Raw genomic sequence first — 50,810 nt, forward strand, 5'->3', positions numbered from 1 at the left:
CTGTCAGCATAATAGCAATAAATCCTCTAAATCCACTGTAATTGGTTGTTTACTTGGCATTTGTAGTGGTCACACTTGTCAAAAATAAAACAATGCTCAGAACGCACTCTCTCGCCCTCCTCCTCCCTCTCTCTCTCTCTCTCTCTCTCTCTCTCTCTCTCTCTCTCACCCTCTCTCTCATATATTAAGTATGATAAAATTCTGCCACTTTTGTCTGTACTGCTGTAATGTACCCGCGAACTGTGGGTATTATCATGTGCCAGCAGTATAATATATTTAGGTTGTACAGCCTGATTGTGTCACACTTTGAAATCATTGGATGGCTTGGCAAGAGCAAAGCTTCACACATACACACTTCACACACATAGATGAAGTTAAATAAAACGTGAACCAATAATACGGTATATCATCACTTTATCACTAAACACAACCGAAGTCACTTTATAGAGCACAGTGTTATGATGCTGTATTACTATTTTTTATTATCTAATTGGACCATTTTTCTCAACTTTGCAACAACACTGCGCAACTGGGGGAATACACACCCACAAATGTCTCATTATACTGGGAAATGTTGATGTTCTCATAAAGAGTAATGATGCTTATGTCCACTTTCTAACTTTCAGGGCACCTTTGTCCATAAACACCTGCCAAAATGTGGAAAAAGTCCAAGATGAGAGATCCAACTGCCAGTGGCCAAGGTACAGCACAGTGTTGCAATCTTATTCCTCTTTCACCAACCTGCTTCAGGCTAACATAAAGTGGCTGGCTGTCTGGCGTTTTGACAGTAACAGCCTACAAATTGAGCCATAGTAATGAGATAAATAAAAGTAAATAGAGTGAAGGCAGTTTGTTTGCAATTATCAATTATCCCTCTTGCAAGATTAAAGTGTGAGGCAGCAGTAAATGCAATGTGCTGTCATGTTAGCTGTAGATACATGTAGATACATTTTTTTTTTTTTTTATTAAAGCTATTGGTCACCTTTGGACAAGCAACAACAAGTCTGTCCTGTTTCTACGTTTTTTTTTTTTTTTGTTTTTTTTGTTTTGTTTTTTTTTCCCATAACTAAAACCAGTCAAATGGGTGAGATTTTTGTGGGAGAGAAAAAAAAAACCCCTCTGTATTATAATATAAATCTCTTCTGTAAACTGGCCACATTTATCACTGAAATGCATACATGGAGCATCAGAAATAATGGAGTTAAAGAAAAAGGAAACAACTGCATGGAGCAAAATTGAAGAATTGCTCCCATCCGAGGTTTCAAGAAGAATGGAGCGTCGTCTTCATGCAGTGGGTGCTCTCTGGAAAGCTGTACACACTAAATCACTATTGCCAGAAAAAAAATTAGCTGCTATGGGAAGTTTGCAAAAGACTTTCTCTATAGAGATGTTTCTTTTTCAGCCACTGTGAGTGAAGATTTGTTGTAGAATAGGACTGGAATGATTTCCTCAATTCACTACTCCATTTAATACATGATACAGGGTTCACAATTCAGTATTCTCGTGATATTTTGAACAAAATTGAATTAAGAGTTGTTGTTTTTTTCTGAGGCATAATTAATGCATGCAGGCATAAACAATGTGTTTTCTTCTTCACTTCATAACATTTTAAACATCTTTACACCCCTGCTATAGAGAACTGAACTCAGAGTCACATAAACAATGCAAAATCACAAGGATAGGGTATCCCAAATCTCCAGGTGCTCCAAGCTTAGGGCTTGGAGCACCTGGGTCCACTTTTGCTATTTTAACAGCAGAACAAAGACATTTGGCGTAAAGGGTTGTACTTGCTCTCCTAATTGATGATGGGGGTAACATGCAACAAGCAAACCAAAATTGCCATCTCTCATTCACTTTAAAAGCCTGGTGTGTGTGCACCTTGGCAGATTACTGTTAAAATAGCACACTTGACAGGTAAGAAGGAAGACTTCTGCGGAGGAAATGGATCCATTCGCGCAAGAAGTGACAGCGCTCAAGCAGACCATCTATGGCAACAGCAGGATTCCACCAAAGCTCCCGGAGAGTGGACGTGCATTGTTACTCGCCTATGTAGGCGCTCATTACTATCTTGATAATGACCTTAAAATTACATTGAAACCTGCACCACTGACTTCAGACCTATTTTTTGTCAGTCGTGCAGCTGTTTTCACTTGCCCCAAGACAGCAACCTGCAAACAATGCTCCTGACCACACCTCATGTTAGGACCAACACGCCTATGGGCGCATGAATGGCTGCAAGTGCATTTGCTATCGACACAATGTGGGAGCAGGATGGGAAAATGACAACTGCTCTGCTCCACTTTTTGCAGTATTTTTCTCCCAGGAGCAGCAGTTGGCTCTTCCCCCGTTCTGCCTGCGGGAGAAAAGCCACCCCCTCTGGCTGCTTCTGCGTTGGTAGCTGCTGTGAGCACACTTTTTTCCCTTCATGTCCCGCTCACTGCCCTGGGACCGCGGTGGCGTTCCAGCTGAGCTACCGATGTCAAACTGTGTGTTAAACCGTAAGTTATTTGTTAAACTGTGCACACGAGGCATTCAAGGGACAGACTTTATTTTCCCCAAATACTTCCAGGGCTCGTACCTGTTAGTGCAGTCTGCAGTTTGCATTGTTTTGCCATGTGTTACTTTTATTAGAGGGTTTAATAAACTCCTCTATGTGCATCATGACATCTGACGATACGCATTGCCACATTTTTGCATTGCAAAGTATCGTGACACATATTTTGTTACGCCCCTATGAGAGACAAATAAATCCTGCGATTTTATCAACTGAGTATTCTGAAGAAACAAGTGGCCGCCATACGGATCTCATTTTTTAATGGAAACAAACATGTCTAGACTATTTGGTGGTGATTGTGCATAATGACTGTGTGCATCACTCCTGGAAACAAGCAGAGCAATTCAATTACTGTCTTGCATAAACTGTGTGTGAATAAATGTATCACCAAAACTGGTGGAAAATGAGCTGCCACTAATCATGTCAAAACCTCACATATACTGCTGGTGTTAACAGGCAATTTAGAACAGAAGAAAAAACACTGGTGTGTGCACAGTGAGAGATTGGTACATTTAAACAGCAATTTTAAAACACAGTGTTTTGTCTCTTTGTTGGTTTTAATCAGTAAACTGAATGCTTTGAAACACTCAGAACGTCAAGACAATCACCAATAAAAATTGAGTTAGAGCTCTTTTCTGAAGGTTTAAGTTAATATAGAGCCCGTAATCACAGTCACAATTTCAAAGAGCTTTACAAGCCCACAGTTTATAGAGAACAAAATGACATTCAACACAATTCTGCAGATTAATGCAAGGCTTAGAAACGGATTTTATGAAGGACAGGTCAGTCTTAAGTGTAAAATACAAAATAAATGTCCAACAACAATAACAGTTTAAAGACGAATGTACTAACCAAGCTTCACTATTCAATCTGACACAACAGCAATATGTATCTTGGCAGAAGAATAATCCTTGATTATAATTGTTATTTAAGTGTCACTGTTCATAATTAAAATTCAAAATAAAAGATTTTCAAATTCAATCTCTGCTTTAAGAGATTTTTTATTCTCATATTAAGTGTTAAACTCTTGTTTTTTTTTTGTTTTTTTTTTTTTTCTTAAAGCAAGTATATAAATCTGCCAGTGGGATGAGATAATCCCACTTCTCTCCTATGCTAATTAACTGGGTCAGCATCTACTGCACACCTGTCTGGCCAGACACCAGTCTCCTCTCTCTGGTCCTTCTCAGTATTTCTTCTTTTTTATTCCCTTTTTCATCCGTGGGTTCTTTGAGGATTTTTTTTTTTTTCTTGCCCGCTGTGAGGATTAAGTCAGGGGTTGTTTTGTTTGCTGTAAACTTGTGGGCCTGTAAAGCCCTTTGTGAGTGCAAACAGTGATTTTGGGCTCTAAATAAATTTCAACTTGAACTTGTTTCCAGAATTTGTCTGAATCAAGAAGTCATTTTCTTAGAACTAGTGGGCTGATCTGCTTTATTATGCCTTGTTTCAACATATGTCTTCGTGTTCCCAGAAACATTCCCACACATCGAATTTCAGACTAAATTACAGCATGGAAATTTTTCTGCAGTGTGTTTCTGTATTTTATTTCGTTACTTCATTAAAAGGTTGTGTTACTGCTCTGTAAATGGACAAAGAACAGTGATGCATGTATATCAAGTCGTTTCAGTTCTAAAGTCATTGCATAATGACCTTGAGTGGTTTGGAGCGGCTCACTGCTTAATTTAATTTGAGGACTATTTATCACGTGTTGTATTATTGCCCGTGTGTCTTCATATCATGTGCACATCATTCATGGGCAGTGGTGCATTACTTCTTTTGGTTCCAAAACACAGACTTAGCTGTTCAGGTGCCTCCTCTCTGACAGTTGTGAGAAAGCCAAGGATCAGTCACTGGGAAAAGAGGCTACTCTAATGTAATAGTTGACATGACATGACCTGTGAAAGAAAAAAAAAAAGTACTTGTGGTCGACTCCTGGAGAAAGAAAATGGATGGAACATTATTGCTACTCAAGAGGGTTCGCTCCAGCCACATGATACAGATTACTTCAATCAACAGGATTTACCAACTTTATCAAAAAGTATGTGAGTTGGTGCTTTCACCATCAGGCGGGCGGCTTGAGAACCAGTTGGCTAAAGGTCTTTTCTGTCTGACTTCAGTGATAAACTGAGGATGAGAAGAAAACATCCCTGGATTAAGGCTGCATGCCTGCCGTGCTGTTTACTGTGACCCTGGCTGTGCCTCTGTTTATTCAGGCCTCCGCAAGCCCTGCTTTCCACAGTGTGCCTGACTATGTTTTTACCACCAGCCTTCACACCCACTCTCTTTCTTTTACTCTCGCCTGTCTATTACATCCATCTATCCATCTGTCTATCTGTGTGAGAGGATGGGAGGGTAGATGCTTTCAATCCCCACTCCCCTCCTGACTCAAGAACTTCTAACTGATCTGCTAATTTCTTGTCACCCAGGTTTCTCCATGGTTCATCGATATATTCAGCATTTTAATGAGGTGTCTGGCAGCAAGTCAGGTGAAATGAAAGAGAGCGGTATTATTTTCTGCTAGACAAACATAGATCAGCTTTAGAAGTTGTCTATCATCTCTTAAGCCCTACTACATGACCACTCCGCTCAGTGCAGTAGGATGCCAAGGGTAAATCCATTATTGTAGATAATGGAATCAATACTTAATAATACATTAGGTATTATTGTGTCCTGTGTCTGCTTGTGTCCCGTCTCTTTGTGGTGCCTGATAACCTTAGATGTCTATTTGCTGCCTTGTTAAAACAGAAAGCTTCAGCTATGTGTTTGTCAGGGCAGCGGTTCTCCCATTTCTGTCCCTGTCATAATAATCATTAATCCGTGGATTAATGTTGTTCTAAATCTTCTCCCGTGTGATCCCCCCTATCTTTGCACCTTCAAAGCCCGATAAGAAAATGTTCAGCAACAAAACAGGTAGGCAGGGGATCACAGAGCGAATTTCATGCACTGGTGTTTGAAATGCCTAGGCGAATTAGCCGGTAATGCATCCAACTTTGTAGGCAGTGTTTTGGATGTGGGCGCTCACACACATACAGTGTGTGCTGCAATATCATATCAGAATGTAAGGGTTGTTGACGCCATGGTGAGAACACAATGCAAAGTTGCTCTTATATCTCTGTGGTAACAAGATAACACACTAATAAATAAAGCATGATAATTGGTCAGTCTATGATAAGCTGGCCAAATTAATTAAACCAAATGTGGACAAATCCTATGATTCTAAAAGAACTGAAACCTGCTGTAGGGGTGGGATGATAGTAAAATTTCATGTTGGCCAAAATAACTGCAGTTCACGATATTATCCCGGTAATCATCAAAATACTTTTTAAACTCTTAAAATGGAACTAAAACATACTGGAATCACTTTAACTTGCATTTTGTTACAGCTTTTTTTTTTGGTGAACATCCTTTTTAGTGAAAAATGAACAAGGACAGCATCTCATCAACACCCAGCAGGTGATCACAATGAGAGAGAAAAATAAATAAATAAACAAATCAACCCATCAGCCTGATGCAGCATTCACATGGTTCAATTAGTTATGTGTCGTAAATGCACAGAAAAATGAACAACTTGTTTTGTTTTCAGATCACACCGACAGGTACGGCAAGGACAACGGCAATTCAACCAGTTTACTGACGGATGGGTTGATTTTAACTGTTACCTACAGGCTGTGGTTAAATCACTGTTACGATTAGGACAAAAAAGAAAAAAAAAAAGTTAATTGCAGTCAATTGATCAATTGATTTCCATTCCACTCCATGTCTAGTCGGGTAAACCTGGCGGAGAGTGATTTATCTTTGGTGAGCTGGCCAGGCATACGTTAAGAATGGAAGAGAGGGACCATACTGTACAATGCAACCAGAGGCAAATTAGCTACACAGGCGAGGTAACATTACCAAGCTAATGTGAGCTAAATTCTCTGGTGACCAAAACATTAACTAAGATCAGAAACATGCAGGTTCCTTCTTGTGGCAATTCAAAGTAAATCAGATAATCAATACAGGACTGTATATTAGCGAGCTAGACAGTTTACCTACTCACTCATTTAGGGATATTCCAACCCTGTCTCATAGGAGTTTGTGCATTAGTCACAAACTTGGTGTCCATGGACATGAATTATCCTTTTTTTCATGCACATGGGCATGAATTCACCTTTTAAAATAAAGTGGTGTCCATGAACACGAATTTTGCTTTCCCTGAAGTGGATCATATCACGTCCAGAAGGGGCTAAATTTCTAGCTTTACCAAACAAGATGTATAAAAACACTTGGTTAAGGTTAGGGAAAGGATAGGTTTAGGGACCAAACGCAAAACTGGACACTGTCTCGGCCTATGAAAACAAACACTGGTCTCACCTCAGACTCAAACCTATTATCCCCATTTACTGTGTGATTGTACGAATAATGAGAATTTATCACAATCAACTTTTTGTGAGTGCTTTTTTTATCGCAATAGGCAAAGATATCCTATATGGCTCCATCCCTACTGCAACCACGTCTACATTGTTGTTAACTACTGCTGATATTGTACAGCTTATATCTACAGAGGCAGAGAGCAACTTCTGTCACTAAACCCTTACTCACATTTTGTCTAATATTGGTGTAGATATCAGTGTGGATTTAGATACAGGTAAAAAGAAGACTTAATGGAGACATTAGTATTACAAATCGTACTTGTCTACATTCACTTTGTCTCCACAACAAGCAGAAAAGACATTCTGTTTATGTGGAAACCAATGGGAAAAAGAAAAAAACATGAAAGGTAAACAGAAAAATACTGGGCTTTTATGTGGCTACTTTGCCCTCTGTTCTCTCTGTTTTTAAGACGCTCTTTGCCCCCTCTTTACTTTCATTAAGTCTTCAAAAAGGTAGCGCTTCTCTCTTGCCAACACCCAGGTGGGCTCCTTTCGATTGTTTTTCATTTTTCCCTGCAGTGCAGTGGGGCTGCTTTCAGGATTTTTTTTTTTTTTTTTTTTAATCAAGGTCCCACCACTCAAGGGGGTAAAATATGCCATGACTGACATCTGCTGGCAGCAAATGAAGTCATCCAGTCATGCCAAACACACCACTCTTCATCACCTCTCACCTTTCCATTTCCAACGCTGCTGTGCTGAGTGCATTTTTTGTTTGGTTTGGTTTCTTCTAAGCTTAGATTTTATGGTACTTACTTTATGGATTACATTTGGTCTCTGTCCTCACTCATATTTTTTGTTGTTGTTGTTGTTGTTTAACAGTCGTCAGGAAGAGATCAAAGATTCCTGGGGTGATGATCACACAGTTAGTGGCAAACATACCAGCGGGCAAGAGCACCCCGGATTTCCAACGTAAACCAATCACTCTAACCATCCAGGAAGGTGAGCCTCCCCATGTTATAACCATGCACTTATGCTGACCAACTGATTGCATTATATACAGTCAAAACCATTCAAGGAATCTGGGAGTTTACCTCATGGAAATGTATGTTAAACCCTAACAACTGCATGGTCATGTAAAATAGATACAAGAGACGATTGTAGGCAGATGACTGTTTGAATTTCATCGTGCCATCTTTCCATTTGTGGAATTCACATATGTGGAAATGACACTGTAATATTTTCCCACATCCTTTAGGGAAATTAGCTGTGTTCAAGGCTGTGGTGACAGGAGATCCGAAACCACAAGTGAACTGGACGAGAGCTAAAGGAGAAATTTCAGAGGACAACAGGTTTCAGAGCAAATACGATGAGTCATCTGGTGAATACACATTAGAGGTGAGCGGCTGTAAGATTTCACCTAAAATCACTTAAACACAATAATGTGTGAATATATGGGTTGTTTGTTGTGCGAATCCAATCTGTGTAACTGTCAGTTTGCCATGTCGCTTATTTGTATTGATAGATTCATAAAGTGTCTGGTGCCGACGCAGACACATACAAATGCTTTGCCACAAATGAATATGGAAAGGCTGTCTGCACTGCAACATTAAATGTGATTGAGGGTAAGAGTTACAACGGCTGTGCAATGTACTTCTAAATATGATTGTTTTTGTGTGTGTGTTTGTGTGTGTGTGTGTGTGTGTGTGTGTGTGTGTGTGTGTGTGTGAGTGAGTAAATGGGAGTTTCATGTCTGAAACTGGTAATTTCCTTCCTTTCTTATGCCTTTTGCAGTTGGATTTAAGAAAGAAAAGGCTATGGAGGAACTAGATGTTGGTGAGTAACAGTGGTGTCCCATGACAATAGAGTTTTTGTCAACTATTTTAAATTAATAAATGGATACAAAAGTTTGCACTTACCAATGAACAACATGTTGAGAATATAAGAAAAATCGAGGTGATATGAACTTCGTCTGAGACTGTTATATTTTTAGCCGCCACGGATCCGTCAGAGTTCAGGAAACTGTTGAGGAAAAGGTAAGAAAACAGACTCAGGATGTTTGTGTGTCTTGTCAGACATTGTGTGTGTGTGTGTGTGTGCATGTGTGTGTTTTATCATAGAACAATATTTTTGCTGGCCATGAATTCAGTCAGAACAATTAGCTTTTTTGTTATTTGCTTCATGCTTATAGCAAAGTAAAGGAAAAGCCCATGAAGAAAGAAGATGGGGAGGTTGACGAGAGATTCTGGGAAATCATCTTGAACGCTGACAGGAAGGACTACGAGCGCATCTGTGCTGAGTACGGAGTCAAAGACTTGCGTTTGATACTCAAGAAACTTGAAGAGAAGAAGCAGGAAAGAGTGGAGGAGCAGAATCAGGTATGAAAATTGTCAGACGGCTCATTTGATGTAGTACCTCCGGATACCTCAGCTCTGTGGTTTTGAAAAAGCCATCCTACGATAGTGCTTTGTCATTTGAATGAAGACATTTGCTATTAATTATTAAGCACAGAAACTTCATGCCGGAGAGTCTAAATGCTATCAGCTAAAAATTAGCTGATGCCTTGCATTTGAAACCAGTCATTTGTTCAAACGATGATCATCCATTTTCACCGCTCATTTCATCTCACTGATTCTAACTCACGTCTCCCTCGCCCCCTCATCTCATTCACCTGTTTCTCTCCATCTCCTCTCTCATGATTCTCTTGTCAGTACGTTGAGTACCTCAGAAACCTGAGGCATATTGAGGTTAAAGGAGATGGCACTGCTTCTTTTGAGTTTGAAATGGAGCTCAAAGACCCAACCAGTAGAATATTCCTCTACAAGGTGAGACAGTTGAACAGCTTTTATCGGTTGTTTGTTGTTTTTACCAGTTTTTAACAGTTCTGAAACCAAGACCGAAAGTGTGACACAAACATCCACGGTCTCTAGTCACGGATCTGTCTTCTGCCCCGTAGTCCCTGAGTAAAAAGCGAGGGCTGAATGGAGCCGTGGATTTGTGCAGTCGTTACAGTCCATTTATCTTGCACCACCCAGACAACTGTTTATGGCTCTGTGCCAAAAACTTCACTATTATGTTTATGCTTAATATCTGGAGATCTGTTTCAGTGGACATGTGATTTTTGTTCAGTTCTATTTGCTGCAAGCTGCAAAAGTGGTACTGCAATTTAAATACCCTTAAATGAATCAATATATCAAATTGAACAGAAATATCACATGTGACCTTTGTGGATCAGAATCAAACTGAATCCTGAAATCAGAGCCAACACCCAGCCCAAGTTACATTTACTTACAGTGACAAGGTGAGGCACATCATCACATCATTTTCATGTCTCATTTTCCACTTACTAAAATAAAGGTCATTCATTACTGCAGATGTTGTTGTTTTTTTTAATTAAAACATACAGGCTACAGTAAACATAAATGGTGTATATGCTTTTTTTTTTTTTATAAATGCGTGACAGTTTTGTTTTGTTGGTATCTTTCTGCTGCTGTGTGGTAGGACGGTGTGATGATTCCCTATAGTGACGATACCTCACAGAAACACAGCCTGAAGACCGTTGGAAAGAAGGTCGTTTTTAGTATTAAGGACCTTGTGCCAGAGGACGCGGGGCTGTATCAGGTGGATGTAGAAGAGGTCAACGTCTTCGCTACAGAATTCAGAAGTATGTTCAATACAGAAACTGAACAGAGAGGTTGCTACTGAATTATAATCCCTACCTCCCAAGAAATATGAATACCGAGCACGTTCAATTGTTCAGTCCGGGGGTCTCAAGTAGTTTCCAGACTCTGACACTGAAGGACACAACATTCATTACCACTTTGAACAGTTCGAGGTCCATGCTGTAGGCTTACAAAAAGGAACATTTTTTTATTGCTATTTTATTTCACTTAATTAATTAATTAATTAATTTTCTGGGTAAACACATTATTGTCTAATAGAGGAACAAGAAAGAAGAGAAAATAATAAATCATACCCTTTAATCTGTAATAAGGTTCTGGTTCTGGTTCATAAGTGATACAGCAAATACATGTTGGATGAAATGACATTTTTTTTTTTTTTTGCATTATATCAGTATCACATTAGTGTGTTTTTAACTTGCTTATTCTTCCTCTTTTAATTTGTTTTATGTGTGTATGTGTCTCTGTTTTTGCGCATGCTACCCATAGTTCCCAAAGTAGACTTTCTTGTCAAAATTCAGGAGGTAAAAGCCAAAGAGAGAGAGGATGCGGTTTTTGAGTGTGCCCTGTCACACCCCCTGGCCAAGATCAAGTGGATGGGGAAGAACAGCGCCCTGGAAGATGGAGACAAATACAGCATAACCGTGTCAGACGACAAACTGATCCACAGGCTTGTGGTCAAGGACTGCAAGCAGCTGGACAAAGGCATCTATTCTGCTGTGGCTGGCATCAAATCCTGCAGCGCCTGGCTGGTTGTGGAAGGTAACACAGCACAATACACTCATCCAGAGGATAATTCATGTTTCATTTTCATTCTACTTTCATATGGCCAATGGTGTATAACAACATGATTGTTTTTAATGATTGCTGTCATTAAAACATCATTTTTAAAAAAAAAAAAACATTACCTTTTATTTGGTTTTCTCAAATAAAAGCGAATTGTGTGTCTTGATACTCATTTTGTATTTCACGTGCTCCTGTCCTCCAAGCTGACAGTGACTCTGCAGCTCCTGGTAAAAAGAAAGCTCGTAAAACAACCTCAGCTGGTGGAGCAGGCATCGACCTTGAGCAAGTGGCAAAAGAGCAACAGATTAAAATTCAACAAGAGAAGGACAAGCTAGAGGCAGCTATAAAGGAAAAAAAAGAAGAGGAGAAACCAATAGTTGAAGAGCCATCTCCCAATGCATCTTTTGTTGCTAATGCAACAAAAGATGTTGCACTGAAAACAGAGAATAGAACCGATTCAGGGTGTGTAACGAAGGAAGAGGTGAAGCTGAAAGAAGATGATACCAAGAGCAAGAAACAAGAAACAGAAGTCTTGCCAGTGGATTCTGACAAGACAGCAGGTAAAGTACATTTATACTCAACCAATGCTTTTCCACGGTCAAACAATGGACTTGAATGTCTATTTCTGACCTAAACATGTAGTTTTCCAGTTTTGGTCATTTCAAGACAAGTAAATATGGACTAACATGCACCTTATTTTCATATCAGCTATAAGACAGGCCTTGCCATTCAGTGCCTAAGTACAATTTGGAATACTAGAGAGGGCAAAAACCTTTGCCTACCATGATGTCAAACTTTACAAGATCACCCTCCTTAAAGTTAGATTTCTCACCAAACACCAAAGGGAAGGTAACCAAGAGCAACCCCACTTTGTAGTTTATAGTGTCTTTGTCCCGATGGTTTTGTTCATGTGAAATTTAAATCATAAAAATACAAATGTGCGGCCTTGAGCTGACAGAAATACGAGCCACTTCTTCCCTGTCACAGTGCTGTTCCATCTGTTGCAGCATGCACAGAAAAGAGACAAAACTTATTTCAGTTCTGTCTCTGATGACAGGCAGTCGAATAGATCTACTGAAAAAATCATCTCTAAATGATGTTGACCCAAATACACAAACAGGTGAGCGGAACCACTACGGATGGCAGCACACGAGTACTGTTGTGCCAAACACACTTAGGACTGAGACACCCTGAGTGATGGCTGTGATTGCTATCAGATGGAGAGCTACACTACCTTAAGTTCAACCCTGGTAAAATCTGAGCTGTATCTTCATAGGAAGTAAGTAAACTGGAGATTTCAATTACTGATCAGTGTCAGTCAAGTGAATGAATATTTAAGACAATTTTATCGATCTATGCAGAAGCAGTTTAATGTCAGGTTTACATTCCCATGCATATTGCTAAGATCACTACAGCCAGTACAGCATAAACCAGTGACAACATAATTATGTCTGCTGTATAGACAGTAAAGCATTCACCAAACACACATCAGAGCAGGGAGGTGTTACTGTATAAAAAATACATAATAATTACTCCAGCAATAATGGCACAACATGCTCATGAATCTGCATTTTTAACACAATAGATCTTAGTTTTGTTCCGTTAATTATTACAGAGTTTTATCATAGATTATGCTTCTTTTGTTAGTGTCCCATGCCCTTGATACTTCTACTGTCCTCCCATATAAAAATGTGATTTTCATATACGGACATATATGTCTAACATATATTACAAATAAATCTGTCCTCCCCATTGTATTGATATATGGTATGTCCATATATAAGTGACACGTATGTCCAGCTTATATGAGCTACACATATATCAGCATAAGCAGTGGGGTGTATGTACAGGACGATACATGTAGTATATATGGCAACATCTTCCTAATATAGTTGCATATATTTTACATATATTAGATTTACGTACGAGTGCAGTTGGAATTGTTATTAACAAGTGTGGGCACTCCACCGCTGTTGCCCCACTGGCTTGGTGCATGTTGGGGGAATGCAAGTACAGTGGTCCCTCGTTTATCGCGGGAGTTACGTTCTAAAAATAACCCGCAATAGGCGAAATCCGCGAAGTAGTCAGCTTTATTTTTTACAATTATTATAGATGTGTTAAGGCTGTAAAACCCCTCACTACACACTTTATACACTTTTCTCAGACAGGCATTAACATTTTCTCACTTTTCTCTCTTGTTTAAACACTCTCAAAGTTCAAACCTTTGTAGAAAAATAAGTCCAGTAAAAAAAAAAGCATGCAAAATTGCACCAAAAAAAATCCACGAAACTGCAAGGCCGCGAAAAGTGAACCGCGTTATAGCGAGGGACAACTGTAGTTGGAGAATGGGATTTGTACATTTTGGCCTGAGGATGGCACTAGAGGAAAGGTCACGAAGTCATGAAAATTGACAGGGTTCATCCTCTGTGTAGCATCAATTTACTTTACAAATTTCATGGAAATCCACCCAATATATCCACCCACTATATTTTAGAGATATTAAATGTTACATTTTGACCTGAGGGTGGTGCTAATGGAAAAGTCGTAAAGTTAGTAAAATAAAGAGGGCTCATCCTCTTTGGTAAGGTTCCTTGGGGACATTACTAGAGAAAAGGTTACAGGTTCATCACAATCAAAAGGATTCTTCCTTCAGAGAGTATGGATGCACTGAAATATCACAGCAATGAAATGCACTGAAATATCACAGCAATCCAATAATTATTTTTTGTGTTAGCTTATGTGTAAAGCGGATTTTTGGCCTGAGGTGGTCCTAAACGAAAGATCACAGGATCCCCAAAACTGTCATGGTTCATCCTCTAGGGAGCATAAGACTTCTCACCAAAGTCTGCGGTAATCCCAATAGATTTTGATATATTGTGCACAAGAGAATATCTATAGACATTGTGCACAACCCTAATTTGCTAGAAGCAAGGACATGAAGTAATCAAAACTGACTGGGCTAATCCTCTGGGGTCCATGGATAAGCTCACCAAATTCCATGGCAATCCACCTAAAAGATGTCAAGATATGTTTCCTTGGAGTCCAGTTGAGAATGAATGGATAGAGGAAGGGACAAACACAACCACCTTTAGGCCCCGCCTGCCAGCAGGGCAAAACCTCACCAAATTAAAAAAAAAAAAGTCTTGGACTCCTTTTTAAGGGGAAGAACCAGATGAACCAGAGGAAACTGAGGACACCACTGCAAAGGATTCCAGACACACAGGACAAGTCTTGGAAGATGAAGAGACTGGTAAGATACAAGTTACTACATCCTGTATTAACTGCATGGAGGAGGCAAAGCTCACAGCTATGAAACAGGGTCAGTATTGAGATAGGAAGCATTTCTAAAAATATTACATAAAAAAAAAAAAAAAAAAAAAAAACTGTACTTGAACACTTAATCAACCAGTGTGTTCCGTTTCAGAATGAAATAGTAGTCTCAGCACACAGGAAGGTATTTTGAGCAGCGGATGCTGCCCAGCCTATTTGTTGCATAGGCCTAATGTGCTTTTGTTTTTCAAGTTTTGCACTCAGCCGCCCATAAATGGCACACAGTTCAAATTTATTTATTCATATGCATACACAAACTGCATATGTCAAAGAAATGAGAGAGAGAGAGAGAGAGAGAGAGAGAGAGAGAGAGAGAGAGAGAGAGAGAGAGAGAGAGAGAGATCAACACAAGACCTACACAGTATGATCACAGAAGACTACCCTTCAAGTATTTTGCTAAGGTCCATTCAACCAGTATTATCACTCAGAAGACAAACCTGTAAGAAATATCCATTGTTATTTATAAATGTAGGCTGCACAGTGGAAATGAAGGTGGCACCCCAACAACAGGAACTTGTACAAGGTTTCAAAGAATATATAACAAATAAACTGCCAAATACTAGACAGAAAGAGAAAGAGAGAGAAAGAGGGAGAGAGAGAGAAAGAGAGAGAGAGGGGGAGAGAGAGAGAGAGAGAGAGAGAGAGAGAGAGAGAGAGAGAGATTAAAGGTCAGCACCCTACAAGGAAGGCATTTTAATTTTTTTCATTTCCTCCCGTGGATTGTCTTTACTAATCCCAATGGTGCCATATTAAAAATAGCAGCTATTAAAAATAGCAGAAGCTGAGTGAAATGAATAGCTTCACTCCATACAAGTCACATGCACACACAACTGCATGTCCTTGTGACGTGCACCGCCTCTTTTCACATGGATAGCCTAAATAAGGCATTGCCACTGGGTACCCAGTTTTTGTAGCCATCCAATAGGTTTCTCAACATCCCACATCACTAATACAGACAGTCTAAACTCAAAACAGGCTTGCAGTAAACACGCAACATCTCACAACAGTGTATTGCGCATCCGCGTGTGAAATATTACTGTAACAAAGAACCAAATAATAAAGAAACGTCTTACCTGGTATTTGAAGACCACAAACCTGATAGTAGAGCCAGTCTTTAGGCAGCGAAGGGGAGAGTGATGGTGCTCAGAGGAGATGATGGACACTGGCTGATGCAGTAAAAGTGGTAATAACTTTTGAGCATCATCTTGGGCTGACTTGTGGTCCTGCGTTTTGGAGGACACACAGCAATATTCAGGGAGATGTGCGGTAACCTCATTCAACTTGTGTTGAAAGTGTGGGTTAGCTGTACTGATAGCAATGTTCACTCTTAAGGCAGCAACTTCCATTACTTCCTGTCAAATCAGCAATCAAGCTCGGATGTCACAGTAGGCTACAAGGCCCAATAGACCTCGGTGTCCTAGCCGGGTGGAGTTTTGCTGGTTCATGGAGGAAGGGGTGTTTCAAGATTGGTTATGGTTGCAGAAGCGGCCACTGTGATGCAGAACTCCTGCATCAGTCCGTCATCTCTCTCTGAATTGACCCCACTCCTCTCTGTCCCGAATTTTCATCTAGCAAAATTTATGTTGGGTTGACACGGATTACCTGTGCGGAAGCTGGGGACGCTGGATGGGACGCTACACTTCTGTTCCAGCTGCTATGGCTCTGGGTTGCTTTTTTTCCAAGGATGGCAAAGTAATTTTTTTGTACTTTGAGAGGTCATTTTGTCTCATTGGTTAAGGTTAGGTTTGGGCATAGGTGGGTTGTGGCTAAGATTACGAAAAGACTGTAGGGAATTAAATTAATTCAATTAGGTCATGCCTTCGCCATCCTGGGGGAAAAAAATCGCCTGTGTACAATTATTTGTGGCGGTGGAGCATGTAGTGCTAACTTTACTGTTACTGGACAACTGGAGCTCATTTGTTGCTGTCTCTTTGGTCAGCACTAGCAGAACCTTTGTTGTCTGATTACCTTTTTTTTTTTTTTTAAATCTCTCCGAAAAATATCTGAAATATGATTTTGCGCCAGTGCATTCTGATAGTTAACTTGTATGATAAACAACCACCGCCCCAACTCCCATGATGCCACAAGAATATATTTGAATATATATTATGCTTAAACTTTTAAAGGAAATTTAAATATAAATTGTTATATCGAATATATTCTCCAAAGAAAAATTGTTGCTTTAAAGTAATGTATTTGCTTTCTATATGCTAAGTAAAAATAATAATTTGCATTTTCACTGTGGTCTTCTCTCCTGCTACTAAGGCCGGTCACTGTCTGAGGCAGGGAAGTTGGGCTTTCCCACTCTGTGACTGTTTGTGTCACAGAGTGTGACACAAACAGTCACACTCTGTGCTTTGGCCTCTGGCTGTAAAACCCAGCTTGTGTATTACAGCCAGGTCAGACAGCGCCACTTTAATTTTAAGGTGAAGAGACAGATCCCGATGATCCATATGAGACTGAGGGCTCCTCTGAGTTTGCCGAGCGGAAGAGGCATGCAAACACAGGCTCACAGCTACACAATACAGTGATTGGTGAAGGATGATATGACTGTTGTGCAATGACTGCAAGGAGACGATAAAGCTGGCAGGTTTTCGCTGTCCAATGAAATCCACGTGTCTCTAATTTTGATTATCATAGAGGATTTATCTCTTCCTCTAGCCTGTGGGTTCAGGAAGTTCTATAACCCTTGTGTTTTTGATTTTTTTTTTTTTTTCAAAACTTGTTACATAAACTGAAGCATGTGCATACCATAAAGCTAAAGCTTTCCTTAGTTTAATTCTCCTTAGATATGGTTTTCACTGGATAGCAGCAAAGTATGGGATACTGAAAATAGCACCCATATTGTCCAATTTATTTTATTGGGAATGAATAGCTAGCAGCCCCGCTGATGTATGGTAATACCCTTGTTTACATTGTGATTTGTTAAAGCGGGGAAGCAGGAACCTGGAACTGACCATATCATGTAAATTAAATCTTATCTGCACTGGCAAAGTTGGATTATTTAATATCGCCATTTCTAAGAAAACTAAGTGCAAGCCTCTGCATTGCAGAAAAATAAAATGCAATACACTGACAGAATATATGTCCTATTTGAGCTGTTATGTCCTCTCATAAACCATACAGCAAACCTCTGACATTAGTTGTACCAGGAATCCATAGTCACCACCTGTCCTCAGGCTTTTGTCCAACCCTCACTTAGATGCCAACCGGTAAAAATACTTCTAAAGACCACACAGAAGAACAGAAGCAACATCTAGACTGTTTTAGTTTTGCTTGTGAATACTGTACATTATAAATACAGCGTGATGTTTTCTAAATGTGAGCAATTAAGAGGGAGCACCATCGATACTGAAGGCAGACAGGGGCAGATAAAGCATGATCAAAGCATAAACAGATCAATTATGAACAAGCTTGATGTTTAAGTATCTATCTATTTATTTAATTATTAAAGTTGTATTATATGCCAGCTGGAAAAATATACTGGTGGACTGTAAAAGAATAAAATTGAGCTCATGCATACGTGAGGGAAAACCGATCCAACAAATGTAATGCAGTAGGAGAATAAAATCAATTAAAGTGAAACATAACATATACAGAACAAAATAAATAAAACAACAAAACCATTTTTAATCCTTTCTCCAACAGAAGCGGTGTTCATTTAAAATAGGATTGCAGAGCCACATATTTTCAATTCAGATTAGCAAATACTCACCAGTTCTTAAGAAAATGAATCTATGTGTCTGTGGTAATGATGAATAACATTATCTTTGAAATGTATTTATTGGATGTACATATTTGGCTGTCTTTTCTGTTTGGCTAACCCTCAGAAACAGCATGCCCACTCGTTGTTTATGTCATTGCTGTCTGTGATAACCTGTATGTGTCATTTTTGAAAAGTTCAAGCAGGAATATTTTAATATAATGGCCGTATCACAGATTCAAATGAAGGAAGATTTTACAATGGGAATGAAGACTCTGTCAGATCTGCCAAGCATTCAAGACGCACAAAGCAAGGTCAAGACATTCAAGGTGGAGTGGCTGGTAAGAGACCGCATGTAGAAGACACATCTGTTCTCAATACCTAGTAGTACAGACCCCTACTGACTCTGGAACAGACCTCATCTACGTTACTTGCTCATTTATTTGTGATGGATAAGATTATCACATGTGTTTTTGTTCTTTTAACACTCGTATGTTTATTTGTTATATGGTGTCTTTGTCACTGTTTGTGTTATCTCTGTTGGTACCTTTGTTTAGTGCAGCAGTTGAAATGCTGATTTAGTGCTTATCCAGCTCGTACTCTTCCTCTAACTGATACACTAGAGTACCGCTGTATTGATTTTATGGCCATACCACAGATCCTAATGAGCTAAGTGACTCTGCTGGGAATGCAGACTTTGCTGGGTCTGCCAAGCCAAAGGGCAGAGGGCAAGGCCAACAAACACAAGGTCGCATTTCTGGTAAGAAGCCACATGCACAGTGTTGACTGCATGTACTGTGGGTGATGGTCAAGTATGGTTATACCTGTTTGAGGTATACTATACCATGCTGGCGGAAAAAAACATTACCCACTCCATCACTATGACTTAATTTGCTACCATGCAAATTAATTTCTACTGAATATTTACTGAAATCCATCACTACATCACAGCCATTTTCACTGCCAACATCTTCCTTAGCTTACACACACATTTTATAATGGTTATGGTCACTTAAAGTGACAACACAATGCAATACTGCAGTAGTAATGGACTCTCCCATTTGAATGACTGAATTTCATGTGAAATGCTATGGATTTGTTACGATCAGCATGTTCACAGCGAGAGAGGAGAAAACTGTGATTACATGTGGTTGACAGGCAGTGATGCCTCCTGGCAGAGAACTCACATGATTGGCATTAAAAGGCAATAAGGATACTTCCTTGCAACGAAGCTCACCTGACTGGTTGAAGCCTAACATAAGCTGTGAGATTTTTGAAAGTTTGAATACAGCAGCAGGGGCTAACACAGAGGCTAGATTTTTTTTTTAACACCATTGGATTTACTGAGAGCTAAGTGGGTGGTGCCACATTTTCACCAAATAATACAAAAGAAACTTAGCTTAAACATATGAGAAGGCGGCTCAGTGACTCTTCTGCTTCTCCTCCCCCTCTCATACCTAACAAATGCGCCTATTAACAATTACACAATAATTCAGGCCTCTGTGTAAACAAATTATTTGTGGTAGAACATTTACACACTATCCACACATAACAACTAAGCTGTTATTTGCTTGTTTCTTTGGCTTGAAGATGTTGGTTAAATTCTCTTCATTGCTGGAACTTTTGAATTAGAATTGCTTGTGTAGTTGCATGTCATGTTGTCAGGCAGAGAGTTCATGGCTTGCTCTTGGCAAGACTGATCCCAGGAGAAATCCTTGCTGTCGTGCTGTCATGTGGCACTGTTGTTTATCTTTGTGATGGCTTGCAAATGTCACTTGGAAAAGCTCAAGCAGGAGTATGTTAATGTAATGGCCATACCACAGATTCAAATGAAAGAAGATATTCTGATGGGAATAAAGACTTCACTGGATCTGCCAAGCATGCACGATGTACAAAGCAAGGTCAAGACACTCAAGTTGGAGTGACTGGTAAGAAACTACATGTAGAAGACACGCCCATTCTCCAAACACAATAGCAGGCAAACAAGAGTGTGTTGTTATTTTGTTAATATTTGTTACATGTTCTCTTTTGATAGTGTTCCTGTTGTCGTTGTTGGTAGTTGGTAGCTGTGTAAAGTGCAGCAGCAGAAATGTTCATTTAGAACTTAAATCTCACACTGAAACATTCAGACAAAATCATATTGATTTCATGGCCACACTCCAGATCCTACTGAACTGAGTGACTTTGATGAGAATGAAGACTCTACTTGGTCTGCCAAGCCTTCAAGGGGCAGAAGGCAAGGCGAGCGATTGCAAGGTGGCATGTCTGGTAAGAAACCACATGCACAGTGTTGACTGCATGGAGGAGCTGCACTGTAGTTGACTGGCAAGGATAGTTCTACCAGTTACTTTCAGGTAGACTGCACCATGCTGGCACCAGATTACCCACTCTTAGAGCAGCCTCTACTGCTGTAAATTGTCCATGTCTGTACTATGGACAAGATTAACAACCACGTGTGATTTTCTTTGTTTCCTTGACTTGTTTTCAGGCACATAAATATATGACTAGTTTGTTATTTAGAGTTCATGTTGTCTGCGACAGCTTTGTAGACTAACAGAAGTGCAGATAGTTAAAACGTTCTGTCAATGATACAGATCCAAATGAAGTAAATGATCTAATTGAATGGGCACATTCATGGAAGGTCAGCATCTTGACTATCTCAATTTTTTCTTTGGCTCATAAAATAGAGTTGAAAATGATAGTTAAATTCTCTCCTTTGGTGGAAGAGTTGTTTCACGTGTTCACTGTTAAATTTGCACGATTTAAAATGGACTAGTTGGTTGGCATTGCTGGCATAGCTGTATGGCATGCTATTAGGAGCAGAGCATGAGGCTTGGACTGGGCAAAACTCACACCCAGAGAAATCGCTAGTTGTTAGTATCACGCCACTTGTAGTACTTCTTTATTTCTGTGATAGCCTGTAAATGTCACTTTGAAAAGTTCAAGCAGGAGTGTTTTAATGTAATGGCCATACCACAGATTCAAATGAAGGAAGATATTCTGATGGCAGTGAGGACTTCATTGGATCTGCCAAACATTCAAGGCCACTTCCAAGACCAATAAAGCAAGGTCAAGACACTCAAGGTGGAGTGATTGGTAAGGGAACACATGTAGAAGACATGTTTATTCTCAATACCCAGTAGTATGAAGCCCGTTCTGACTCTGAGACAGATCATATCTCTGTTACGGTTACCACATATCGAAGTGTGTTTTTGTTCTATTAACATCCTCATGATTATTTGTTATACGTTGTCTTAGTTACTGTTCCTGTTATCTCTGTTGGGACCTGTGTAAACTTCAGCAGCTGAAATATGGCTCTAGAGCTAAGCTATCTTAAAACTCATTCTGAAATATGCAGCCAACACTATATTGATTTCTTGGCCATACTTCAGATCCAAATGAACTGAGTGACTCTGATAAGAATGGAGACTCAACTGGGTGTGCCAAGCCTTCAAGGCAGAGAAGGCAAGGCCAACAAATGAAAGGTGGCATGTCGGGTAAGAAACCACCATCAGTATTGACTGCATGGAGGAGATGTACTGTGGTGATTGTCAAGAGTAGTCATACCTGTTTGAGGTAGAGTACGCTGGCAGACATTAAATCCATTACGCTCTGGCAAATAGTCGCTATTGCTGTGAGTTGTCCATGTCTATAATGGACAAGGTTAACAACTGCATGAGATTTCCTGTTTCCCTCTGTCTTTTTCAGGCAACATCAATATATGACTAGTTTGTCATATGTGATTCATGTTGTCTGTGGCAGTGTTGTAGTCTAACAGTAGACAATCAGTACAATAGTTTTACATTTGTTTCGATACTACGGATCAAAGTGAAATATAAGATCTAGGTGCACAAAGCATGGTCCACATCTGACGGGTATTCCAGAAGGCAGGTTTAAACCAAAAACTTTGTAACAAAAACCCAGAACTCAGGGTTGGTTAAACCAGGCCTGGCTTCATCAGGTTTAGTGGTAGCAGAACAGCTGATTACAGTGAGTGCAATTAACTGCAGATAAAAGGATTAACCATGGCAGCCAACAAGGAAATCAGAGCATCATATTCCACAGCTGTTGAATCAGAAGTTTTAGGCCTAATTCAGTTCTATGTGGAATATGAGCATAGGCTATCCTAAGTAAAAAGTAAAATGCCAGTAAGCTGCAAAAAAAGCATGAAAAATGTTTTCAAAGTGAGTGCAGAAGTTTCGACAATTTAACACAAGATTTGTTTCAAACATTGACATTTTAAACATCCTTGTCCATTGAAATTCAGCTGGCAAAAAAAACAACAACCTTGGCAGCACTTTGAAATGTAGTAACATAGCTGAAGCTGGTTAGATATTTTGATTCAGTGTGATTCAGTGTGACTGTGGTGGTTAAACTGGTTAAACTGATTACTGTGACTGCGAATAATAATATGGACTTAAATGTGGACTGACTGCCAAAAAATGGTACACCATGTCACTGACAGCCATCTCCCAAGTAAAATGATGCAGTCTGACAGATTTTCTGAGCAAGAGCAGGTTAGCTTCAGAGGGTAAGTTACCATGGTAACTGACCTACAGTTCAAATAATCTCACTTCTTGGAACTGAAAATCCCTAGATTCCCTTAACCCTGGGTGAAATCTGGTTTAGTCAGTAAACCCACTTTCTGGAATAGCCCCCTAGAATGTCTCTATTTTTCGTTAGTTTGTATAAGGGAGTTAAAAATAATGTTTAAATTCTCTCCACTGGTGGAAAAGCTATGCTTCATCTGTTTCAAGCATGCACTATTAAAGTAGTGTGATTTAAAGTGCCAGGGCTAGATATCATAGTTAGCATATCTTCATGTGATTCTGTCAGGCATGGAGCTCATGTCTTGGTCTAGGTGATACTCACCCCAAGAGAAATCTCTAGATCTTGTTGTCATGCCACCTGCAGCAACTGTTTATCTCGGTGATAGCCTTTAAATGTCACTTTGAAAATCTTACACAGGAGAAGTTTAATGTAATGACTATACCACAGATTCAAATGAAGGAGGATATTCAGATGGGAATGAAGAATCCATTCGATCTGCTAAGCATTCAATGCGCAAAAAGCAAGGCCGAGAAACTCACTCTGGAGTGACTGGTAAGAGACCAAATGTACAAGCCATGTCTGGTGTTACCCAGTAGTCTGAAACACACTAGTGACTCTAGAAGAGAGCACGTCTCTGCCACTTGTCCATTTCTTTATGATGGACAATATTACCACATTTAAATAAGTTTAATGATTATACCACAGATTCAAATGAAGGAGGATATTCAGATGGGAATGAGGAATCCATTGGATCTGCCAAGCATTCAATGTGCAAAAAGCAAGGTCGAGAAACTCACTCTGGAGTGACTGGTAAGAGACAAGGGGCCCTATCTTGTGCCACCCGCTATCCGCTGCCACTACCCGCTACCCGCAAATTGCGGATTTAGGAGATTCCGCTATCCCTAAATGGTATCTTGCGCCACCCGCTACCCGCTATCCTTATGCCGACTCCATCATTTGCGCCTGGAGGTGTGTTCGTGGGCGTGTTTCATGCGCTATCCCTAAAGTTGCTATCTTGCGCACACACTTTAGGGATAACGGATAGCGGGTGGTCAGGACCACCCGCTATCCGCTATCACCAAAGTTTGGGCTGTTACGAGAGCGCGCCCAGGCGGCTTCAACGGTCGGACTGATACCAGGACGCCGCCGGAATGGACTGAGTATATTACTCATATAGACTGTTTAGAGGAAAGACTGTTTTAATTGGACACTTACGCCAGCACGTTTTATTGTTTTATCATAAGCCAGCAGCTGTGCTATATTTTTATTTTTAATATTTTATTTGCCCAATCTACCTTGTCAATAAATTAGTTTACACATAGTTCCACCTCTGCCTCTTGTGTGTCTGTGGTGTGGCCGGGGATTTTACTCAATCAGTACAACCTTGTGACACGTCCACTTGGACACATGTGGCTCCACCTCCCGAATTAACTCGCCTATAATATAATATATCATATGTATATATATATAAAGCCAACTTGCTTTAGCCTCAGTAGAAGCCCTGAGAAAATCTACCTCCCTCTCTCCATCGCGGGTTTAGGATTTAGGATTTAGGATAGCGCATCCTGCCCTTAAAGGCAATGGCACCTGGCACACTGATTGGTTTAGCTGGCGTAACACCCAAAACACGCCTATACATAATATAGCGGGTAGCGGAGGTGTTTTGCGGATAGCGGGAGGTGCACAAGATAGCAACTTTTACGGGGGAACGCCTCTTCCTAAATCCTAAATCCGCAAATAGCGGGTTTAGGGAGTCTGGCGCAAGATAGGGCCCCAAATGTACAAGCCATGTCTGGTATAACTCAGTAGAATGAAACACACTAGTGACTGTAGAACAGAGCACGTCTCCACCACTTGTCCATTTCTTTATGATAGACAATATTACCACATTTAAAGAAGTTTAATGTAATGACTATACCACAGATTCAAATGAAGGAGGATATTCAGATGGGAATGAGGAATCCATTCGATCCGCTAAGCATTCAATGCGCAAAAAGCAAGGCCGAGAAACTCACTCTGGAGTGACTGGTAAGAGACCAAATGTACAAGCCATGTCTGGTGTTACCCAGTAGTCTGAAACACACTAGTGACTCTAGAACAGAGCACATCTCTGCCACTTGTCCATTTCTTTATGATGGACAATATTACCACATTTAAAAAAAAAATTTTATGACTATACCACAGATTCAAATGAAGGAGGATATTCAGATGGGAATGAGGAATCCATTGAATCTGGCAAGCATTCAATGTGCAAAAAGCAAGGTCGAGAAACTCACTCTGGAGTGACTGGTAAGAGACCACATGTCTGCCATGTCTGGTATAACTCAGTAGAATGAAACACACTAGTGACTCTGGAACAGAGCACATCTCTGCCACTTGTCCATTTCTTTATGATGGACAGTATTACCACATTTAAAGAAGTTTAATGTAATGACTATGCCACAGATTCAAATGAAGGAGGATATTCAGATGGGAATGAAGAATCCATTCGATCTGCTAAGCATTCAATGCGCAAAAAGCAAGGTCGAGAAATTCACTATGGAGTGACTGGTAAGAGACCAAATGTACAAGCCATGTCTGGTGTTACCCAGTAGTCTGAAACACACTAGTGACTCTAGAACAGAGCACATCTCTGCCAATTGTCCATTTCTTTATGGTGGATAATATTACCACATTTAAAGAAGTTTAATGATTATACCACAGATTCAAATGAAGGAGGATATTCAGATGGGAATGAGGAATCCATTGGATCTCCTAAGCATTCAATGTGTAAAAAGCAAGGCCCAGAAACTCAAGGTGGAGTGACTGGTAAGAGACCACATGTACAAGCCATGTCTGATCTAACACAATAGAAAAAAAAAAAAAAAAAAAAAACATACTAGTGACTCTGGAACAGAGCACGTCTCCGCCACTTGTCCATTTCTTAATGATGGACAATAGTACCACATGTAGAATTGTGTTTCTATTTTGTTTCTATTTGTTATATGTTGTCTTCTGTTTCCTGTTGTCAAGTGCAGCATCTGAAATGTTGATTTAGAGCTTAAATCTCTCATTCAAACTCAGACAGTACTGTATTGATTTCATGGCCATGCTACAGATCCTAATGAACTAAGTGACTTTGATGGGAGAAAAGACTCTACTGGGTCTGCCAAGCATTCAAGGGGCAGAAGGCAAGGCGAGCGATTGCAAGGTGGCATGTCTGGTAAGAAACCACATGCACAGTGTTGACTGCATGGAGAAGCTGCACTGTAGTTGACTGGCAAGGATAGTTCTACCAGTTAGTTTCAGGTAGACTGCACCATGCTGGCACCAGATTACCCACTCTTAGAGCAGCCTCTACTGCTATGAACTGTCCACTTCTGTACTATGGACAAGTTTGTTTGCTTCACTCTTTTTTCAGGCAACATAAATATATGACTAGTTTGTCATATAGAGTTCATGTTGTCTGTGACAGCTTTGTAGTCTAACCGAGGAAAATCAGTATGGATACTTGAAAGTGTTGAAATGAAAAAGCTAAAGATAATCAGTTGTAATTACTAACATGATTTCAAATGGAATAGCTGACTAGAATAGCTGTATGTCATGCACAGAGCTCATTTATTGGTCCGGGTGAAACTCACCCCAAGAGACACCTCGTCCTTGCTGTTATTCCGCCTATAGCATTTCATTATTTTTGTAACAGCCTTTAAATGCCATTTTGAAAAGTTAAAGCAGGACTATGACTATACCACAGATTCAGATGAGGGAAGATATTCTGATGGGAAAGAGGACTTAACTGGATCTGCCAAATATTCAAGGCACACAAAGCAGGGTCAAGACACTGAGCTTGGAGTGATTGGTAAGAGGCCACATGAACTAGACATGTCTATTCTTGATGCCGAGTAGGATGAAGACCACACTGACTCTGATACAGACCACATCTCTGTTACTTGGCATTTCTTAGTGATGGGCATGATTATCACATGTGGAAGTTTGTATTTGTTCTGTTAACATTTGTTTTATGTTGTCTTTTGCTGCTGTTCCTACTGAGTGTGTTCATACCCGTGTAAAGTACAGCAGCAGAAATGTTGGTTTAGAGCTTATCCAGCTTGAATCTCACACTGAAACATTCAAACAGTACTGTATTGATTTCATGGCCATACTTCAGATTCTAATGAACTAAGTGACTCTGATGGGAATCAAGACTCTACTGGGTCTGCCAAGCCTTCAAGGTGTGGAAGGCAGGGCAAGCGATTACAAAGTACCATCTCTGGTAAGAAACCACATGCATCATATTGACTGCATGGAGGAGCTGCACTGAAGTGGATTGTCAAGTATAGTCACACCTGTTTCAGGTAGACTGCACTATTCTAGTTAAATAACCATTACTCACACTTACACAGCCTCTATTGCTGTGACTTGTCAGTACAATGGACAAGGTTGATGATATGTGATTTCCTGTTTTCTCTTGTCTGTTTCATTCAACATCAATATATGACTATTCTGCGACACAGAGTTGATTTTGTCTGTGACCACCAGCTGTAAAATTAGCATGATTTAAAATAGCATAACTGTATCTCACACTATCAGGAACAGAGTGTGTTGCTTGGTCTCTGTGATAATCATGCTAAAGTGAAATCTCTAGTCCCTGCTGTCATGACGCCTGTAGCGGTTGATTCTTTCTGTGATAGCTTCTAGGTGTCATTTTGAAAAGTTCAAGCAAGAGAATTTTAATGTGCATGGCTATACTACAGAGTCAAATGAAGAAAGATATTACAATGGGAATGAAGACTCCACTGGATCTGCCAAACAATCAAGGCACACAAAACAAGGTCAAGGTCAAGACACTCAAGGGGCAGAGATTGGTAAGAGAACACATGCAGAATACACATCTGTTCTCAATACCTAATCCTTTTCCCAGGCTTTCTCCTCCATAGCACAAAAGCCTGAAAGAAGGCTGCATTGTTTTGTTGAAAAAGAGGGGTAGCTAATAGGACTCGCCCGCCGTGCTCTCATCAGTCTCTCAAGTTGCCCATCAGACTTTGAACAGGAAGTGCAACTTGTTAATGGTCCCAATAATTTGTAGAAGTCTCTTCAATAGCTTGATTGAATACTGCCTCCAAGAGCTCCATATATTGCCACCCATTTTTTTTTGTTTGTTTTACTTCAGTCTTACCCTGGGCAAACATATTCCACAGGGTGGACAGAAGCAGAAACAAACCAAATATTATCACCAACTGGTAAAGTTGGCAGTCAAGGCTGCTCAATATCCAGTTGTACAAAACCCATTACTGGCTCTGGAACAGATCATAACTCCATTACTTATCCATTTCTTTGTGATGGACAAGATTCCCACATATGGGAATGAGAATGCAATACGTGTGTTTTTGTCCTGTTAACATCCTTATGATTATTTGTTTAATGTTGTCTTTTGTTACTGCTCTTGTTGTCTGCTGGTACAGTTTCATGTTTAAAAGTGCAAGCAGGAATATTTCAGTGTAATGACCAGACCGCCATGGTTACTGTGTCTGTTGTCTCTGCTTGCACATTTTCATTCTGAAAAGTTCAAGCAGGAGTATTTTAATGTCATGGCCATACCACAGATTCAAATGAAGGGAGATATTCGGATGGGAATGAAGACTCCATTGGATCTGCCAAACATTCAACTCTCACAAAGCAAGGTCAAGACACTCAAGGCGGGGTGACTGGTAAGAGACCACATGTAGAAGACTTGTCTATTTTCGATATCGAGTAGTTTGAAACCCATTACTGACTCTGGAACGGACATGATCTCCTTTACTTGTCCATTTCTTTGCAATGGACAAGATTACCACATTTAGTGTGCTTTTAATCTGTTAACATTTGTTATTTGTTGTCTTTTGCTACTGTTCCTGATGTCTCTGTTGTTACCTGTCTAAAGTACAGCAATAAAAAATGCTTACTAAAAGTTTAACCAGCTAAGACAGATACTGAAATGTCCAGACAGTACTATATTGACATTATGGCCATACCACAGATCCTAATGTACTAAGTGACTTTGATGGGAATGAAGACTCTACTGGGTCTGCCAAGCCTTCAAGGTGCAAAAGGCAAGGCAAGCGATTACAAAGTACCATGTCTGGTAAGAAACCACATGCACAGTGTTGACTGCATGGAGGAGAACTGTAGTTGATTTACAGGTTTAGTCACACGGGATGCTGCTAAACTGTACCCCTTTACCTACACTGATAACAATGTGTGGTTTCTTCTTTCTTTTTCAGACAACATTAATATATGACTAGTTTGTCATACAGAGTTCATGTTGTCTTTGACACCTTTTTAGTCTAATAAAATGCAGGGCATGTACATTACTTTATTTTTGGTAATACAGATGCAGATGAAGTAAATCATCTGATTAAATGGACACTTGACTGATTCTGGAAATGTGGATAAGGCAAGATCAGCATGTGGGGCATCACTATTTTTTCTTTGGCTTGAGGATTGAAGTTGAAAGAAGTTAGACACACTCTCTCCACTCTTGGAAAAGCTATGCTTCATCTGTTTCAAGAATGTACTTTTGAACTCGCATGATTCAAATTGGCATTGCTGGAGTAGCTGCTTGTCACGCTGCCAGTCAGAGAGCCCACAGCTCGGTTTGAACGAAACTCAAACCCATCTTTAAAAAATCTTGAGTCCTTGCTGTCTTACTACCTGTGGTAGTTGTTTATGTCTTTATTGTGGATAATGTTATCCTTTACACATACCAGACACATCTTAAAATAATTCACAAAATGACATATATTTTACCTTTAAATTCAAACTGCAATGCCTTACCCAAGGATGTCCTGTTATTCTGTGTGTTTCTCTGTGTTTGCTTCATGTTGACACTGTTTGTTTGTTTGTTTGTTTGTTTGTCCAAAAGGTTTTATATTTGCTTGGTTGGCAAATATGACTCTTCATACAGGATAAAATAGAGCAATTTTATCCGATATTGCTGTGCGTTTACTGTGATGACAACCTAGAAACTAAAATGTTCATTAAGACGTTGCACTGCAAAAACGCAAAATCTTACCAAGATTATTTGTCTTATTTCAAGTCAAAAATGTCTTATTTCTAGTCAAAATATCTCATTACACTTAAAATAAGACATGATCACCTCAGAGGTAAATTGTTTTTAGACAATTTTGACTTGTTTCAAGTGAAAATTCACTTGAAACAAGTGAAAATTTGCTTGTTTCATTGGCAAAATTTGCCAGTGGAAAAAGTGAAAATTCACTTGAAATAAGTGAAAATTAGCTAGAAACAAGAAACAAATTTTGCCAATGAAACAAGCAAATTTTCACTTGTTTCAAGCAAATTTTCACTTGAAACAAGAGACAATTGTCTAAAAACAAGTTACTTCTGAGGTGATCATGTCTTATTTTAAGTTTAATGAGATATTTTGACCAGTAATAAGACATTTTTGACTTGAAATAAGACAAATAATCTTGGTAAGATTTTGAGTTTTTGCAGTGTGTTCCAAACACAATGTGGAAATGTCGGTATATGCTACTTGAATTTCATGGCTGTAATGCAGATCCAAATGAACCAAGTGATGATTTTGATGGGAATGAGAACTCTACTGGTCTTGTCACCCGTTCAAGCTGTTTGAAGCGAAGCCAACAGCCACAAGATGTAGTTACTGGTAAGAGATGACAAGTGATGGATGCATTCACTGCATGACAATGGAGTATACTGGCTGGTAAAGTTAATATCTGTTTCAAATATATTCAAATGGAGAGAAAAAATGCATAAAACGTCCCTCTGTTCTTTGATACAGTTCATATTACTCTGTGTCATGTCTGTTTCTGACAGAAAGACAAAATTGCTGCTCATAAATGTGTATTTGATGTTTGTCAGCAGAGTATTTATGTCTGGCTTCTTGGCAAGATTCTCTTATCTGTTTGTTTGCAGCCATGTTTATGTCTCATGTGTTTGTTAACCTGTTTAATCCAAGTTTAATTAACCCTACGTATTCTACTCTCTTTTGATTAAAAAAAAAAAAAAAAAAAAAAAACATCAAAACCTCTTGCAGTTTCTGCTGCCTGTGAGACCATTACTGATATTATAATTTAGAAAGAAATTTCAGCCAGTGTGTCTTAAGTTCAGGCTTGAATATTTTAATTTTAAGGTGAAAGCACAGATCCAAATGCCCAAAGTGACTCTGACAACATAGAGGACACAGCTGGTTCTACCAAGCATTCAAGGCGTAAAAGGCAAGGCCCTCTCATACAAGATGTAGTGATTGGTAAGCAACCACATATGGTGTCTTGACTGATTGAAAGGGAAGTTGCATCCATTCGAAATGCTGATGCTGCTCACCCAAACATGTCCATCTACATCATAAATTTTGCTACATTAGAGTAGCTGTGAGTTTTTTTAGTTTCCTGCTGTGCAGCATTAGCTGGTAAACCCATGTCCATTTTGTATGACACTCATAAATTAACTGATAAATTACTACACATGTAACTTCCAATCATGAGAACAAATAATAGTACTAGCATACTAATCTCAACAGTTGGAGCAGCTTGACTCGGGTGGGCAACCACCAAAATACCAGCAGAAACACTAATCAAAATAATCACCCTCTAACCATTATCCTTAATATATTATGTAATTCTGTTGTTTTCATGTTAAATCCTGGTTATCTCTGAAGAAGAATATGGGTTGAATATTTTGAACCTTGTGGTCATAAAGATGCAAGCATTCAGCATTACAACCTTGACAATGATTTTATTTTGTAGGAAAACACACACCATTGCCTCTGGTGCATTTTTTTTTTCCTGTACGGGCAAACAGCAAAACAGAAAAAAAGCCCAAACCAAAAAGTAGGAAAACAGTATAAATGGACTGATAAAGAATACTTTGAGAATGACGGAGGAGCGAATCTGTGAATCAAAGAGAGCAAAGCTGCCCACACATTTGGGGAGACTTGAAAAATAGCAAGAAACTGAAAAAAAGAAGATTGAAGAATTAGAGAAGAGCAATTATAGAAAAAACATAACAATGATAAAGTAAATGGTAAGCTTGCTCTGGAACTTGGACGCAAGTAAATAATTATCGTTTCTAACTGCGTGCTCTTGTGTTTGTCAGATCCAGGGGTTCAGTTCATCAGTGGACTGTCTGATGTCAGTGCCATCATTGGTGAGACTGCTGAAATGGCGTGTAAGCTCAGTAGTGAAGACTGTGAGGGATCCTGGTTCAAGGATGGAAAGAAGGTCAGCCTTATAGGACAAACCCACTGTTTTTGTGGGCGCCATGTCACTGTCATTCTGTGTGATGGGAGTATAGAAGTCACAAGAAACAGCATTATTCAGCATGTTTATTAAGTTAAGTTATTAAGAGTTAGTTCCATTATAAAAAAAATAATTCTGGCTGAATATTGCCACGGGTTTGATTTGTCTATAATTAAAAGATTGTACATTTTAGATACACAGCCTGTGGATTCACATGTCAAAATGGTAGCATTGTCCTTCCAGTGTTGCCAGTTTGAATGAATGCTTGATTTGTTTGCAAAAATCTGGTTGTCTGGTTTATGTTTATTTTCATTTGCCTAACCCTTGTCTGTCCAGATATCCACAGATGAGGATTTCATTATCATTAAAGAAGGTGCAACGCATAAATTGGTCATAAACAGCTGCAAGGAGGAACACTCTGGGAAATACCGTTTTGAGGCAGACGGTCGTAAAACAGAGGCAATGATCAATGTTAAAGGTTTGGGAATGTTTTCATATTGGTAATAATAATAATGCTAAATGTTTGTTATTGTTTGCAGTACAATAGTTTGAAAAGATATTGGCCTTTTTCTACATCCCTGAATGAGATTGTATCTGTTTTCCCTGAAATGACACAGCAATCTTAACTGGTCCCTTTCTTAGATCCCCCAAGGTTTGACCCTGACGACCTGAGTGCTTTCACCCAGCCTGTGACGGTTAAAGTGGGGCAGAACGCCATCTTCAAAATGCCTTTTGTGGGCCACGAACCCATGAAGATCCAGTGGTACAGAGAGGGAGAGGAGCTCCGGGATGACAGCAACATAAAGATAGAGAAGTCTGCAAGCCACAGCCGCTTGCTGCTCAGCAAGTGCCAGCGAAAGGACACGGGAGAGATCAAGCTCAGGCTCAAGAACGAACATGGCATCACCGAGGCTATCACACAGTTAATTGTGCTTGGTAAGTGAATCAAAGAAAGTGTAGGAATCAAACATAGGAAAATGATCAGTGGCCACGACGTTAAAAAAATCTTTATAATGCAAAGACAAAAGGGAAGCCAGTTTCATAAATAGAAATACAAACTCCATGCCTAGCTGCCGACAAAACGCTCCAATGTTTATAGATATCAATAAATGTGATTTGTGCGCTGAGATGTGCTGCAAGAAGTCCGCCACTCTCTTAAGATGCTCAGCAGCAGACCGCAGTGTGCTCAGTGTGATTCCTCATAGCTCATCCACATTAAGGTATAAATGAGGCCATTCTTTTCTCCATTAGTTCAACAGGGTGCTACATTTCACTAAGCCCGTCTGCGCCTGGACAGATTTAGCTACTTATTATTTTCCAAAATACAACCCGCGATGCTCAGACTTTTACTATCGCAGAGGTTCTAGTTCGGTTCTATCTGAAAAAGAAATTAGTCCAGGTTGTCATGATGTGACAGGTTAATTTTGTGGTTTAAAAATCCATATCAGCGGATGACAAAAATTAAAACCTTTTTCACTTTTGCTGAAGCTGCCACTGCAGTCAACATTAGACCTGTCAGATTTAACCATTATCTTTCCGAGGATAAATTACACCTCACTTGTCTACTGTCTACTGCCCCGGTACAAATGCGGTATCAACTTTCTCAAATAAGCAGTCAGGGAGACTTCTCAAACTTTAAATAACCAATTTTTGTGATCTCGCAGACAAACCCACTCCACCCCAGGGTCCTGCAGAGATAATAGAGAGCTCAGCCTGTTGTGTTGAATTCAAATGGAGGCCTCCAAAGGATGATGGCGGCTCCCCTGTGATTAACTACGTACTGGAGCGACAGCAGGTGGGGCGAAACACCTGGAAGAAAATCGGGGAGATCCCAGGTGTGCCCAGCTACCGTGACACAGACGTGGAGCATGGCCGAAGATACTGCTACCGCATCCAGGCCAAGACCACAGTGGGTTTAAGTGAAGTGATGGAGACCGATGATATCCAAGCTGGCACACTGGGTGAGCCAAACTAAAGCAGTAACGTCTGTTGTTACACAGAGTTTGGATTTAATACCATTGCCCATAATTCACCTGCATGGTAATGCAGAATTCATATTTTCAGAGTAACAAAATGATAGCACTGAATTTAGGCTTTTACACTGTTTTCAGTCTAAATCACAGAACATCCAGTGTTTTCTTCAACAGTCAGGGTATCAAATTTGTGCCACCTCCTCATTTAAAATGTCTCAAAGACGCAGAGTGGAGCACAAACCGACCTTCATCTATTCAATTACTTATTTTTTTTGTTTGCAGAATGACTATTTTTTACCTGCTATTTTAGGGTGGCACAAATCTTTAATGTTGTGTGTAAATTACATTAGGATATGTTTTTAAGAGGTGAGGGGAGGTGGGGGGTTAATAAATGATTGATGATTAATGATGATTAATGATTTTCAGAAACTGTAAATGATTTTTGTTTGTTTCAACTCATGAAAGATTCTTTGCAAGGGTGAAAAAAATCTTAGTAAAAATCCTAAAGAGCAAGTCTCTTTCCAAAACATTCCAGGGCACAATGTTGTATTGCTGTAAAGTTAAAATGCCTTGTTTGTGGTACTTTGCTTGTGTTTACATTACTGGTTAATCACTGACTCATCTTATTTTGCACGCTTTTTATTTACCGCTACATCACAGCTCACAGATGCACAGAGAAGGAATTAGCACAGATGGAGTTTGATAACTGGCAGGGTGAATATACAGCAACACCATGCAGGGATTTATAACACCATTCTAAAATATAAGAGCTCATTTACACTTAAACTCTATTTCTGAATCTGCAGAACTGTACATTATGATTTGTCATGTGGCCATCCTGGTTATTATTGTTTAGTGGCTTGTAGGCCCATATGGGCTGGGCACCACAGGAGCAAGACACTTAAATAAAATTATTACTTACTACTTACTAAACAGTCAGAGCAACTTAATGTGCTAACAGAAAGATGGTATTCTGCTCGTCCCTCAAGGAATAATGACTTGCCAGATAAAGTTTTGGTTCTTTTCTAGCTTAGGGGTAGAGTTGCTCATGTATTGGTACACTGTTACTCCAAATCCTAATGAACTGGGAAGAGTTTCAGTCTATGGTGCAAGAAACATATCTGTAGTAACTGACTAAACTATGTCCAGTAAAGTAATTGTCTGTTTTTGTTTATCCTGCAGCTTTTCCAGGCCCTCCTGCACCCCCAAAAGTGGTCAGTGCCTCTAATGACTGCATAATCCTCTCCTGGGCCCCGCCGGCTAACACAGGAGGCTCGCGCATTTTAGGCTACATTTTAGAGAAACGCAAAAACGGGAGTAACCTTTGGGGAGTTGTCAATGACATGGATGAACTAATCAAAGGTTTGCTTTTATTTATCTATTCAATTAAATAATTTACTGTGGTCCAAACAATCTTCAGTGTCAAAAACAGTATCTGTAGAACTGAGACTGATCACTAATGGTGCATTTTTTTTTCTTCCAGAGAAAAGTTATGCAGTGAAAGACGTTGTGGCAGGGATGGAATATGAATTCAGAGTCACTGCTATCAACATGTCAGGCGCTGGTGAATTTAGCAACCCCTCAGAGTTTGTTTTTGCACGGGATCCCAAGAGTAAGTGAGCAAAAATTATGAGATCATATAGTAAAATACAGTGTGCAATCATATTAACAAAAAATAGAGAAATTGTTTGAAAATTATGCAGTTAGACATTTAGTTATACAGTTATTTTAAAACTTTCATTCTAATCTATTAAATAAAATATTTTTGACATCATCCAGCAGTATTTTAATTTCCTGACATGCTTCCAATCTGCTCTAGAGCCTCCCGGTAAAGTAATAGACCTGAAAGTCACAGAAACTTCCTACACCCACTTGACTGTGGCGTGGAGCAAACCTGAAGAGAAGCCAGGGGAACAGGATGAGGCAAAAGGCTATTTTGTGGAGATTCGGCAGGCTGAGTGCACTGAGTGGACCCGCTGTAATCCCACCCCTATCATCTTGACTAACTTCACTGTGAAAGGCCTCAAGTCCATGGACATGTACTGGGTGAGGGTGATTTCCACCAATGATGGAGGAGACAGCGATCCCCAAGAGCTGTCCAAATACGTCACTGCAATGCCCTCACCTGGTATGTCACTTTCATACTGAGAGTTTAAAGGAACAATATTACACTTTCCTTCTCACACTTTGAAGAAATTTAAACGAAATTGTCCAAAATCCAACATATCGCTTTAAAATCATTTGCCTAATCATATGCCTAGTTCTATATACTTCTGCATACTCTGACCTTTGCACTCCTTACTGTCAGACACTGTGAAATTTTTGGAATTGAGTGTGAATTATCAAGTTCGTGGATTTGTGTTGGGTGTCAACTAAAGCCTGTAAAATGTAAAGATGAGAATTATTCCGAGGTCTGTTTTCATGGTTGCTATTCTCCGTTTCAGTGCGGCCAAGATTCACAAACCGCAAGATGAAGAGTTTCATGGTGGTGAAAGCAGGCAATTCTGTTAGGATCACAGTAGCCTTTGAGGTCAGATGTTACATTTAATCACACCAGTGATTTCGAATGTTTGGCCCATTTACTACAGTTTCCCCATGTTTTACATTGCAACAAACTATTTTGCAAATCATGCCGGGGTACAAAAGATTTCACAACGTACAATCAAAAGCCCTCATTTTTCAAATTTGAATGTTGGTTGAAACACCCACCTTATAATGTTCTGCATCTGCAGCCAACAAAGCTGGCGACATTGATAAACAACAGAACTGGTAATTTGCTGTATAAAGCAAAAGTTTCCCCCGAGGACTACTTTCCGGTGGAGGGATTATTTTACTCTGCCCAGTTTCAAGTCATGAAAACACAAAAGTGTTGCTGCTTTTAGGAAAACTAATTTGGATACTTTATTACAGTCATTAGTGAAGTGAAGAAAGTTTGGAGTTTGAAAAATTCATTTTCAAAGTGTACTGAACAGGAACCAATGGCTCGATAAAGGTAGGAAAAATGATTGATCTGTGTTGTAAAATGCAACTTCTTTCTTTGTGAGAAGATTAGTGGAAAGATTTGTTTATAAGATTAAACATGCAAAATCACTGGTATGGTCCTTTAACAATAATTATGCACATATTGCTTACTCTTGGACTATATGATAATGACAATGCTAACATCATCAAGATACTTGTTTCAATCAGGCTTCCCCGCGGCCAGAGATTACATGGCTGAAAGACAACGTACCTGTGACAAAGCGAGTCACATGCAGCAATTCTGATGACTCATCCCAGATGCTGATCCCCTCCTCTGAGCGTTCGGATTCAGGGATCTACTCCATTGTAGTGAAAAATCTGGCAGGACAGGAGACATTTAGTATAGAGGTCAGGGTCACAGGTAATATGACAAGAAATATAAAACTCAGTTGCATTAAGATGTGTTAGAGAATGTGAGGTCACAGCATACTGACAGCAGATATGATCCTGCTTACAGATGATCCAAAGCCTCCTGGGCCGGTGGAGCTGGAGGAAAATGTCCCAGGCACTGTGACGGTGATCTGGGAGCCCTCTCCTGATGAGAAAAGAGATGACCGCCTCCACTACACAGTATCCAAACTGGACTCGACCAAGCGCACCTGGAGCACCGTGGCTGACAGACTGTTCAATAACAAGTTCACAGTCTGCAATATCATGCATGGCAGGGAGTATCACTTCCGGGTCTATGCCAAAAACGACATGGGCATATCAGCACCTTCTGAGTCACCAACCTGGGGTGTGGAGAAAAAGAGAGGTGCATTTTCACGTCACACACACTTTGTTTTGGCTCAATCACACAGCAATACCAGTCTCAAACAGCTCTAAAAGTTGAATAGTCACCTTACTGCTTCTCCTCTTTTGCAGAAAAATTTGTGGTGACCATACCAACCAAGAAGGAATGTGATTTGCGATGCGCTCCGACCTTCATTGTACCCTTAAAGCTTCACACTGCACCTAAAGGCTATGAGTGCTACATGAGCTGTGCGGTGAAGGGGAACCCAAAACCTCGTATCACCTGGTATCGCAACAACATCAGTCTCAACACCAACACCAACTACTACATCTCAAACACCTGCGGGGTTTGCTCCATGCTGATCCTGCGGGTGGGCCCCAAAGACATGGGAGAGTACACCATCACCGCAGAGAACGCCCTGGGGAGGGCTGAGTGCTCCACCACGCTCAATGTCAGAGGTGAGAGGGAAGCAGACCTGTGCTGACATTTAAAGGCTCCACTGGAAACACCTTTGAAGCAGATAAAAGATACTAAATGCTTCCACTAAATGCTTTTTGTCTCCCTCCCATACAGAGTGAAGACGCCGCTGAAACCAGGATATTGTCAGCATTTATTTCAAAATTTGCATATCTAATAAATGATGTTTGAATTTAAATTTCCAATGCATGCTTTTTTGCTGATTACACAGAGACAAAATATGCAACTTAGGGCTAATATTTATTAAACCAGAACTGGAATGCTAATTAAATTTTCTTCTCTGTGACTCAAGTGCAAATAAAATGCTGCATTCCTGGTCTGAACATGTCACTGTGGAGCTTTTGCTTGAAATGAGTAAAATGAGCAGATGAATGCAGAACATGGAGGAAGGTGTGGGATGACACAATCTCTTCCCAAATCTCTTATTGATGCTGAAGCAAGTTGTGTGACTGCTGTGGCAAGATATCCTTGATATTCATTTTATTGGTGCAGTGACACGTTTTGTTTGGAACAGCGTGATAAAGTTGTAATAGGCTGCTATTCACAATACATGTCCTCCCTCAAAAAGTCTTGACTCCACCCATAATCAATTTACATTCACCAATTACTAAATCAAAAGTGAACCCTGATGGAAAAGAAGTGAGGAAATCAGAGTATCATAGAGTAGAGATCCTATAATATTCCATTTCTATAGGACAATATATAAATATTATCGCAAAACCTTAAAGCAACATGCCATGACGATTGGAAAAAATAACAGTACATTAAACCATATAGAAATTCCACAAAATAAATAAATAAATAAATATTATAGCACTTTTACAGTGATATTTGGCTGTAGAACTGGGCAGTCCGCAGACTGAGTTGTGGGATCCTCGAAGGGGTCACAAATTATGATTTCAGGAGATTATTTATAAAAATAAAAAAAAATAAAAAATCCTACCACACAAGTTAATAATCATGTATATTTTTAAAAACGTATCTATCTATCTATCTATCTATCTATCTATCTATCTATCTATCTATCTATCTATCTATCTATCTATCTATCTATCTATTTTCAGCAACAGTCTGACAGTTCCTGAATGAAACCTGAAAATAAACCATTGCTTTAATTATGCAACACTCCATACTTCCTGTGAAACATCAATGATGTGATGAACTGTGCAATCAAACAATTTTACAGAGTTAATGTACAGAGAGATATTATAAATATAAGGAGTGTTATGGACATTTTAAAATGATACTGCATTTTAAATACGTGGCTTGGCTACGTAAAAATATTACAGTGGTATCAGGTGACCATATCCCGGGCCTTCTGGCCAACTGAACACACTAAGTCGGTGTAATATAATAATTAGGCTACAATGATATGGTCTCTCTACTCACAACTAAGTACCCCAGACACACGGGGGAATATTGCAGGAATATTATAGTGACAAGGTAATTATATCATTGGGTGGCCTGCCACAGCCACACGATAAGAATGGATAGGACTCCATAGGCCCTAGCTATAGCCCCACTGAGGTAAGAATAGAAGCGCTGTAGTTCACCACAGGACGTGTAATCTTTTCATTAGATGACAGCGGCGCACATGGTGGCAGCGGCTCGGCCATTCCCGGTGGCGGATCGGCCCCTCACTGTCGTTCCTCTTCCTGGAAGAGCGAGTACACAGCACGCTACCTACCGGTCCACGCCTCCCTTTCTCCTCTGCAGCCCAACCCCTCCACACCAACAACTCTGAGCCTTTTCGATACTTTATTGTGCAGGGATTGAGGGCACAACCATCCGCGCTGCGCCAATTAACAGAGCCGTCTGAAAATAAATCACCGCGCACACCTCCGCCGAAGCTCGCTGCCCCACTGGCTGCTCTGACTATCACCTCTGGCCCGGCGAGAACATTGTGTCCTCTGTGAGAAATGACAGCCAAGCATCGGAAAGGGAAAAGCAACCACAAACATGAGGATAACTTTTTCAGAAATGAAATCCTGGAGTCAGAAGCCCGCGGAGGAGGGAATAATTACCTTATTCTCTTTATTTTATTTCTGTTGATTGTAATTGGCGGTGCCATTAGCGCGTGGTTCTGTTTCCAGCAGCACCAAACTATAACCTACTTAACAGATAATCTCATGGGCATGCAGATGAAGATAGTCAAACTACAGTCCTCTCAGGAGGAGATTCGACAGTCAAATAATAAGGTAAGGACTAATTAAATTGAAAAAATATGAGACTATGAAAACATTAAGTTTGCTGTCTAAGAGGATAACAGAAAACACCTCCTCTGATGGCCTGTGTGTCCCATTCTGGACTTATAGATGAATCGTATGTTCATGACTTAATAATTATGCCTACGGAATTTAATGAAATAAGAAATAGCCTCAGCACATGTGCATGCGCTAACATGCTGCATGCTGCCAACTGCAAGTAGGAAGGAAAGTTGAGAACTACAGGCCTCTATCACATTTCAAAATGCCAAGACCCTCACTGGAGTAAGTACAAAACGCTTCTATTTCTAACATCTAGACAGCTGCTGACGTTTGTAATGAGGATTATTTTTGACCTACAATTGAAGGGGCTTTGACTTTACCAGTGACTCACAGCAAACAGTACAATAGGCCTGCAATAAATAAATAAATTTCAAAGTTCTCTGCTGAAAATGTTTGAACCACACCACTAGTCAAGAACACATCGACTTACCAGTGGTTATTGCCAAAATAATAAACAAGCCAGGTGTGGGCCAAGGCTAAATTTAGTCTGTAATTTTGATATTTAACACCAGTTGAGAGGCTGTTTGCAAGCCTCTAGTATTATGAAAGATCTTGGCATATCACAAAGAGACACATATGTTCCATGTGGATATCTGTTTCGTGAGATATCTGTTTTTCTATCTGTCTATCTATTGCTGTCAGCGGGATTTGCATTAAAGACTTGTGTTGTTTGATGCATAACATTACTTGTATTGCTGTTTTTATATCTTTATGGCTCTCTTAAGTTTGTTTCCCTGACAAGTTAGTATAATTCAACCATTGTCCAGGGGATTTCAGGGCATCTTCATGCTGAGTAATGTGTCGGCCTTAGTATTTAACGACTACGTTTTATTGTTTCAGCAGATACACACTATCCTCTGAAATGCTGTAGGAGCAAAGCAGATTTAGTGAGTTTATTGCTGGAAACTGTAGTCATCAAGCCTTGGAGTGTGAGCTAGATATGATACGACTTCTCCAGGAGGGCATTTCATCTCCACTAGTTTCCCACTTCTAAAAATATGGTTTCATTGTCATACAGCTCAAGATTTTGCTTAATCTCATTCCCCAACTTGCAGTTGCAGATAATAGATACATATCTTGTGAGCCCCATCTTACTGAGAATGACAGTGACTGAAAGTAAGCAGCTTCACTCAGCATCACTTCTCTGCATTTCATTACAGCAGCCCATTTCAGAGGGTGTGGAGATGCGTCTTAATGCCCTGGAGGAGTCTTACGCACTGGCCCAGAAGCAGGTGGGCATGGCCTTGGCGACGGCTGAGCAGCTCAAGACGTCTGACCTCCCTGCCCAGGTGCTGTCCCTTCACACTGAGATGAAAGCCCGCCTGGCGGAGATGCAGCAAGCCACTGTGTCTCTGGAGCAGCTGAGCCAGCTGCAGACCATGCTCAAAGGGAAAAGTGAGGAATTTGAAGGTGTCAGGCTGCAGGTGGAGGGCCTTGCTGCGCTGAGTGCTGAGCTGTCCCAGAAGGTGGAGGTCTTGACAGGGAGCCTGGGAGAAGCAGAATCGAAGCTGGAGGAGAGAGTTGGGCAAATTGCCAAACTGAGTGATACCCTGGATGGACAGGCCTCTGAGGTGCTTGGATTGAAGGAGCAGCTGGCCACCTATAAGGGTCAGCTGGAGGCCAGTACAACGGAGATAGCCACTGTCAGGTAAATAACAATGGGTAGGGGAAAAGCAGCAGCTTGTGGGTTGTGTTTAAAAAAAAAAAAAAAAAATAGCTTGCCTCCTCTGACCCATAACTTTATGTTGACTTTGTCAAAGCCCCGGTGTCTGCCACTGTCTGCCTGCCCTGGACTGCCTTTCAGTCTTACTCTAGGCTAGTGTTGGGAGGCCCCAAATTCATGGTGTAAGATTGCCCTGATCTGTGTAAACATTTCCTTTGTCCTGACAGTTTCTGCAGCTGAATGGTTCGTCCAAAATTCCTATTGTAAAAACCACGAAAAAACAGCAGTCTTTGAAGTACAGCTAAAGTAAACATCATTGAAATGTGGTTCACAGGCTATTGTTGCTAATACGTCAAACTCAAAGAAAGCAAAGATTTGATGCCCTCGGTGCCTCTCACCAACATTTCATTAGCAAAAGTTCAGCCTTCAGGGCAGCACAATTTATCATTGTGTAACCATACACTGCAATTTTGTTTCCACAATTAATAACTGTGGATGACTGGCAGTACAACAATATTTGAAACATTTCATCTAATATACTAGGGCACAGTTCAACTACATCACAAAATTTCAAACTGTTAAATAATTGTCTCAGTGTTGGGCTAATTGCACAACCTTGTGTTTTCACATCAAAATGATACTTTGAGTCTCAGACTGTGCGCCTGTCTTTCAGAGGGTTGCTGGAGAATGAACAGTCCCAGCGTGTCCAGCAGGCCAGCGTGGAGGAGCAGCTCAGTACGGTACGTCAGAGTCTGCTGGATCATAGCACAGCAGCCCATAGTCTGCACTCTGAACTCAGGGCTCAGCTGGAGAACATACAGAAGGAGGTTGCCCAGGTAACCACTTCTGAAACTAAAGCATGAGCCATTAAAAATTATCTTTGTCAAATACTGTCTCAGTTAAGCTCACCATCCTAAAAGAATGTTGAGATATAGTATGCAATGCAAAATAAGTTGCCTTAAAAGCAGTGGTTTGCAGATATATTTCATCAAAGTACTCATGGCGCAACTTTGACACTCATTAAAACACAAACTGTCAGCAATACAAAGCATAGCCAAGCACGCTTTAGCTCCTTACTATTTTTGTTCACTGTGTGTCTATAGGGAACCGTGATAAAATTTTCATCTCATTAATTTGAAGAGGCTAATTGCCTGGCATGGATTCTCTGATGGATTCACAGATGTGTTATAGAGGGAAAAAAAGATTAACTATTGATGTAGTTTAGGTCCTTGTTCTGTGTGTCAGGTTTCTTTTACTGAGACTGCATGTCCAGATTGCAGACCCAAATGATTTCCTGTCCTAACAACAGTCTAGTATGATCTAATATATTTTTATTGCTTTTCTTGTCTTGCTGTAGCTGGAGGGAGAGGCTCAGCCTGTGGAGCAGGTAGAGGAAGATGCAGCTCCTGCAGCTCTACTGACTGAAGATGAAGCTGTAGAAAAGGAGGCCCCTGCTGCAGAGGAAGAGGAGGCACCTGTGCAGGATGAAGCTCCCACTGAGCAGGGCGACTCTGCAGCAGAAGGAGAAACTGCTCCTCCAGAGGAAGTGGCGGTGGAGGAAATGGGGGATCAGACAGAGCAAGAAGATGTGGGACAGACCGACAGCCACAAAACAGAAGAGGAGGAGGTATCTGAAGGAGATAAGGTACAGGAGGAATCAGAATCACCAACTGAAGAGGAGGGGGTATCTGAAGGAGATAAGGTACAGGAGGAATCACCAGTAGAAGAGGAGAACCACATAGCAGAAGAGGAGGAGGAACTGCAGGATGCACCAGCTGAAGAGAAGAGCCATAAACAAGAGGAGACAGAGGTATTTGAAGGAGAAGACGACCTGGAAGAGCAGACGGTGGATGATGAAGAAGTTGGAGACCTACTAGAAGATGATGCCCACCCGGAGGATGAATGTAAGTGAGAAGTGAACTTTTTTGCAGTCAATAGATTCATTGCCATCGCAGCATTAGATAAAATTGACATAATGCATTGGAATATACTGGCTTACTAATGCTCAAAATTTCTCATCCCTTCCAATATTTTCTGTTTTGTCACATTTTACAGAGTGCACCTATGCAGAAAGGGCAATCTTCAGCAACGGACATACCCACAGAGGAGAAGGGACACTTTCTCAGTCTACCACATGACAAATAGGAAGGCATTGTTGATTGCTGATGTTTAGGTGCAGTATGCATAATGTGGTTGCTCATTGTAAAGCAGACCTACTCACAAGAATTCAGTCACCATGCTGGCGTCAGAGCTGAAACCTGTACCTCAAGGATGTGTGTGAGACGGCTGTTAAATTAGGTAACAATGAATTCAGGGTTTACCTGCCAATACCAACCTCAAGAGCCTTAATCTATGCTAATAATAATTTTAATAATGTCTTTCTACAGAGTATTTTCCATGCTTCAAATTGCCTATTTCTGCAAGCTCAGTGACATTTGTAGTCCAAAGTTAGTCTTTACTAAACTGGAAAAATAGAAGCCAATGAGTAGACAAGCACTTCTTATCATACTTAAAGCCATAAATAATGCCTGTCTTGCCGACATGACAAGTGGTTCTTTTTGCTGCTGCCTGGTATGTGTCTTGAGATGTTATTTTAAGGGCAAAAAAGGATGCAGAAAATAATTTATTGTATCCCACTTGTTTACACAGGCAAAAACAGCCAGCTAAAGCACTAGTATAGGAACGGTGGCATGTGTGGGGGGGAAAAAAAATCAAAATTCACTGATGTTTCTGACACATGTAGGGTGTACTGTAGCTGATAGGCCTTTTTTTTTTTTTTTTTACTTTTTTGACTTGTCTGTAATACTTCTTGAAATACTGGCGGTGATTTATGTAATTCGGCTCATTGTACTGTTTGCACTTTCTTACCTGATTGCATCTCTAGCCAGACAGAACACACCTATTTTAAGATATATTTCTACTAAGGTCTGATATTCACATTTACAAAATGCACGGTTACTGCAAAGGTATTTGTTACCCTCAGTATAACCCATCTCACTTCTTCACATTTTTTTTAAATAAACCCTGATTCTTCCATTTTTGTATACTCAAATTTCCATTCTGTTTTTTGTTCTTCATGTGGGTTTTAAAATGGATTTCTGGTCATACTGAAAGCACTGTTGCATTAATTAATGCATACAATGGGTTACAGTCTATGATTTTATGGGTACACAATGACTCCTGCAATTCCAGTGTCCTTATTTATAACCTATTTAGACAGGTTGTCATATTTATTTATTTAGCTATTAGGCTCTAATTTAGCTGACACCTCAGCAACCGCTAGTCCCCCTGGGATCGACACGCAGATGAAATTATCTTTCACAGTGTGTGAAGAAGTTCTCTGTTGAGTTAACTGGCCTCTTTTCATAGGGTCTTTGAAATGGTCTTTAGGCCACTGTAGATTGCAGTGTTACCATATGATGCTGATTGAAATTTACTATACACTATTGTGAGCGAAAGGTGAAAATAGTGAAATGTTGGGGTAGGGGTAAAATCAGGGGTACAATCATCTGTCCACAGCAATAATGGCTGTGGTTGGGCTGGGCCCAACCACAGCGGATGGGAAACTGTTGCAAATCCTTCATTAGGCTACAGCGACTTCTACTGGTGACTCCAAGCACCTTTTACACAGCGAGGTGTGCCTGCCTGCCCACCCATTTAATACAGGAACTCAAGCCCCCATGACCCTGGCAAGGAATAAGTGAGTGAAGTGAACGAGGAAATGAATGAATGAATAATAAGGCTTTCCAAAGTTCAACGCATTTCAGTACACTGTTTTACCTCTTCACTATAATCTGCTATGTGAGGAAGGTTTACCCACTCATTAGATTATAGAGCCATACTCCATTGGAATTTGGTCAAAATTATCTTAAAGAATTGCAAAGGCAAAATGCTGTGATATATAAATATGTGATTTCCTGTAAACCCTCGGTGCCTGTTAGCTATTAGTGGTAATATGCTTGCAGCTGAAATACTGCACTAAATGGAAGTGTTAGAATTGCTTGCATCAGATACAGACAGTATGTCTGAATTGTCTGTGTGTGCATTATCCAGATAGGGAGGAAGTCTCTCTCTCTCTCTCGCTCACTCTCGCTCTCTCTCTCTGCACTCTACCCTCTTACAGAGTCATGTTATCCAGCCTTTCCCACTCATCACTGCTGCAGTCTCTCAGTGTCTGACCTTCCACAGGGACCATGCAAGCATTCTGCCCAAGGTAAGTTACAGGGCCTGGCTTGTGTTGTCTCATCCATGCACCTATGATGTCATTTTACCTGAATTAATTTCAGTCTACACTGCTCCTGTTTTTGCTCAGCCTCGTGTTTACAGCCTTAATGCAGGGTAACTACCCTCTGCCAAGGTGTGGTGGGCCCCTTTGAATTTTAAATTGATAAAATGTCACTTTGGAAGTTGTCCCTTTGGGGACTGAAGATTAGTTCCTTCTTTAATGAGGCTTTTTTATGTATGTCATGATTTTCATTCTGTTGATTGACAGGATTATCATTTTCATATGCAGGGTAAGACATTAAGAGGCCACTCACACTGGCAAGTTTGATCCGCGCCCAAGCACGATTGCCCTTAAAATCCGGATTCTTTGACCAGTGTGATCGCTCCGTATCGTGCTTGAATACAGTACACTTCCCCCGCTCTGGCACGGTTGGAAGGGGTGTGCTTCTGCACGGTACGGGCGCGTACATGAGCACATGCACGGTCACGCACGCAGTGCGCGGATGTAAATCATGCAACTTTCCTCCTGCCTCTGCAAAACTGTTTAATGTGCGCAGCGCGATTACCGGCGAATGGCCGCGTTGCGCAATCAATAATCAACCATGTTGTCTGTGTCGCTGTCCGTTGTGCTGCTGCAACCGCGTATAAACAAAAGTCGGTTTATAATGAAAGCACAGCAGTCTGTGTGCGGCGATCCGGCAGACCTGGTGCTGGGCGGCACTGCGTCGGCACCGGTCGGCACTGGCCGCGGCACCGCGCGGTGTGCGGCCACCCGGTCACCCGGTCTGCCGGATCTGCCAGGTGCCGCTCCGGCTGTCAGTTGGACCTTTCTGAAGAAGGAGGAAGTTACTGTCAAGGTAAATAAACATCCCATGTTTTATTAAAAGGACCAAAAACGTTTTTTAGTTAAAAGGAAGACAAGATGTATTTGAACTACATTTATTTATAATGACGTCGGGCCATGCCTGTTGTTGTCGTATTTCAACGTGATGACGTGCACACCGGGGGCAATCGTGCTTGGGCGCGTTTGGGAAAAAGGTAATGTGAGTGCAGGCCAGCCGGGGACTGGGGAGGGGGGGATTTTGGCTTTAGCACGATACGGGCTCAAACTTGCCAATGTGAGTGGGCCCTAAGTGTGGATAGGAAATGCTAAAAATGGGGATATACCCAATTTTAAATGCTTCGGTTTGCTTTTATGGATCTGCTTGTATGGGTGTGCAGATTGGATTGCTATTAGTTTAATCATGCAGAGGCTTGCTTAATTCCTCTGCTTTATCAATTATGGCATTATTCTATGTAACTGAACAATCACTGAGACCATACCATAAGCTTTTTAAATTGTACAGTGGAGTAGGTTGCTGACAAAGCAGTCGACTTTCGGTCGGGATTCAGGGTGACTTCATAACAGAGGGATCAATACACAGTAAAAGCGTGGCAGAGGAGGGGAGGGCAGCTCAGGGTAAAAGATGAGCCTCTCCACCGGATGCTTACTCAGCCCTCTGTGTGTGTCTGTGGAGCGATTGGTGGAAATCCTGCCCGAGTCTTTAAGGTCTTTAATTTCCTACTGTCCATACCCTTAGATATGACACAACTCTAAAACCTATTTCACACAATTCTTGACATTCAGCTAAAATTGAAATACCCTCTCAAAATGTGAAAAGTTCAAACAGACACTTTCAACCAACTTTTCCTCAACATGGTGCATTGTTGTATAAATAGAGGAATCATACAGTTTTACATTAAATATTTTGCTGCATCTCTCCATTTTTATTGAATGATTCATGTACAAAACTGTCTGCTGTGGACTCTGACATAAACATGTGTATCTTCCTCTGTGATTCTGTTTGTAAATCATTTGTTTCTGGGGACATCTTGTTCCAGGTTGTATCTGACCCCAGTCAGAGATGAAGAAGCGGAGTCTCAGAGGAAGGCGAGGTCTCGTCAGGCCAGACAGACCCGTAGATCAACACAGGTAAACAACAACCAGAGGCCTATATCACGAAGCAGGATTAAGACGTTAGCGAGATAACTTCAGGCTCAACTCCGGATTTTCTGGATTTTCACAAAGCTGGTTCACCTCTGATCGGGATAGGAAACCTAACAACTTGCTCAAAAAGGATCATTTGTACCCTTAATTCAAGAGGGTGAGTCGGCCTTTATATTTGCCTTATATGTGCGCGTTCATGGCTTTTGATGAGGCAAACCTGGATCGAATGAGCGAGGTGATAACCAGCAAGGTGATAACCAGCGAGGTGATAACCAGCGAGGTGATAACCAGCGTCGTGATACCGGTTATCCCTGATCACCATGATCTCGATTAGTGTAGCCGGATAGGTCTGAGCAATCCAGGGAAAACTAAGCTTGCTTCGTGATACAGGCCTCAGGTTGCTTAAGATGAGGTTTTGCTGGATTCTTCTTGACTATTTCCAGGTATGAAGCTGATAGTTGTTCTGTATGTGTCCGCTGCAGGGTGTTACGCTGACAGACTTGAAAGAGGCTCAGAAGACCTATAGCCTGTCTTCTCAAGAGAGACAGACGGAGGATGGAGGGAATCTGTCTGACAGGTCATGTCTGAGAAGCAGCCTGACAGGAGTCAACATCACCCTGGAGTCCATGGAGCCCAGGCAGACGAGCCTCACCTGGAACAAAATAGAGGAGTTAAGTTAGCATGATAGTTTGCTCTGACTGATATGGAATCCGACTTAAGACTAGTGCTACAGAGCTGTAACTTAGTGCTTGTTTTTGACTGACAGTATTGCATGTATCCTGAATTATTCTGTTATCTGTGAACAGCAGGAGACCACTGAACCCAGGTTAGAAAACCACCCCCTCTCATATCCCTCTGCAAGTGGAACCTGCATCCTGTCTCACCAATCCAACATGAGCAACAACCTGTTTGGAGGTCAGGAAAGCACTAAGATTCTTCAGTAAAATTTAAAAATTGATTGACTGAACATGATTCCGTTTCAGAAAAGAGCAATAGAGTAATGCACTGAAAATATTACAGCACAGTATTTTGTCTGTGCAGCTGGTGAGAGATGGAGAAGAGATGAAAATCAGAACCTGATTGAAGACACAATCCAGCTGACCCTCGCCTCAAAACAGCAGAGTCAACACAGCTATGATGTAGAGGGGTCAGACTACAGGACCACAGAGGTATGTGGGAAACTACATTAGCATAAAGAGAATTATGGTTTGAGCTACTTGATAAGCAATAATGTCAATAATATTTAAGGATCCAAGCACTTAGCATTGGAGCACTATTTTTTTTTTTCTTGTCTTTTTCAGAGTTCACCCAATTCGAATTCCCAATTTTTTAAACTTTGCAGGCTAATAGAGATGTATTTCAAACTCACAAATAGCTCATTTTGTGTCCACAGACACATGCCTCCAGGGCCACCGTCTGGTCAAACTTTGGATTTTCAAATGCTTAACTTCATATTTAAAACCAGTATATTTTTATCTGCATCAAGTCTCGCTAAAATGAGTCAGGATCCATCAACTTCTGCTTCACTTTCTCCAACCAGAATAATGAATTTACAACTCAGCAGCACAATGTAGCAGTTCATGAGAAAGCCAGACATGTAATCAAATATGGGGAAATATAATAATTCTAATTCTGTGAGTTACCTGTTTGTTGACAGAGAACATCAGCTTTAACATTAGTTCTTTAATGTTCTTTCCATCTTCACAACACAGAATCAATACCATTGCTACTTTTCTGTCAAATATACTATTATGTGTTTTATTTCTATGCTGAATAAATTATAAATTTTAATAATATGTCAAAACCAAACATGAAACTTACCTTAGTAGCAGACAGAAGTTGTGGAGAGATGGTTTGGTTTTTACACCTCCTGGGGTGTGATTTGGCGAATGAAGGGGCGCCTTATGGCTGACAGAATGCGCCTGAAGACACTTCTTCGCTGAGTCTTGTTGTTTTTTGATGTTTCCTCTTCATTGCCATCTGAACAGATGAAGACACAATTAGTATTTTTTGTACATTGTTTTTTGTTGGTTTGTTTGTTTGTTTGTTTGTTTGTTTGTGGGTTTTTTTGTTTGTTTGTTTGTTTCGAAAATTTTCTGAAAAGTTTCTGTTTTTCTGGACTATGTATGCAAAACTTTTTACATGACTTTTTACATGCCCAACTTTCATACAAGAGTCTATTAAAGAGTTCATACATGAGTTTATGTGATATTCTCACTATTGTCACTCTACAATGCTTACACATTACAACAGCTAATATCATTAAAGCAGATGTGTTTATC

At 40.4% G+C, this 50,810-nt stretch overlaps 2 protein-coding genes across 3 annotated transcripts; both read left to right on the forward strand.

Moving 5' to 3' along the window:
* The first annotated feature begins 655 nt into the window (after nucleotides 1–655).
* LOC115361408 (immunoglobulin-like and fibronectin type III domain-containing protein 1) lies at nucleotides 656–40,163 on the forward strand. The gene is made up of 13 exons (XM_030054775.1): nucleotides 656–711; nucleotides 7,790–7,902; nucleotides 8,159–8,298; nucleotides 8,426–8,525; nucleotides 8,695–8,736; nucleotides 8,894–8,936; nucleotides 9,092–9,278; nucleotides 9,612–9,725; nucleotides 10,402–10,564; nucleotides 11,070–11,342; nucleotides 11,570–11,608; nucleotides 38,042–38,368; nucleotides 39,967–40,163. The coding sequence occupies exons 1-13, from the start codon at nucleotides 656–658 to the stop codon at nucleotides 40,161–40,163; spliced, it is 1,794 nt and encodes a 597-aa protein (XP_029910635.1).
* Nucleotides 39,972–45,353, forward strand: LOC115362712 (protein Ycf2-like). Of its 2 annotated transcripts, none has more exons than XM_030056762.1 (5): nucleotides 39,972–40,585; nucleotides 41,815–42,302; nucleotides 42,991–43,153; nucleotides 43,675–44,221; nucleotides 44,373–45,353. In XM_030056762.1, coding segments are annotated over exons 1-5 (1,479 nt in total). In that variant the 5' UTR covers nucleotides 39,972–40,306; the 3' UTR covers nucleotides 44,375–45,353. The 2 variants fall into 2 exon arrangements, with proteins under 2 accessions (XP_029912622.1, XP_029912623.1); XM_030056763.1 differs by having other exon boundaries at nucleotides 39,976–40,585; nucleotides 42,991–43,057.
* The last annotated feature ends 5,457 nt before the right edge of the window (nucleotides 45,354–50,810 follow it).

This window comes from Myripristis murdjan, chromosome 7, assembly GCF_902150065.1.
Source record: "Myripristis murdjan chromosome 7, fMyrMur1.1, whole genome shotgun sequence".
NCBI classification, from domain to species: domain Eukaryota; kingdom Metazoa; phylum Chordata; class Actinopteri; order Holocentriformes; family Holocentridae; genus Myripristis; species Myripristis murdjan.

Bases quoted from the DNA above. Each gene is read 5' to 3' on its own strand.
- LOC115362712 (XM_030056762.1), top strand. From the start codon at position 40,307: ATGACAGCCAAGCATCGGAAAGGGAAAAGCAACCACAAACATGAGGAT. The intron at 40,586-41,814 runs GTAAGGACTAAT...ATTTCATTACAG, and splicing joins TTCGACAGTCAAATAATAAG to CAGCCCATTTCAGAGGGTGT. The intron at 42,303-42,990 runs GTAAATAACAAT...CCTGTCTTTCAG, and splicing joins ACGGAGATAGCCACTGTCAG to AGGGTTGCTGGAGAATGAAC.
- LOC115361408 (XM_030054775.1), top strand. From the start codon at position 656: ATGTGGAAAAAGTCCAAGATGAGAGATCCAACTGCCAGTGGCCAAGGT. The intron at 10,565-11,069 runs GTATGTTCAATA...TGCTACCCATAG, and splicing joins CTTCGCTACAGAATTCAGAA to TTCCCAAAGTAGACTTTCTT. The intron at 11,609-38,041 runs GTAAAACAACCT...CCTCTTTTGCAG, and splicing joins TCCTGGTAAAAAGAAAGCTC to AAAAATTTGTGGTGACCATA.